The 60,948-nt window shown below is 37.1% G+C and overlaps 3 protein-coding genes across 3 annotated transcripts; all 3 read left to right on the forward strand.

Annotated features, from left to right (window-relative positions):
- The first annotated feature begins 30,235 nt into the window (after positions 1-30,235).
- nexmifb (neurite extension and migration factor b) lies at positions 30,236-37,699 on the forward strand. Its single transcript, XM_042737843.1, has one exon. It carries the CDS (start codon positions 30,545-30,547, stop codon positions 34,235-34,237), a length of 3,693 nt encoding a protein of 1,230 aa, XP_042593777.1. The 5' UTR covers positions 30,236-30,544; the 3' UTR covers positions 34,238-37,699.
- Positions 37,700-44,592: 6,893 nt separating this feature from the next.
- On the forward strand, positions 44,593-56,548 carry LOC109060045 (E3 ubiquitin-protein ligase RLIM-like). Its single transcript, XM_042737844.1, has 4 exons — positions 44,593-44,734; positions 47,025-47,218; positions 52,940-53,044; positions 53,153-56,548. The coding sequence occupies exons 2-4, from the start codon at positions 47,050-47,052 to the stop codon at positions 54,781-54,783; spliced, it is 1,905 nt and encodes a 634-aa protein (XP_042593778.1). The 5' UTR covers positions 44,593-44,734; positions 47,025-47,049; the 3' UTR covers positions 54,784-56,548.
- A 1,934-nt stretch (positions 56,549-58,482) lies between these two features.
- LOC122139575 (glyoxalase domain-containing protein 5-like) lies at positions 58,483-60,619 on the forward strand. The gene is made up of 3 exons (XM_042737845.1): positions 58,483-58,812; positions 60,181-60,333; positions 60,416-60,619. The coding sequence occupies exons 1-3, from the start codon at positions 58,759-58,761 to the stop codon at positions 60,602-60,604; spliced, it is 396 nt and encodes a 131-aa protein (XP_042593779.1). The 5' UTR covers positions 58,483-58,758; the 3' UTR covers positions 60,605-60,619.
- Positions 60,620-60,948: the final 329 nt, after the last annotated feature.

A 60,948-nucleotide genomic window follows, 5' to 3' on the forward strand; every position in this document is an offset into this window, starting at 1 on the left:
GGTTGCTAGGGTCCATGTAGATCACCTTTAAATATGTTACTAATGTTTTTTTATGCTTCTGATCACCTGAGCAATTATTTGTAACAAACCGTGCATCTAATTGTTTGCTGTTCATACAGTCAAACCAAAATTTATTCAAACACCTTCAACAATTCTCACATTATCACAGTTTACTCGCTATAGTTTAGAAAAAGTTAAACTGTGTCAGAACAAATTCATCTTGATAATGTCAGATAACTTTGATAGAAAGATATGTAATGAATTCGGTTGAATAGCTGTCAGCTGTTAAATATAAGAACACAATTAGATAATACCAATTTAGCTCAACCAGTTACCAAGCAATGCTTCATTTTGTTCAGTCTTTGGTGTAAAAAAGATCTAATTAGCAATTAAAGAAAAAAACCTTAAGCAAAACACACTCAGCTCAAAGTGTCTGAATCATTTCTGATCCCAAATTTTGATCAGTTTTACCAGCAGTCCACTGTATGAAGAATTTTATGAAGAGTTTGGGTATAATATGTCACAGTTCACTTTATTTTGCTATCCTCACTTACATTAATGAACTATAGTGTCCTGCATCCACTAGTAAAATAAAATATCAAAAATGAAATCTGGTGTCTGACTGTATCTAGGAATATGAATCAAAAGGAATTAGTGATTCTTGTTTGATTCTGTTTCATTAATGATTCCATTAACAGTTAAAATAATAACTTCTTTTATGAGTCTTGACGGACTTATGTGAAATGATGACAAATCAAACCTAAATCCAGTACATTTCTTTCATAAGGTATTTACTTTTCACAGATCTGTCAGTGATTGGTCTTAAATGGATCATTCAAACAAAACAAAAAAACGCATATTCTGTCATCATTTACTCATCCTCTTGTCAATCCAAACCTGTCTGACTTTCTGTCTTCTGCAGAACACAGAAGGATATGTTTGGCAGATGACAGTCTCAGTCACTTTCAGTGTATTGAAAAAGTCTGAGTCTGTCATTCTTCCTCTTCTATGGGAAAAAGAAAGGTTTGAATGACATGAGATTGAGCACATTTAATGTTTAATGTTTATTTAATTTCGGTCCTCACAGACAATCAATCATACAAAAATAAATAAAGTTGTACATAATAACCGAAAAGGTGTAGGCTGAAGCCTCTGCTTATTAAGCCTACCCTATTACCCTATTATTCATGATAACAGAATTTTGGGAGATTTATTCCTTTATTTATAAATTAAAGAGCAGGTCAGATGGGTTTTTGAAAAATCTTTTGCAGTTTATAACGTAGCTATCCTTAAATGAAAACAATCTGCTAAGTTGTTAATCAAAAAAGTGCATGATAAATAAAGATATTGTCTCTCAAAAGAGAGAGTCGGTTCTGAATCGCCGTAACGAGTCGTTATATTTTCGACTCTTTTGCCTGTTACCGGTGTACGTCACTGGGTAACACATTTGCATAATCCCCACCTGTCCGCGAAATACGAACAGAGTCTGATCTGCCCACAAACACTTTTGCTATTAGTGCGTTTACATCATGTTGAGAAGACGCGGTGTTCAAGGATACCACAGAAATACAATTCGAGCCTTTTGTTGTGTGCTTGTCATTTTATCAAGAACTGCTTCTCTAATCTGGGGTTTATCTTCGTTGGCTTCTAATCTTCTTAATTTGGACTAACAAGCTCTCTGAACCACGACCTGTAAGTAGTACGATTGATACATTAGGTGTACATTTTCAATTGAGTGCTCAAAATATATTTTTTTTGTGCCAATATGTGATGTATACCTAGTGCAGCTTTAGGTTTCCAGGTAAAGCACGATATTACTGTCTTACTGAAGTAGTTCTAAAAATTCGCAGTGAACCTAAGAATATGTCGATTATTTGTAGACTGACGTTGTTCTAATTACTTTGTTTAATAATAAAGAATGTAGTGTAGCACACAGACTTTATAATAATTGTGAAACTGCTGTTTATTGTGCTGCACTGGCAGTTACAGGGTTAATGCGAGAGAGATGAGTGATTTCGGCTGGTGCTCCTGTAATACAACTGTTCTGCGTTCTGATTAAAAGTTAAGAACAAGCGTCTTTTGTCTGTCGTTCTTCAAACATTACAGTAGACATATTTTAGTTTACAAACTGTATTGTTTAATCAGTTAGTCACGTTAGCACTCGGCTAACGTATCCACCTAGTGTTCACAGTTTAGCAGCTAAACTTTAGCTGTGGGCACGATTCGCTTGCATAAGTGTTTTTGTATTTTATGTCATTATAAGAACGGATTGATTATATTATTGTTTTATGTAAAGATGCTTTGTCAATGGTAGCGCTGGCTAACTGGCTCAAGGACTCATCTCTGTGCCAATCACAACAGGTTTGGCCAGCTGACCAATCAGAGCAGAGTAGGCTTGAGGAAGGGAGGGGCTTGCTCCGAACTTGCTTGAAAAGAATCATCTCCTAATCATTGGCAAATGACTCTAATATTAAATGTATATTCTGAGAAAATTACAATGTTTTCTGACCTTAGATGCATTTAAACCTGATGTAGGGGACTCCAATACAATATTGGGACACTTTAAAATACCATCTGACCGGCTCTTTAAAGAAAAATACTAAACAAAAATGTGGTACGTAACACATTTATTTATTTATTGTTTAATAAAATACAAGTGATTGCAAAAAAAAAAACACTCAAGTGTATCTTAATCTGCACATTTTCATCTAAGAAAACGGTAACACTTTACAATAATGTTCCATTGATTAACTTTATTTAATGCATTAACTTACAATTAATAATACATGTGTTACAGTATTTAATAATCTTTGGTAACGTTAGTTAATAAAAATACGGCTGTTCATGGTTAGTTCATGAGGGTGCATTACCTAACATTAATAGATACAACTTTCCATTTTAATAATGTATTAGTAAATGTTGGAATCACCATTAACCAAGATTAATAAATGCTTTAGAATTCGTTTTCGTTATTAGTTTATATTAACTAATGCAACCTTATTGTAAAGTATTAAAGTAATCACAGTTATTTATAAGAACATAATACAGTAGCAATTCTTGATTAACATGGAGATGATTCGTTTAGTGAGAGCTCTGAATGTGCTTTCGATCCACTAAAAGAACCGGATCATAAGAGTCATTCATTTATTAACAGGACTAATATGTGTATTTTTTCCTGTCGGTAAATGAATAAGAATCTGAATAAGAATAATTTATCGGTTCCTAACTCTACTTCTAACCATACACCACTTAAAAAGAAAGCTGGACATGATGGAAGTAATGATTGTGTGAAGCATTCCTCTGAGTCTGTAAACCGGTGAGAGCTGTTGATGTTCATCTCAATGGCAGCCGGTCAGCTGGAAACACGCTAACAGGGTTTAAGTGTAGCATGTGCCTCGGGACAAAAATAGAGATGCTCAGGAATGGTTCACAGTTGAGGCACAATTTAAAAAAACAAACAACCAATAACATTTGAGAAAGTATGGAATTGGTAACCTTGATTTATATCTCTGTAAATGAATGTACAAGGCCTGTGGAGTCAGACATGTCCAGTTATTGCAGCTGTACAAACACTGTTATACTGCTTGATGTTGCAGTCTTTTATTATCATAATCAGAAACATGCTGGTTTATAGCACACTAATGCACATCATTATTATTCCAGTTATTTACCTTCAGTGACTAATGAATCATAAATCTCTCACATGCAAAGGAAATAGCTTCCTATTTGAAAAATATGGTGGATAACTATGAGCTTCTTTCTCTATTAACTCTAAATCAGTGTCTGTCTGACTTACATATTACTAATTATTAACTATGCTCTCATAGATGTATTTTTAATGGTGTTGGATGGTTTTGATTCATTTCTGACACATGTAACATATACAGTTATAAATATATATAAACAGATGATATATATATATATATATATAATATAGCCTTACTAAAAAACTGTATATCTACAGTATATATCTACAATATAGCATATCTCAAATGCCCGTTTTATATAAAAAAAAAAATAGATCTGCCCAGCTTGTTATTAAAAAGATGGATATAAAAGAATGTCCAGCTATATCTACTTGCATTCAGTAAAACATAATATATACTATATAGCAAATCACAACTGCTTAATTGCTTTTGTCATTGCAAAATGTAATCTGTATTATTGCCCAGCTCTAATCTTCATAATTTTCTGTAAAGCTGCCTAAAACAATGGTTATTGTGAAAAGCGTTATACAAACAAATTTGACTTGGTTAATTAGAGAACATTGTTGTCAATAGTTTCCTGCAATGAAAAGTAAAATAAAGGAGAAAAATAGATTATCAAGCCTATGTACTGTAAATCCTAGAAAAGATGACATAGAAATTGTAGAATCTGAGACAGGACTTGTTCCAGGGCCCCGGCATCACAATGTTCCAGTTGGTTTTGGTACTAAAAACAGACCCAAACAGCACAGTCTTCCAGCTTCTCAGTGTAGTTTCAAAAGCACTTCTTCACAGAAGCTGTGAAGACCTTCTTGTTGTTTTGCAGTGTCCTTTCTCACTGAACCTTTCCCAGCAGCCATCTCTTTCTCACTGTAAAGGCAGCAGTGATCTCGCAGTGTTTGGCCAAACCCCCCTCCCTCCGTAAGCACACAGTAATTGGTATTCAGAGTGGCATCTGGGAGCCACATAGACATTTTAGACCCAGCACAAATTCAGTGAGTCAATACACTGGTTCATTAGAGCACTGAGTCACTGCAAGCTGCCTCATTTGTTTGTGTTTGTCCAATACTTGCTCTTAAGAAGCACCCGCTGCCCATTGACATGAGAGACCTGAGTATAAGTATAGCTCTGTTTCATAGTCACGACGTTCTTGCGGTCAGTCGAATAATATCTCACCGCATTCCACTCAGATGGAGGCGACAAACATATTTTGTGATTGTCACATTTATTGTCACGTTTATTGCGTTACTGTTAGCTGTTGCGTTTCTTTGATATTAAACTGCATTTCATTGGCTCTGTACTTATACACTGCACAATGACAATAAAGTTGAATCTAAACTAATCTAAAGGGAGCCTATTATCATTTTTGCAAGATGTAATATTGGTCTTGGGTGTCCCCAGAATGTGTCTGTGAAGTTTCAGCACAAAATACCCCACAGATCATTTATTATAACATCTGGAAAACGTCATTTTTGGGGCGTGTCTAAAAAAGAGCTGTTTTGGTGTGTATCACTTTAAACGCAAATGAGCTGCATATCGCATACGCCCATCTCCAGAAGAGGGCATAGCGTATACACCCCTGCTACTCGACCGCGCAGGGAGGACGTGTTTGCTAGTGTCACTGAACAAACAGCGTGGCGCCAACTAATCTCACCAGTGCGGCACTAATCAATTACAATGCTTCGATAACACAAATATGATTAAAACATTAGCTGAGCGCTCTAAAGACATGACATTCACAAAGCAGTCTGGAGTGAAATTATTTGCGCAGACATACATGCATTTAGGTAGATTTTGAGGCGCATTACCTACAGAAATAAAAGTAATCCATTGCCTCCTCAGTGGCATGGTATGAAAAAACACGGTGGAACCAAATAATTAAAAAACAAATGTTTGAAAAAACTTTCAAAATCACCTTAGATAATGGGCAAAATATATACCAACAGGTTTTTACAAAATCCAAGATATGTTTAAAATAGACGCTTTTGCATTTCATTTCGAAACTAAATCTTCCGCCATCACCTTGTATTTCTCACCTCACTCTCCTCACGAGATAAATGAAATCTGACTCCTGCTGCTGATCTGTGATCATGCGACTGTCGTTCAGCTCGCTGCATTGAGCAGCTGCATTCAGGTTTAAATGTAGTGACTGTTTTCTAATTGAATTAAATTATTTTATTTTTTTATTACTATAAAAAAGTCTAAATGACAGTGCCGCGGTGGGCAAGTGACATAACCAGTATTGCAGCTTAAAACCAGTAACACGACTATCAAGCAAGCTAACAGCTGCTTCAGCGTGGAGAAAAGCGCGGACAGCCTACAACCAAACACAACTCGCTGAGAATGAAACTACTGTAATGCAGGACTGTGAGTCAGCGGCTGTGGGCGGGGCCTAAGCAAAGTGATGTCATATTGCTTTGAGAATCAAAACCGAGGCTGATTTGGTTTAATGGGGATTAAAAATTAAGGAGCGGGTGGATTTTTATCATTGTAGGGTAAATGTATTCACACTGTGCCAACACACTTTTATGTCCAAACACCATGTAAAAGTGGATTTTGCATAATGGTGGCCTTTAAAGGGAATGTGCTTCATGTTGAGGGATGCAAGATTGACTTGAAATGCATCCTGAAATTGGCGCAAATATAGGGATCCTGTTGCTAGATTGGATGGTGGTTTCGAGGAAGTGGGACTGAGCGGCTTGTTTGTTCCAGGAGCTCTCAGTCGTATGCATGGACCAGTGTGACCCTCATTATGGTTGCTTGGGAGAGCGTGTAAATAGGGTAGTTTTCACCACAGCTCCAAAGGCCAGCTGAGTAGAGGCGCCTAACCTTTCCAACTCATAGAAGACGTCAACCATACAAATAACTCATTAACCTTATCCACTTAACGGGATGCCTGCACCCCTCACCCACTGTACTGGACTCTTTTAATTGGCCATAGCTCAGCCCAAAATGGCACGTCCCTTTACGAGCTGGCAGCCGCTGGCTGTGGTGGGAGTGGGAATTGGCCCCCGTTGGGTCGTGCTCTTGTTGTTTTGGGGGTTGTGTGCGATCACAGAGGAGCTTTGATTGGGTGAGCTCAATAAGATGCAGCTTTTCATCACCTTGTTGAGAAGTGGGATTGTCTTAGAGGCTGCTGGAATAAATGCCTCTAATGCCCCAAAGGATATGTGTGCCCCCTTGTCCCGCACAAAGACCTCTGGAAGCGTCTACGCCCACTGATCAATACACTTGATTACTACAGGGCAAATAACTAGAGCCTGCTGTTTTCCTTTTGAAGAACTGCCCAGAATCCTCCTCGCCCAAAGCACTTCCTTTGTCTATAATGTCGTGGACAGATAGCATAATTTCTCATCTTCTAATAATGATCTGCTTTGTGTGTAGATATTGATTAACATTGACTGGCTTAGCTTGCAAATACATTACTGCTGCTGTGCTTTGATCATATGGCTAGAAATATGCTCTACACAAGCCAATGCATTGCAAATCTTGTAGGTACTATGTATGTACGCAAATGTCTGTGCTGTTCGCCCGGATGTGTTATTATTCAGGTCACTGGCTTTAAGCATGTTGACTGTTACTTGTTCAGCAAGACTATCTTTAACCTGTTGCTTCACTGTGACAGTACAACTAGGGCTGGGCAATCATATATCAGTATTTTTTGGCTAAATTGTGATGTACTGTATATATCTCTTAAGTTTTCTGTGTTATTTTTCATCCTGCCCAATGTTGTCCAATGAAACAGTGTTCATATTAAAGGCTGCAAAAGCAAATATAGTCAGTGTAACCATGCAGGTTATGCTGTGTATTATGTGCAAATGGGGTAAAATCACAGTACATTACAGCATTGTAACATTACAATCTAAAAACGAAAATATTAAATTTGCTAAATTAAAAATGAAAATGAAGGCAAGCAGATTAAATGTATTAGGCAGTTTTGATAAACCCATTAGAGTCAATTTACAGTTACTGCTATCAAAGCAATGCACTTACTTATAGGTTTAAATTCTACACATGTATATTTGAGTTTGAATTATTGAGATCCTATTTGATTCTGTGAAGTGAATGTAAACAATAACTATATTCATTTTAAGAGGTAATTAATAGTGGTATTAAATGATTTGTGTTTATAAAAAAATGTTAGATGATGGCAAAGGTAATCTAAATGTAAAAAAAAAAGTTTAAGCTGACAATATATATACTGTAGATAATAATAAATTGCAGAATTGAGGTGTGTTGTTTTCAGCTCACTGGGTCCAAATGATTGATAACATTTATAGCTATTAATACCTATATAACCACAATATATCCCTAAAGATCCCTGGTCGAGTATGAAATATTGAAAATATGCAAGCATTCTGTATTACAGTAGTTGATACTGCTCTGTCATCTTGGGTAATTTTGTCTTTCTTGCCTTAATTATTTACTTTTTTTACAGACACTAAAAAGCATCTGGGTAGGTTTGCAGGTGGGTTTCTTGAATCATCTTGGAGACGTTGTTCTGTTTCTTCATGTCACTCCAGACAGACTGGATGATGATCAGAGCAGATCTCTGTGTGCAGCACTGGCCGTTCTCAGACAAAAATCTCACTGCATTATTACAATTAATAGCAAAATTAATGTTTGAATGAACCATCTTTAGCTGCTGAGAATTCTAGTGTTCTAATCATTTTGGTTACCACTGTATTTTGGTTGATTCAGTCACGTCAAACAATATTTTTGACTTGAATAAAACCAGTTAATTTCAATGTTACATTTTTTTCAGTGTTGAAACATAGAAAGACCAGCTAGCTAAAATAAGGTTAGATTCACAAGAAAAAGATGCACTCAGTCATATTTTATTGTTCCTGCTTGAAAACCATGTGGGTTATTTGCTGTTTGAGTCAGATCTCAAAAATAATCACAGTAGGCGCGTAAAGGCATGTCAGCGACAGAGCGATTTCTCACTAACACTGTCATTGCTTTCACACCCTATGCACTGCAGGCAGGTGACTCGACATGACTACAGCGTTTCAGTCCTCGATGCATGCTTGCGTTTTAGATTGCGTTTTTAGTGTTGAGAGAAATCTGCTTGTGGAGGGATGTCCTTGTGTATCAGATCAAAGCAGTCTCTGTAGCTGTAGCACAGGACTGAACCCAGGTCAGAAGCAGAAGTGTGTTGTGATGGTTTTAATCGTCTGTGGTGCATGACTTAGCAGAATTCACAAAAGAAAAGAAGTCCTCCATAATAGTGAAGGGCCGCAGATAGCACTGCCTGCAAGACACAAATTAAAGCAGAGCTTGTACATGATGGAGGACATTAGTTATGCAATTATGTGTCCTGAATTTTTTATTCTGCTGTTATTTGCGTTATAATGGGAGAGTAATTTAGGCTCTTGACCCAGTGTATGTGCATAGCGCAAACATTTTGACACTTTGTAAACACAATTACAAGATTGGCCCCAAGTGCTTACATGCAAAAAAAAAAAAAAAAAAAAGTAAAAAATATAAAATTAATGACACATAGTCAAACATTTTAATCCTCAACACACACAAAGTCTGCTCAAATTCGTCTTTCTTTTTGAGGAAGAGTGTTGTTTAATCAAAGTTAGACAAGAATCCTTGATTAGAAGAACAACGAGAGAACTAATCTAGAAAACCACCTGCTATCTCAGCTTTAAATGATTCATGTCGTTGTTTTAATGAACTTCATTTGTATATGACTTCAGTTGTTGTGGATTTCCATTTATGATGTTGCTGGTTGGTGATCTCTTAAAAAATAATAATAATTTAAAAAATGTGGAATTATATTTGTACATTTGAACTTATTTTGATTTTTAAAGCATTGATTTTTTATGCATGAATATTCTTGTTGTCAAAAAATTCATGAAAATTATGCATAGAAAATCTTTGTAAATATCATAAATATTTCCTACTGTAAAACCACAAATGTGCTTATATTATAAAATGAGGTCAGATGTACAAATATCATTCTTGGACATCTGGATGCAGCATATGTTTTAATAGATACACCATTACCCAGAAATCACGAAAATAAAAGCAGTGTGCATTTGTGTAATGCACAGAAGTCAGTGTAGTCAAGAGAAATGTGTGAATAACTCTGTAGTTTATGGATTAATAAATGCTTAATTGCATGCATGAGACAGTGGTGTGTGTGTCTGGAGAGTGAGTGTGTGATGGGATGAGATTGATCCTCTCAGTGAAGAACACAGCAGGAGATCTGACATCTCACACACACACACACACACACACACACACACACACACACACACACACGCTCTCTGCTTTTCACTGTTTCATGAATGATAGTAAACTCGAGATAGAGCTCAGATAGATTAGGGCTGCATGATAATAGTTAAATGATTGGTTGCAATTAATAAAGTGTTTCTTTGGTACATTTGGTATGTAATAAAGTTGCTTTGGTACATTGCATTCTTATCATTTGCAAGTAAGTATGCTCTTGACAATTTGACAATTCTTGACAAGTATGTTCTCAAACAATTTGTACACAACACACAACAAATTACCTTGAAAAGCTTGCTCAAAATCCTTAGTTCATCTCTCAAAAGTAAGTATTTATGTCATTGAAATAGCAGTGGCATCAAATTGACTAGTCCTTATTGTTATTGTTCACAAACAAGATCAAATGCTTAGAAATGTTGTCAAATGCAACAGTGTACTCTATCAGGATTTCCTGATGTGAACTATCTATTTGATAGCAGAATTGTGCATTCATCTTAATGGCATTTATCAGTTTCAACAGTACAAATTCACACACTACTCTATGTGGGATTGATATAATATTGTCAGTGTAAGGTTATGATTGAGAGCTCTACTCTTCCACCTCGCTTCGTGTCTTCCTGGCGGTTGACGCTGTTTGTTTCCTTGTTGTTCTCCTGTTGTCAGAATTTGTGACACTGTTTTGTATGTGCTTGCCAAATGAAGCTTCATGGGATGTTGTTTTTCAGAACTGGTGATCTAATACTTTACGTTTCCCAAGATTTACCTGCGCAATTCATCAATTCAGAACATATTTACTACAAAAAATTCTAAAAGAAAAGTATAGAAAATATGCTTGATGCATTATGACAGCTAGTTCAACGATGTTGTATTAAATGACTTATTGGTTAAATGAATGTCTATGTTTAGGGTGGTAAGACCATTCATCAGAGAGCCGGTGTAATGTATTTTGATCAGCCTGACGTAAGCAGTTGATAATGTACCAAAGCACAGGCAATTTGTTCAAAAGAATGAGAAATTGCTTTTGTGATGTGCACAAGTGACTAGATGTGGAGGTTGAACAAGAAGTTTAGAGAATTTTTAGTTGTGATCTGAGAGAAAAACTGTAATCACTGTTATTGTTGTTTATTTATTTATTTTTTTTACTAGTCATCAGACAGCAAACAAACAGCCTCATGACAGAAAACAGCCTGGCTCATCAGCAGTTTTTCTGTAATGTAGAGACAGCGTGCATGTGCACATGGTTGCCAGATTGGGAAGATTAAATAAACCATTTGATTTAAGAGCAAAGGTCTGATTGGGGGACTTAAACTCTTGAAATCTGGCAGTCGCATCCATGAAAGATTGTGGAGGCTTTTTATAAATGCAAGATAATGCAAATGTCACATTAAAATGAAACATTTTCTGGATAAATAACCAGCCAGCAAATATTGCAGATGATTATGCTTAATAAATTGAGAGAAGCAGAAATTGTGATCATTATTACAATCCAATTTATAATGCAGGCCTAAAATATGCATACATCTCTATTTAGATATGAACTTTACTTTACTCTTATAGGAAAAGTTCACCCAAACATGACAGTTCTGTCATTTCTTCACCCTCATATTGTTCTAGACCTTTCTTTCTTTCTTTCTCCTTCTTTCTTTCTTTCTTTCTTTTCTTGTACACCAAATGATTTGTTTGTGAATGTTCACACTGCTCTTTTCCATGCAATGAAGACATAAAATAACTAGCGGCTGAAGTAACTTATTTGAAGCAGTTGAAAACAGTTTTTGCTGCTTAATATTTAAACATCTTAGTGATTTAGAATCTTTGACCAGTAGTGTACATCTATATAAAAAAAAAAAAAAAATTCCTTCACCTTGCATTCTTTCATTAAACTAGTTGCAGTGCATTCTGGGATTGCATATTCTGTGAAGGCTACTTGTGGCCAAATATTGTTATCTTTAAAGCAACACTTTGTAACTTTTTCTGTGTTCAAAATTTGCAAAAATAATGAGCGAGTACATTATAAATTATTCTACTAAACCGCCTTTTTGTCTTATCCCAAATCACTACGGTACATTTATAATAAGTGATTATTTTTGGACTATTGTAGCCTGTTTAGCATCTTCCACGGGATGTGTGCAGTTCTGTTTATTAACCACTAGAGCACCAAAATTTACATTTAAAGGGAGAATAATTTTGCTGTCTACCTTTCGGATGAGTCTTGATGTGAGCAGTGCTGCAACAATTCCTTAAAATCCTACGCTCTGAGACGATCTAAATAAGCTGTGTTCTCCTGAATGTAGCAGTGAAAGCATTCTCCAAAATTAGAATTATATGGCTGTGTTTATCAGCTGTCTGTCACAGTCAGAGCCGCTGGATGAACAGGTGAGAGTCTGAGGAGAAACATGGGCACTGCTCTGCAAACTAGTTCAGCTAAACACAAACAAAGCACAGACATTACTAACAACTCTGCTGATTGAATTTATACCACAGTAATGCATAAATATATATATGCAAACTGCATGGAAAAATTACTAAATTCAATTACTTTTTTCCCCTCTGGCTTTTCACATTGACTTTTAGATTGTAAACAATAGATTTATACCAATAAGTCAATAGATTTGATTAGATTTCTGTAGACTGGCAACAATGGCTGCCAAACAAAAAAACGTAAAATTAAAGTAAAATATGCTAATTTAAATAAAGTGCAAAAACTTTCTACAGAAATGTTCATTAAACATTCACAGAAAAACACTGTTATTTTACAGGTATTTCTTGAATTACCCTCTACAATGTCAACTTCTTGCAATTAATAGTTAGCTATAGCAGTAACAAACATGCACGAGCAAAGAAGTTAACAATTTTTCATTGTTTTCATGTCTTTGGAAAACTGTTTGACTTTCTTTCTTCTGCACAACACAGAAGAAGATATGTTGGCACTACATTACATTTAATGCATTAGCTTATTTTAACTAACAAGAGCAATACATTTGTTTTTTTATTAATATTTGTTTACTTTTGTTAAGAAAAATGCACTTGCTCATTGTTAATTAATGTTAGCTCAGGTCAATTAAAAATGTTAACATATACAGCTTTTTGATTTGAATAGTGTATTAGTAAATGCTGAAATTAAAATTAACTGAGAAGAAGTATTGTATATTGTTAGCATTTTTCTTTTCTTCACTTTACAGATAAAACCTTATTGAACAGTGTTACAATAATTAGTTTGAATGTTTCTACTGTTTTTATTCATAATATATTAAAGGTCTGAGGACGCTCAGTGTTTGTCCCAGTGACTTTTTAGTTCATAGCATGTCGTTTTGGACCCCATTGACTTTCACTGTACGGACAAAAATGCTGAGACTTTTTCTTCAATGTCTTGTGTTCCGCAGAAGTAAGAAAGTCATACAGGTTTGAAATGACATCATGGTGAGAAAATGAAGCTCATTTTTGGGTGGACTGTCCCTTTAATATTAACCAACTGCATTTGCATGAATATCTAATTTTCACTGATTGCATTTGCCTGTTTATAAACGCAGTGTGTTTGCATAAGCACTGAACTGATAATCTGGATGTTGGCTTTAAAGTTGATTTCTGCGTGTAGACGGCACACAGCGAGTGTGGCTAATGACTCTGTGTGTGGAGCACAGAAGGAGAAGAGAAGGCTTTGGATCAAACCCCTCTTCATTCACACATCTCTGCATTTCACACGCACACATTCACATGCTTTTGCGCTTTATCTCTTTATTCTTCACACACATGTACAGACTCGGTGGATTAAATTACGGTAGATTCACAGTACACTGAATATACTGTCGTTAAACCACCTGTTTTGCATTTGGACTGATAAGAAACAATTGTTCGCCAGCTTGCTTTCAAATTCAGAGGCTTGATATTTAACAATACAACATTTAAGATGAAGTTTAGAAGGTGCCATATTAAAGCCTGTGAAATGAGGCGTGTTTCAGCACAGTACAGTATCAAGTGATCTGTCATGCTGCAGTGGTTGAGATGCACAAAAGCCTGTATCTGTACATCATACATGCTCTCACAAGTTCACTTCAGTTTATCATAAAAATCGTTTGGACTGGTTTAATAAACCTTGTTGTCACGATTATGTTCAGTTTAGTCCCGTTCCTGTCATGTCCGTTATGAGCTCTCATTAGTCACCATAGTTTCTGATTAGTTAATCCTTGTCCAGCTGATCATGTTTAGTTCCCTCATTTACCATGTGTGTGTTTATACTCTTTATTTGAGTCTCTTCATTGTCTGTGATTAGCTTATGTTATGTGTTGTACCAAATCAGTATTCTCAGTAAAGTCTGTTTGGAAGAATGCATCTTCGTTTGCTGTCCTCATTCCTGGACAACTCGTGACACCAGTTTGATTGTGTTTAAGAAGAAACCAGGACATTTAAAGACGTGTTTTGGAGAGTAACCTGGCTGTTGTGCATCAGCGCTTCGGTCTCTGTGACTCAGGAGATGGACTCAGACACGTGTCTGTCAGTTGCTGGTGTTTGAGTCACTGTGGCGTCAGACTCAGAAAAAACACATCCATGCTCCTCTAGTGTAGTGACCTGTTTACGACACACTGCTGAGGAACGACCTCTTCTTCTTTTTGAGTTCCTGAAAGAGATGCAGCCTTCTGTGTTCAAGACTAGGTTTAAATTAGTTTTTTACCAGCCAAAGAAGTGGAAGTACCTTAAATGATGCATTAAGTAAAATAAATGACTAAGGGTGACCAAATATGACAAAAACAATAAAAACAGCTTTCATTGACAGAGCTGTTTTTATAAAAGCAGAAATTTTATAATGGCCACTTGGTGTTCTGTTCAGAAAATTCAGATGGGCTTGACTATCTAAAACCTCCCACAGTTTTGCTGTCATCTCTGATCAAGCGCACCATGGACAGAAGGATGAGTGGTTTTGTGTTCACGTTGATAACGATAATAATTAAACGATATTATGCTGAGTGTGTTTTTGTGTTGGTACCTGTCATGAATAAATCAATATGATGGTAAAACTGCCAGTAGGTTGTGCAAGTCCCTGTCTTAATGAGTGATTCATTAAATCATCCATTCAATCGATTCATTCAAAAAGGCTGATTCGTTTACAACTGAAGCAAGTGTCTGTCTTGATGGATCGTTAAATCACTGACTCAAATAATTTGTTCAAAAACAGGAACAAAACACTGCAGTGTTGCTCTCCTCTGAGACACACAAATATTCTGCTCCGGCTTTGTTTGGAACTATTTTTGTTAGCATCACAGAGAAAAAAGACAATACTGTGTCTAAAATGTAGCTCACTCGATATTAACGTCTTGTTTGTTGTATAATCAATAATTATATTTGCAATTAAGATTCAAGATAAATGGCACTGATGCTTGTGTGATATTAAATGTACAGGGATATTTTTGCTTTCATAACTTTTATTATAGAAACATCCTAACTGCATTCTAATAGTCTTCATGATGCATCCAATGCTTTTGGACTCTTAATATTTTTGTTAGTTTTTTGCAAATTACAGTAAGTGACATAATCGATGATGTCAGCTCCCACTTTGTTAAAACAATTCTAAAATGATTGTACATGATCAAAATCGCACAGCCCTACATGAAGAGAGATTTCAGAGGCTTCTGGAAGAGATGCTGAAGCTGGGTAAACTCTACAGGGTTGCAGATACAATTATTATATTACAATCATGCTATTTTATGTGTAGTATTTATTCAGAATGATCAATTCTCAGAGAGATTTATGCATTTATGCATTTATGAAAAATCTGGTCAACTGTCTTCTGTGTAAATGCACTGGCAATTATTACTTGGCTAATAATAATAATTATTATTATCTCTGAATCACACATTTTAAGAGTGATTTTGATGCATCGCTACCATTCAGTTTCAAAAAAGAGGAGACGGCACAATCCCCCATAAACACTGGGAACCCCGCACTCACAAAATGCCCCGCGGCAGATTTCGCATGTGTGCAACAGTAAAGCCTGTTTGTGACTCAGGCTGCTCTCTGATGCCATCCAAGTATCCGAAGGCAAGGCCCGCATTAACGCGCTCCATCAGCAGTGTTTCCCAGGCCTGCCAGCTTCTTTGTGGCAAATCTCGCTCCGACAAGTAGGCGACTGGCAGGAAACCAGAGGCGAGTGACAACGGGCCGTAGTGGAGATGCATTCGGAGGAGCCAAGTCTATTCTTCTGCATGAAGAACCAGCCGGCGCCAAGTAGAGCTCACCTCCCCATCCATAACACACGCATACTCACGCTATGTGAGAAATCATTGTCTTCAATGATTTTACGTGTGCCAGCTCGGCCTGATTATCTGCCCCCTGGTTGGTTGCTTTCTGGGAATGAAAGGATGTTGCAATAGTTGCACGCTTCTGTAACCAGCTCCTCCGTCGTGTAAATACAGCTCTTCCATTTCTATCAATCCTGTGTCACATTCTTGAGGAAACAACCATTTTCTGACTATGAAAAGCCAACGATCTTCCCCCTCCCCCTGGCTGTGTGTCACAGATGGTGGGAAAACCTTTGTAATGCTAATATAATATCAAACTGTGCAGGGACAGCTTAGCAGTGCATTTCGTGCACCGAGCGCCCTTTTCCATTGAGTGATTAAACTGGAGTCGGATGAAGAAATGGCCACCCTTGGACCCGAATGAAAAGCCAGTGTTGTGAGTGGGCTGTTTCACACAACATAACATGCAAAGGCCTGATTTCCCTCATTGCTAAGTGCAGTTAATTAATGTCAGCGCAGGATATGCGGCACAATGCGTGATTCGTCAGCCTGACATTTTAAAAACATGTTTCTTAAAGGAATGCTCCGGGTTCAAAACAAATTAAACTCTCCCGGCAACATCTGAGACACGCTATCAATTACCACGGAAAATAATTTCGTCTCGCGGTTTGTAAAAACAAGTAAAAATTGTGTTTACAGAAATGCACTTACACTAGGAGACTATGGGGAAACCATTTCAGAGGGTTGAAAAGCAACTCATATTTATGTTACAGCACTTTATATATACATATTTATATACATACAGAAATGTAGAGTGGCTCAAATCATCCTTTTAGCAGTGGATAAACGAATGGTTATGCATTATCAAAGTAATTCCTGTGGGTTACGACATCAGGTCCCTTTGTGTGCATGTATCGTACAGCTTAAACTTTAACACATCGTATAAGAGTGAATATTACTACGAGGCCCGGGAGCTGACATGGTGGGTTCACTTAGTTTTGTCGTGGCCACATCATATTAACTCGTGAGAACGTGATATTATGTCGTGGCCTCGAGATGGAATGTTGAGGGAACGACATATTTTTCTCGTGGCCACGAGTTTAATGCGTAAACAAACCTGCGTGACCATAGCAACCCAGGATTATCGCAGATGAATTAATTAAATCCCTGACAGTAAACTGATGCCTCGTTCTATTTATGACGTATTGACACAAAGTTCAGACGATTTTCAACGGTCGCTTTGTCGTGTCCAGTGTAGACACAAGAAATTAATTTGCTGAATGCAGAAAAAATGCATTTTGCTGTTCTCAAACCTGCAAATTGTGAATTAACAGATTTATAATCTATAAAACAATTTGCAACTGAAACCTATTTGATTGTTGACACAAACTATTCTTTTTCGTGTCTTTTAAAAAAATAAATGGTAACATAAACCTCGAGTACTCAGGTAATTCGGTGTGGCTTTGACAAAACCAACAAGCAGAAATTAGTAGTCAGGCAGCACCTACTTAACGCACAATTTTTGTTTGTGATCGAAAACATTTCTTTGTTTCTTTGCATTTCTCCATAGTCTCATGTTAAGCTGATTTTGAAAGTGCGGATGTTTGGGTGGCCTGTTGGAGACAGACTGGCAGAGCCGCCCACGCACCAGCCATGCCTTTCCGGTTTCTCCTTGTCACTTGCAAAGAGTTCAAAAGATAATGAGGAAAGCCAGGAGCAGAGCGTTAGAAGTGCGGCGAGGAAAAAACAAAAGGTTGCGAGGACCGTGTCAGCAGCAGCAGGTAAACACTGAGGCGACAGACGTCCTCTGAGCTCCTTTAAGATCACTCATGTAGCCGCCGCTCCGTCAGCTGGTACCACGTCACTCCAGTTCGTTACTTTCCCTGCTATTTGAATCATAAGGGGGGGCTTTCATATCCATGTGGGATGAAGCTTATTGCCTGTCAATGTAATAGTGCATGCTGGATTACGGGGTTATTTCCCTGGAGTGCAGATATGAGAGCGCGTGTCACTCATCCGCTCTCTCGCTCTCGCACCGTTTCTGGCTCCAGTGTTGCCAGGGAGCCTCCTTGCACCAAAATTTCCACGGCTGCGTTCTGGACCCCGTGCCACGCGGTGGAGAGCGGGATGAAATATGCCATTTGGAGAATTGTTGTTATTCCAGTCACACTTCAGATGCGGCGAGCTCTAATTGGCAGGCTGCAGACAGCACACGTGGGGTTTTCACCAGGGCTTATTAAAATGCCTATTTCTTTAATTAGCAACTCTAATATGTGTGTTAATCAGTACAGAGCTCTGATTGAAAGAGGCACAGATTGCAAATGTCAGGATTAAGCATTAATTACTGTTTTTTTATATGTATAAGATAACACATTTTATTTACCTTTCATGACAATCAATGGTTTCTTCACCTCTCCTTAAAGTGTTTCTTCTGAAGTTATTATAAATATAGAAGCATAGTAAGTAGCTAAGCAGTGCTTGAACATTTCACCTTTATCAGGTTTTTTACATTACATATGTCATTACATCAAGTTATTAATACTTACAAATCAAGTGACTGTAGATGCATATAGAGACATATAAATGCGTACATGGCCTCAATCTTTTTTTAGCCTTCATAAACATTTTGTTCAGATTCATCAGTTAGAATTATTTTGACTGAAGCAAAAGGTGTCCATGTAAATGTAGCTAGTGAAAATAGTAATACTCTCTCAAGCTCCGCAGCCAGTCTATAATTTTTGTTTATTAAAACAAATATGCATTCATACATTTTTATTCAAATATAGTTGCCTAGTTTTGATTGAATTTGCATAAGTTTTATGATAAAATATGCTTAGCGTGTCTTAAAAAGTGTTTATGTTTTTGAATGAAGAGAAGCTGGTTTGATTTGGAATGGAATTAATATACAGTTCATTCTAACAAACGTACAGCCTTTTGTAACTGTGTGTCAAAACTCACAAAAATTAGAAGTCAGTGGCAGTTCTGTTCACTGCTAACAGTTAAACTGCACTCCAGCACTTTCTGTTGTTACCAAGAGTGATGCTTGCCTTTTGTAAAACTGATGGTATGGGATTGCAATGCAGATGCTAAGGTGTCCTGAGTGTTTGTTAGTATGATGCTAAGCAAGGTTTATTAGGGGCCGTGGACAACGAACACATTTTTTTCCATTTAGATTTGCTACATTTCCATGTTTTCTGTGCAAACAATCACCTTTCCACTTTTTTTTCCAAGCAAAAACGTGTTCTCTGTGAAGGGAAGATGTAAAAAGGAGCCCACCTTAAATCTCTGTGATATTCTTGTCTCCAGATGCATCTCATGTACAAGCTTTGTATAAGTCTGTTTTTTTATCCACCATATTAGAAGGTGAGGTTCAGTCACTAAGGAAATTAACAGCACGCTTCTCCTCATGATTTGACACATAATTCACATCTGAAGAGTTACGCTCTGTGTAATAATCAGGACCGGAGTTTTTCAAGTAAGTCTCTGAATCTATGAGCAATTGTAGTAGTAAGGACTGCACTGAATTACTTACCTTAGTTACCTAAATTTAAAACTAAAATCGCAAAGGCTGTGATTTGATTAACCTCTTAACTGTCACCAACCTTTTTTTTAACAGAGATATGAAATCTGAACTTAAACGGTTGTCATCTATAAACGCTTTGGACTGCAATATCTATAATCTATAATAGATTCTCAGCTTTCTTTCAAAAAGTTTTGTTTATGAATTCCATGATTTTGCTCCCATTTTTTTTTTAAAGATTATATGCATCAAATAACAGGACAGTATATAAGAGCTGGTATAAGAGGTATAGCATTGAGAAGAAGTACCTCTGGACAGTTATCATTTGCTTTTAGAGACACATGACTGGAATAGACTTCTATCAGAGCTAAAGTAATTGAAATATCTTACAGGTACTTTCTCTACAAAGCTGAAGACGTTGTTAATATTGAATCAAATTGATGACCATTTGTAGAGATTTTGGATGTTTTTAATTCTTTGTGTGTTTAGATAATACTTTGTGTGCTGTTTTCCTCCTCCTTAACATCAACCTGCCATGGAAAAAATAACCAATTTGGCTAAATCTGACACATTTTACACGTTATGTATTTTTAATTTGTATTGTCCCTCATTAATTAAATAATCAACAAACAACATCAACAAAAACAGTTTGGTCGCTTTTAAAGAAAATAATCAGTAATGAAAATTAAAAAAAAAAACATGCTAAAGATGTTATGTTTACTCTAATGAAAATGTACTTTAATAAAAAATATATTTGGTCACACTTTATTTTAAGGTCAAATTCTCTATTAACAAACCATTAACTGTGACTTATTAATAGTTAGTAAGGTAGTTGTTAAGTTCAGGTATTAAGTAGGATTAGGGATGTAGAATATGGTCATGCAGAATGTATGCTTTATAAATACTAATAAACAACCAATATGCTAGTAATATGCATGCTAATAAACAGCTAGTTAATAGAGAGAATTGGTCCCTATACTGAAGTGACACCAAAATTATGTTATATAAAATAAATATTTTACAAAATGTTTTGGAATCTAAAGTCAAAGCTATATATCTAACATATGTTCCAAATTTGAAGTTGACAGCACAAAATTGAGGTTCCTGTGAGATTTTGTTTAGGCACCTTACCAAAAAGAGCCCTTTTTTGATGCATTTTTCCGTCACAAATGTATTTATTTTATTTTATTTTATTTTATTTTATTTATTTATTTATTTTATTATTTATTTATTTTTGAGATTTAGACCTTTTCTCAAATGTATTCTCAAGAAAACTTTTGATTATAAAACATTGTAGTAATTTTTGTAATATGACGTTCGACACCATATTTAATAGTCATACTGATATATAATCACAAAATTGTGCGGCCTTATAAACAAGCACAGCACAGCTGTTTATTTTAATATTGCAGTCTCAATTTTTATTTTTAAAAAATAACAATAATTTTTCCCCCAAACCAGGCCCTAGTAGTGCCAATACTTTACTTTGACACACCTAATAAAATGCTTCTTATTTTCAGCCGCTGTTACTCTGTTACTGATGTTTTAAAGGGCGGACAGAAATAATACAACAAGCCTGATGCCACTGAGCAGCAGTGTGTGTTGTGTGACATAACATTACTGATCTCTGCTGTTTAATTTCCCCACCGCTTATTTACATTCCCTCAAACAAACACGAGGGCCGTTTGTATGATAACTAAATTCCAGAGAGCTGACCTTTTATCACACGGATGTCGTTGTAAGCGCAGATATAGGGCTAACAGCAGGTTCGATCTATCTTGTACTTGCTGTACCAGCTGTGTTTTTGTCAATCAGTTCATTTGTTGCTACAGCGGTTCGACTCCAGGCCTGTATGACCAATGTGCCGTGCCTCCATTAAGTAAATAAAGCAGGATTTGGCTCATTAAATCTATGACTGCAGCCCTCAGGGATAGTGACAGCTTCAATGATATGACCTTTAGACACCTGTTCAACTTTTACCACCTCACTGGATCTCCTCAGCAGAGAGAGCGAGAGGAAGATGACCGAGCGGCTGAAATCACCCAATCTGCTCGACACGAGTGCGTCGGCCCCCGAGGTGTCGCTTCAGCCGGAGAAATCTCTGTGAAGCTAGAGGCTTTTTATAGGAGATGTGAAGAACAATCTGATCCGCACAAGATCTAAACAGACAAATACAGATCTAAGCGCTGGCACCATTTACCAAGCTCTCATGGTTTCTGTGCAAACTCTTTTGGTCAGTTCTCATTTTTAGCGAATGCGTTTGGTGGCCAATTTAAACCTGTTGTTAGTACGTGTGTCAGTTCCTTAAATTCTCTTTAACTGCTTGTCAGAATCTTTCTACACAATGTTTTCTCAATAATGCCATATAGAAACTTTGAAATAATTATAATTATGCAGTTATGCAGTCTTTATGTAGGAGCGATTGCAATTAGGTGCTCTATTATTCCAGGAATGAGCTGATATGAGATGTCAGCAGTGTACTGCAGTCTGACATGCTAAATATAATCTAAAACTTAAAAAGATTTTTTTTTTTTGTGTGTTTTTTTTTATAATAACCATGCATGCTGTTTTTCATGACAATTGCAAGGCAAGCTGAATTACTGTATTGTGTCCAAAAATTGTCTTTTTTTTTTTTTTTGTATTTGATATTATTTTTCTTTTTTTTCATCTGGATCTTCAGTATTACTACAATAGCAACACTACCGTATTTTTTTATTTGTAACAGTATTTTATTCAGTTTAAATGTAAAACGTAAAAGCAGTGTATAAAATATTACCATAATGTATAAACACTGTTATTTATGTAGGTTGTATTTATTTATTTATTTAACATTACAGTAATGAGATTTATTGCATTATTGTATTGAAAATGTTCAGGAGAATTATACTTATTTGTCAAAAAAAAAAAAGTTTTAAAAATCTCAACGGTCCTAAAATTGTCTTAACTTCACATTTTTTTCATATAAGAACATTAACCTTATGCAAGAACACAACAACTAAACCATTGCCATTCCCACGTACACAATATGGAAAATAATTGGAAATTCAGGGGGAAATGCACCATTTAGTTCTCAAACACATAAGCCATTAATTTTATTGACTGTCTGAAGAACAGTGGACTAATTCAGTTGTGCTAAATCATGTGAAGTGTTTTAAGATGCACTGTAGAGGCAGTGAAAGCCGCGAGTGTCAGCAGAGGAATAATGAGAGGTATATGAGAACAGATGGTTAATTCAACCCTTCCTGTCCGCCTGCCTCCAGCTCTCAGATCCACAGCACTGACTCAGTAGTGCAACACAACAACAGCCTCATGTTTTATCTCTGTTCCACTAACCGCGTCTCACATTTTTTAAAGCAAAAAATCATATTGTGAGTTTCCCCTCACTTTCAGTTGTTTTACTTCAATGAAAGGTTAGAATTTTGTGAATTTTTTGAATGAAAGATCAAAAAACATAAACAAAATTAAACAAACATCCCAATATTAGTGGAGGGCACTCTATATCAGGAACAATATTAGTGGAGGGCACTGTGTATCATTATCATCAAATAAAACTACTCATATCGTGAAATAAGATTTTGGTCATATGTCTCATCCCAGCTCAGGACCTCAAATATGATTTTAGTGAAACAAGTAATTTGTTTTGTGACTTTTTTTCAATATTGGAGTTTGACGAGACAATTGAGAGCAAAACTAACTGTTTTATTTGGCAATTATCTCAACGTGAAAATTTACTTTCGTCAATTGCCTACTTACAGTGCATAGATTTATATTAAACTGTGGTTTGATTCAGTGTCATAATGCTTCATGGGGTGATTATGGGCTTAAGTAAATAGTCTTTTTCTCATCTCAGAGCATGTTTGTTTGGTTCAAGAGCTCTTGAAGTAGAAGTCTGAGTTGTTACCCATGTAATGTGTTCCTAATCTTCAATGTTCAGTATAGTAAGGATGCTGCCTACAGTATATAGGCCTAGTCCTATACAGCAGGCTTGTTGTTGACCAGATCTGCTCCATGATTTTTGACACTACTTATACACTTATAGGTCCTGATTCTTTCTGTTATAGCAGCGATTTACACCGTCATATACCTTAACATCATTCGTGCGAGCTGTTTCAGACTCAGAAGTCATTTCGCCCAGTTCCTTTAAGCCTGCAGTGAATAAATCGTGACGGCTTGAAGTAATTACCATAAACAAATATGTTGAGCGCTATATATACATACAAAGTTTCCAGGGGTTAACAGCTGTACTATGGGTGTTAAATTGAGCCTAAAATAGTAGATTGTTGCATGCAGTTGCCGTGGCGATGGAAGCTCTGGTTTTTTACTTACATTTTGCCTTGCAGCTTTCGAGTTCAAACCTTAAATGTCTTGGTTACAATTAGCTTAAAAGAGAGAAATCATTAGTCCTTGATCTGTTCAGCAGAAATGGCTTCTTATTTACGTTGAATCCTTGTAAGTTTACCATTTTAAGGAAAAGTACACCCAAAGGAACATTATTTACTAATAGATCGACTTTGTGTCCAATGTCACTGTGTTTATCTGTGTAGGCAGGAGTGATATAATGAAGCACCGCTCGAGCAGGATAGACTCCCATTGATGGACCGCAAACAGGTCCGGATCATCTCGCAGAAACCAGTGAACTGGACCAGACTGGTAAGACCATCAACCATGATGTTTCATTGGCAGCTCTGTGAAATAGCTTATTTTCTTCTTTAGAATTTCATGTCACTTTGGTTTGGTTATATTCATATTGCAGCTTTAAGTAAAGAGACCAACCACTGTTTTTCTTCTTTTCTTATCTGAAATAGATTTTGTTGATACTTTTTTAGTGTTTTAAACCAAACTATTAAAGGAGTAGTTCACCCAAAAATGAAAATTTGCTTTTACTTTAGGCTCGGGCCATCTAAGATGTCATTTTTTTTTTTTTTTTTTTCAGTTAAACATTAAAGAAGATTTTTAGCTGAAACCATGGTCGATGTTGATGCATAAAATGCAAGTCAGCAGCTGCCCATCTTTGAGAATAAAAAAGGCATATCAAGGAACACAAAATAAATCCCCGTGGCTCCTGATGATGTATTGAGGTCTTATGAAACGATCGGTCTGTGCAGAAAACTGAACATTACTCACAACATCATTACCTGTAATCCAGAGCCTCAGGCAAATGGGCAAATCTGATTCTATTCTGTGAACTGATTCTTTCGAACTGTTTGTTTCAATGAACTGATTCAGTGCACTTGTTTTTTGTAATCATGCAATAATGTAACATTCGCAATCAAATTATTAAATAAAACTCAATAATAATGTGAAATGTAGATGGTTTACATGTCTAAAGCATATAAAGTCTTTAAAGGATTAGTTCACTAAAAAATACAAATTAGGCTGCGTTTTACTCACCCTCGAGGTATCCTAGGTGTATATGACTTTCTTCTTCTAATCGGAGTTATATTAAAAATTGTCCTGGCTATTCCAAGCATTAGAATGGAGGTAGGCGGGTGTTTTGGTTCAACAGTCCAAATCACGTCAAATAAAGCTCTCATTTTGTAGCAAATCCATGCAATTTTGTAAGAAAAATATCCATATTTCAAACATAATAAACACTTTTTGCGAGTAGGATGTATTTGTAGCACATGCGCCTCTGAGATATGCTAGTCTCGTGAGTTTGTTTACAGGAGCAAAGGAGCAAATCTTTCAAAGATTTGATGCCACTAACCTGACAAACTTGGCAAATGCAGTGATTATTTCATCATCAGACACTCTTGCAACATTAACGCGGTGTCTCATAAACACCTTTGTTTCCAGGCAGACAGATTAAAACACCCTACAGAGGATACTAGATGGAGAAGCTGCTTGTGTTGAGTTTGGTGTGCCGTATGCCTCAGACGGTCAGTGGAGGGAATGTGGGTGTCTTGTAGGCGTGACATCTGAGTCTTGGCTGGTTAGGGACGTTGCTGCTTGAGGATAACAGAAAGAGATGTGACGTAACAATCTGTAAAGTCGCAAATATCGCAGATGATTATTCTTAATAAATCAAAACATTACAACTAAAATATGATTTATCATGCAGCTCTAGCAGTATACGTTTCTGCTTTTGAAGTACAGTTACCCTGTAAACCTCCATGGTAAGAGCAGTATTGTTGTTTGATTAAAAAACAAACAAACAAAAAAACTTATATTCTGTGGTAATCAGCAGCATGTCGGCTGCATTCATCTGCAGTCTTGGATCAGTGGTTTGCTCACTCAGTGGCTGTGCTTGGGCTCTCAGAGCAGGTTTGACTCAGGCCTGTCATGGCACTGCAGGCTTTGGTTTATCATAAGCGCACTCCTCTCAGTTCCAGCTCAGGGAATTGGGGCCCGGAGCTCAAGCGGCCATACTGTCACAATCACACAGATAAGCGCTGAAAGAAGGCTGAAAAACTGCTTCATTGAGCTTGTGGTTTTAATAGAGGGCCAATGAACCATCCAGTGTTTCTTTTGCTCTCATTACCTACATCCGGTGCAGATAAATTGATCCTTTGCCTCCGTTCACAAATGCCAGAGACCATTAAGCACTGGACTTGCGTCTGTGAGCTGATGGATGTCCTGATGCTGTTTTCCACACTTCGGGTATTTAAGTGCCTGTGTGTGGCATTGAGGTGAGAGAGTGGAAAGGACATGGTAAGGTGCTGAAAATCTGTTTTTAGTCAGCTGCATGATGTAATAGGACTGCACGATTAATCTAAATAAAATCACAACTGGGATATGGCTTAGTGCAGTTATCAAATTGCAAAGGCTGTGATTTAATTAAATAAATAAGCACTGTGTGTTTCAGAGTGAAGTGTAGCACTGTGTTCATTTACACATGATCTACCGGTGTTTGCAGAGTCTCACAGTAAATGCTGCTCCGCACAAACTCATCTCCGCATCTGCTCCAAGTTTGGGTTGCTTTAACGTGCATTAGGTAACATAACATGTGCTGACCGTCTTCTCATACTTACAATGAGATTCTCAACAAAATATACGTTTTAAGGGCAAAGTAGAAGTTTTATTGTTTAACTTTTGAAAATGACTAAAACCAGCCATAAATATTAGAATTGTGATTTTTCTTTTGTAATGTAAAATAAAAAATATTGCCATTTTATATTATAAAATAAGAGATTTTTTAAATCTTTATTTTTAACAGTAAAATATTAAAATAGTAATACAGTAATATTTCTTAAAGTGTTTTTATTTAGTAATTAATAATGATAATATGAATAATGTATTATAGTATAAGTAATAGTAATATTCTAATAATATTATATTTATTAAAACATGTATATAATAACAACATTTTGGCCAAATTGTGCAGCCCTAGAAACAAGCACAACAAACCAGAATTTTCTTTTTTACATCAGCTGTTTTATTAGAAAATTTCAGAATTAGAATTTTATTTCCAAGTCATGCGACTCCATGTTAGCTACAGAGCATTATTTAGGCAAAATCACATGTGCTGTCTGTGTGCTGGTGATATGATCTGCTCTCTTCTATGAAGATGAAGAAACAATCATATTGTGCTTTAGTTAGTGCATTTACATTCAATTCTTCATAACCTTCTTGTGGTTTAAGCAACTATTAAGAAAGATTATAAGAAAAAGATAAAAAAGAAAGCAGACACCTTTTGTTTCAATGGCAGTCATGAGTTAACGTTAACATTTGATTATCGACATTTGTTCCATTTCAAGGGCCTCATTTATAATTGTTGTGTACGCATTAAACCTGCACTGAAAGAGGCGTACGCCACTTCCTACACAAAAGGGTGGGATTTATATAAAAAGAAACGTGACAGGAAAATCTACAGAGAGTTTTATAAATGAGACCCCTGGATTTAATTGAAGTCAATAACTCACTCACAGGAAGAGACTATTGTATAAAACTATCAATCACACACAAGCGAAATCAAGTTCTTTATTGTAATGTCTTTGTAGTGGAGGTGATCATGTATAGCATGTGTGAAGACTATGTTTTGGGAACAGTAGAGTAGATGGGAAGTGATTTTCAGATAATGAGGAGATGTCATTGTGTCAGGTGGGTTGTGGGGAGTCTGCTGGTCCTGGATCTGTTAGATGGCAGTAGTATCAGGAGATAATTGTTGGACGGTGGCAAGTAGGAATGCTCTGTGATGATGCTGAGTGTTTGTGGTAGATGTCTAGCAGTGATGGTCTGTACTGGAGTGCTTTCTGAGTCCGCATAGAGCAGTTGCCATAACATGTAATGAGTCTGCTCTCAGTATGTTCAAATAATAAGACCACCCTTCCATTCAGAAGTAATAAGAATCAATTAGTTTGTAGTCTTAACTCTGAAAACAAAGCAATAAACCGCTGGCCTCGAGGATATCATGTGCAAACAAAACTCTTGCATATCTTTTTCAAGTTTAGCAACTAGTTCGTCCTCAAAAGTGCTCATTTTGAGCAGACAGTAAATATGGTTTTGTCCCAGTGGGCTGATAAAAACCTGTGCTCTCTGACTCTGAACATTGTGTAACACAGAGAATGAGATCAGAGCTTGCAAAAAAGGCTCTTTCTGTTTTTGTGTGCGACAGACAGAGTGCACGTTAAAGGGATCGCTAACCCCAAATTAACATTGTGTCATCATCAAATCTGTCATTGTAGACCTTGACAGTCAGAGTCGTTGACATCTCACCGACAATGACCTTCCTTCTTCCTCAAAAGATGTCCAAGATGGCTGTGGCTTTCATGTTTGAAAAGCAAAACTGGCTCATAATCATATTCATGATCCAATTTCACCATCTGTGTTCCTCTTACAGTAATGTAGTTATTGAGGGATGTGTGGAGCTCAAGGCCACATGTGCGGATAATGCAGCACCCAAGAGCCAAAGCTTCGGTAAACAGGAATCCCATTTGGGCATATTTTTCCCTCTTCTCTAGTGTAAGTAAACCCCAGACTAAACACTATACAGCAAAGGCAGAGGATGCTGAGCAAGTCTGGCAGAGGTTTGGTGTACCAGGGCTCTGGCACCTGCCAAAAGACCATATGCTCTCCTGTACTTCCCTGTGGATTTATGTGATCCAGTCAGTTGTCAACTGATCCGATACACTATACTAGAAGAGGATAACAGCATTTCACACATCTGATTCACAGCAAATCCTCAGATATTCCTCATTTATACTTCATACGTGCTGGTTGATGGGTAAAATCCCTGAGATTTCATAACAAGAGAAAATGAACTTTTCCGTCCAATGTCAGAACCAGTTGGTTAGCTTAGTTAGCACCATGCAAGTCTACAGCACATAATCATGATCAGTGCTGTCTGTAAGCTGTGCACGTTCAGATGTCACACCTGCCATGTGATTGTATTATAGTGAATGAGAAATAATTCTACAAAATTAGTGTTTCTATAGAGTAGAATATGAAACATTTCTTGAAATAGTATAATTGAGAGGGGTGCATATAAGTGATGTGCAGGTGTATAAATGTATATAAAATGTTTTTATTTAATACTCACTTTTTATTTTAAAGTATAATGGTATTATCACAGTTTATTATTTTATTTAAAAAAAAAAAACTAACCAAATAACATGCAATAATATTAGTATTAATATTATTAATTATTTTATTTTATATAGTTATATTTAATAAGTCACATTATATGCCGTGTGAGCACCAAACCAAATCTCTAGGTGATGAAAAACTTTTGTGCACCCCTGATAACAGAAGTGCTTAAATTAGCTTTATATTATATTATATTATATTATATTATATTATATTATTATATTATATTATATTATATATATTTATATTATATTATATTTTATATTGATCTGTTCTGCATTACTTTTTTAATTAGTTTCTAATAGAATTTCAGGAGTTTAAACAGCACTGTTAAAAAATGTTTTCTCAGCTAACCTAAATGTGTTTCATACTTTGTGTCTTCTGTATTAAAAGCTTGTTGATTTAACCATTATTTAAAACAGAATTTGAAGGGTCAAATAAAATAGAAATATCACCTTAAAGTTACAAGTTGTCTTGTAAAAACTTAAGATGCTATAGACTAATTAGTTAAAACAAGCAAACCAGTCTCTCTATAAACTAGCCTTATATCTCTAATACAGTGCTATTTTTTTCTGTTATTTTTTTTATTAACTGTTGATTTTAAAATGGAAAAAAAAGCTCATTCTGTGTACTTTGTTAATAAATTTCATGATTCATCAGTAAATGTTTATCTGCAAATAAATATTATATAATCTTTCATTTAAATGTAATATCATTCTCCCAAAGCCTTATCTGCAAGCAAAATAATATCATCCAATTATATCAACACCCATGATCCAGTCAAATTCTGATGGTACTTATTTACTTAAGTACCACCATTTCATATTACAAAAAAAGGGAAAAAAGGGAAATGCATTGCAGTGTCTTTAAAATATTATATATATATATATATATATATATATATATATATATATATATATATATATATATATATATATATATATATATATAGGGTTGTAGTATTTAATAATATTATAAGCTGTTAATATTGTGCTTGTTTTTCTTTGCCTAGGTTCACATAATCTGAAGAATAATCTAAAGCTGTATGTGGCAACAAAGCTGAATGGTGTCGCAGATGCTGCCTTACACACATCCTCCAGAGCTGCTGCAGTGAGCACAAAGAGAGACGACTTGTTCTGCCTCAGTGCTAAATTGGCCTTAAAGAAGCACCACTTATCACAGCCACTGTCAACACAAACTCCTTTAGAGGACCACCCGACTGATGAGTCCTCAATCTACACAATATCCCTCACACCCTGTGCTGCCAAGGGCTTGAGCCCCCTGGGACTTACCAAGAAAATCGCAACCAGTGGCATTTCACCATGATCGAACCCGCAAGCATTCCTGGGCTCACACAGGACTGTTCGATTCAGCAGAGTCGCACCTGTCCCACCTGCTTCATTGAGACCAAGGACATGTCCAATGTAGAGGCCAACATCAACCTCAAAATGGCTGACATGAGCCGAGACTACAGCACTTGTCCTATCTCTGATATTAACATGCAATGCATGAGCACAAGTGAGACGGGAAGTTATGGAGACCAGCTCCTCTCGGATCAGCTTTTGAGCTTTCCTGTCCCCAAAACTCAGCTAGTGGAGAAGAAGGACACAGAGAAAACAGACTTAGATGATTCGGCCTCCAAAAGCCTGTATGAGGGCCTGCTGTTAGACAAGTGCAACGGAGAGGATGGTTTGCTTACTAATTCAAATCAAGACTGGGGCTACTTTGAGTCCTTCATTAGTGAGAGTAAGATGGAATTGCTGGATCTCTGCTCCAAGAACGAGCTCTCCGTAAATCTCTTCTCTGAGGAGGACGTGGACAATTACATGTTTGATGACGATGATGACTCCACTCTGAGCAGTGACGTGTGCTCGTTAAAGATCCGCTACGAGTCCTTCCAGGACAACATGAGGGAGAAAACCAATGTTCTGCAAGAAGAAACCCAGTTCAACTTTTTCCCAAGTGTCTTGGTGAACTGCACCAAAAAAGAAGCTGGTGTGGTGAAACGAGCCGTAGATGAGCTACCCCCTAAATCAGAGGAGCTTGGATTTCAAAGTGACAGCAAAGGGGATGGAAATGACTGCTCCGAAGAGCAGACACCTGATTACAGCCCCAAAATGAACTACTTCATTGATTCAAGCAACTCAGCTGATGACTCAGGGGAGTATAGTAATGACAGCTCCTCCACCGTTTCCTCTTTTGACACCTTCCAAGACAACAGGCCCAAAAACTTATTCTCACGAAAGAATGCAAGCTGCTCCAACCATCTGAACTACGGATTGCGGGCTATGAGAAAAGTAAGGTATAGTGATGACTACTTGTATTATGTGGAGTCCACCGAAGGAGAAAGAAATGTTGAAAAGCGAGAGAAACCACCAATTGGTCCAAAGCAAGAAGAGGATCTTGACTGGTGCCCTAAAAAGAGACGAAAATACTCTCGCAAGGATCCACCTGTAATAATCAAATACATTATCGTCAACAGGTTCAAAGGAGAGAAATGCATGGCTGTGAAGCTGGGCAGAATTGATTCCGACGACACGGCTGTAAGCTTAAATGAGGATACAATCAACAAATATGAGAAGCTCGCACCTCTGAAAGATTTCTGGCAGGAGAAACAGAGAGAAAGAGAAGAACAGCTTAAGCTTGCAGCAGGAGATAAACACAATTCTCACCACCATGCCTTCAGTTCCAGTCCCCCCAAAAGGAAACACAAGCTAGCACACAGGCTCAGAATTCAGAGGATTCAAACTGTGGAGCAATCACCCAACAGACAGGGCCTATTTGCCTCTGATCTCAGGCAGGAGGTTGCTTCTACAGATGAAACTGTCTCCATGGGAATGCCATTAACAATAGCCACCAGCTGTGCAAGAACATTAGACCCAAATGACATCATACACACTGCAGCCCGGAAGAGCAGATCACAAGAGAGGGAGGAAAGGAGAATAGGGAATAAAACATTCAGAATACAGAAATTCAGAAGTGAAGCCAGACTTAGGAGCAAGAAAATGAGAGACCTTGTGGAGAATAGCGAGAGCGTGACAGACCTGACAGACGTTTGCTCGCTGCAGAAAAATATGGACGCAGTAGGAGGTGCTGAAGATGAAAACGTCAGCCCAGCTGCACACAGTCCCCGTTTGTGTGAGAGTCAAATGGCTAATGCCACTGAAAAATTTGTTTTTGTGTCTAGCACCTGCTCCCCTAACAAAGAGGCATCATCTGAGAATGTTGCCCCAAGTGTTTCCGTTATTCCGGGTGGCTACCTGCAAACATTGTTAGATGCCTCTGATTCTTCAGGTAGCACCGGTATGCCGTTTTTCCCCCAGCAGACTCAACACTCGTTGGATCTCTCTTTGGAAAAGCAGCAGTTCACCTCTATTCAGCTAGCGCAAAGCTGTGTCCTTTCTCCCCCATCAGAATCAGAGCTCCAGCAGTCACCCCAGAATTGTCCGACTCTCACCCAAATGTGGCACCCTCAGCTTGGTCCCAACAAGCAGTTCACCACTGCAGATATTGCTGAGTCTGTGATCCAGCCCAGCAGCTTCACTGGAGAGATGGCTATGCCGTTGTCTGAGAGCCTGACCGTGTCAGGCTATAGCCAGCTGTGTCTGGAGGGCAACAGAATGCTTTATGAAAAGAATTACATGCCTGAGCAGCCGTTACCTCCTGACGGTGAGTTTCAGGCATGTCAGGGGCAGCCACAGTTTCAAAGAGCCACACTGCACACTGACAACGGCCGGCTCATCAGTTTTGACTCAGTTGGCTCGCTGTCAGCTACTTCTAGCAATTACAGCTCTCTGAGTCTTAAGTCCTGCGAGAAGGATGGCGAGGATGATGTGAACGAGAACTTTCTGGCCCACTGCAGTCCAAAACTGGTGATTCAGCAGAGTATCGATGCAATCACACCCCTGAGGGAGTCTACAGACTTGCTGGATATCTCCAACTTCACTCCGGATAAATTCAGACACACATCATTGTCAGAGCTCTCTCCCCCAGAGACGCCTAATTTATCCCCTCAAGTTATGGGCCGTGAAATGAAGATAGCTGGGAAGGCTGCTGACCTCCAGGATGGGGCTAAGATGACATGCACCAAGGATGTGGACTGGAACTGCAAAATGATTGAGCAGCAAAATATGGCTAGATATTCAGTAGATGGGCATGATTTTCAATTGCACATTTTTAACGGCGAAGACAACTTAAGCATGGGGACAAAAGAGAAAAATCTAGCTGACTTTGATGGTGAAATGATGAGTGCAATCAAGGGGACTAAGGCAAAGAGGAAAAATAGCAACAAACAAACTGCAGGACAGGGTACCAAAAAAAGCAAAGCACCAAGAGCTCCTAAAACAGAGAAGGGCAAAATTCCACGTCAGACTTCACGAGCATCTAAAAAGTTAAAGGCCTTACTTGATGAGAAAGGTGGTAAAGGCCAGACTGAGAGCATTGCTCATTTGCTGAAGGACAGCGGATCTGAGGAATGGACAGGAATAGGTAGTTCAGAGAGCAAAAGTCAAGTCCACGATGACCAGCGGGAGTTTGAAGAGCCATCCAACATCTTGTCAAATATTGTCTCAGGAATGGCTGAAGTACAGAGATTCATGATGGCCTCTGTTGAGCCAATATGGGGCCCTGCAACAAATATCTGCCTGCCCTCAGAGGCTAACAGCCTTAAATCAAAGACTCTCAAAATCCTAGCAGGAACTTCATCTGACCCCAAGAAGAAAGGCAGTTTGGCTACTGGGGGCACAAAGGGCAGAAAAGGTGGGTCGAAAGGTGGCAAACACCAGGCAAAGTTTAATGCCTCCTTGCCTTTTTTCCCTCAGTTGACTTTGGGCTGCAACATGTTTGACAAGCCTAACCTTGGCACTCCTGCTATAAATGGGCCAGCGCACAAAAAGATGTACCGTCACAAATCCAGTGCAAAATTCCCTCGGATTGAAAATCTAAAGGGCACGCGACCTGAACGAGAGCCAAATAAGGACATATCGTTAGTGGCATCTTTTGAGAAACTGAGGTAATATTTTATATCTAGCTGCTGATGCACGTTCCTCACTTTCCCACTTCCTCCTCATTTCTTGACATACCTACACTGACTCAAGACCAGAGATGCATGGAATTACGTTATCCTTTATTACCCCCTCCTTGTTTTTGCCCCGAAGAGGATATTGATATCTTGCATGAGAAACTTCTTGTACTCGCAAACTACCTATTGATTGATTGTGCAAGGCTTGATTGAGATTTTAAATGACCATGGCTGCATTTTTCTTCTGCATTCTTGTTTTTGCTGTTTTTTTCCTCGCAGTTGCTGATTAGTTTTTGTCTGTAGAATAGGGGAAAAAAAAACTTTAAGTGCAAATTCCATTTTTGGACCTTTTTTGTTCATTTCTCAGTGATTCTTGCTGCCCTTATGTAATTATATTTCTCTCTTCAAACATGTAGCTATTATAAAATGTCTTTGTATGAAACAAGCTCCCCATTTGGTTATGTATGCTGAAACAGATGCCCTGTTCTCTTTTTACCCTTTTACTGCCTGACTTTTTTTAAGTGTGAAATGCTCAGCCCCTTGTCTAGGATAACAACATCCTTGGCAGATCCCTAAACATTAACAGCACACAATGGAAAGACATATCAGATTAATGTTGTTCTAATTTCTTAATGTTGGAATGTACTTATGATTTTCTCTTATCTACTATGCTTTTTACAGGAGTTGTACTGGAAATTGTCTTAGAGGGACATTTCTATGCCATGGAAATCCCCAAACGCTTCATTTTTGCTTTGTTTTTTATACTTTCATTTAAATTATGATAATAATAATAATAATGGTATTAAATGATAATGCATATTAACTGGAATAATGTATTACTACTAACAGATTATTATTATTATTATTATTATTATTATTATTCAGTATCACTGTACAGAAACGAGCTGTTTAAAGCAAAACATGAAATCTATCCGTGTGCCAAATGTAATCTTACTGTACACATTTATAATCTGTATGAATACTGGGTGTTTCATTTACTATCCTGATGAATGCTGGCTGTTCTCTTTCAAGACTTGGCAAGATCAGACATTTGTTTTTGGTTAGTAGTTTTGTTTTCCTTGGGGACCCTATCGTTTGAAGAGCACCTGCAGCTGACAGTGGTACAACCACTCAACCAAAACAACTCAACTCTGAACTTTTTTTTTTTACTCTTGTCACCTTAATTATCAAATTCAATGTACCTCAGCATTACGTCCGCTTAGAATCAAAAAGAGAAGCAAAGATGGACTCTTCTAAACACAAGAGGAGGAAAAATCAGAAAGGTGGACACGGATAATGTTATTTGAGGATGGTAGCTGTCTGGTATCACTCGACAAGCAATTATTTCACAATCTACTGTAACAGGAACTGTGAACAAAATGTTTCATATGTGCGTATTTGTTGAATGGAGTATTTTTCATGTTTAAGAAACTTAAGAATGTCTCTTTTGCTTTAGCCCACTTTTACACATTTCCCTTCCTGTTTGCCATAAATAGTTAAGTAGTATCCTGTGTGAACAATTACATCTGACAACAACATTTTTTTTTTATTATATTTTAAGTGTTTTGGTGAACATGCTATGTTTTGTTTCATTCATTTTAATCAACCCAGGCTCATTGGAAATATGTGCTTGTGGTGATGTTTCTGCAATGCCAATATTATGTACCTTATTCCATTTTTCGCGGCAGTTTGAAAGTGAAATGTCCAGTGAGTGGAGCTAAAATGCTTGCTCAATATGTGACCAAGACCACGTTTTTATTACATTGGTACAGTCACATATTGTACCATTTTTATAACGTTGCTTCAGGTATATATTGCGGCAGGTACATATCAAAATTCAAATGTTCAAGTAGTGTAGCTTAAAGGTTAACGCTCTATCATGTTCCCAAACCAAACCTACCCATGCTAACTGTGGTATTTTAACTTATTTCTATGGTAGTTTGAGCTGTTAGTTTCACAGGATTAACACCGGAGCGCTTCACCAAACAAGTGCAATGCTGTATCGGGTGCGCCACCGAGCAAACTTCTGTTAGAAAATCATACATATGAAGCTGTATTTGTGATGCTAACGTTCAAAAGTATCATTTTTTAAAATCTCACAGCATGTTAAAATCGTTCTGAGGTCATGACATAATATTGTGTGATAAATTGTACAATCGCATTGTACAGTTGTCTGAGTTTTACTGCCTCTAGTGTTCATTTCAACTGGAAACTGCAGCGATTCGTACACATAGGTAGGTTTTTTTTTTTTTTTTTTTTTTTTTTTTTGCAGAAATGTAGATAGAGGCATGTATTTTCAATGTGCCTGGGTAGGTTTTATTAGTGGCACATTAGTGCCCCCTAGGTTTTATCACAAATTTAATCTTAGCTGGGAAACCTTTGAAACCAAATTTGTCCTTTGATCCATTGGCATTTACCACACATAAATGAATAAATTACACCTTTGATTTAAAAGAGTCACTCTAGGAGGATATCTCAGGTAAAGTAATGCCTTACCTATAGCTTTTACCTTTGAAAGATTTCACTCCGTCCCCTTCTGCCTCCAGCTGGCCATGTTTAACAGCAGGATGATGCTGATGAGGAAACTGCACATGGGCCGCTCGCCCGTCTAGCCTGCCTTCTCTCATTTCTGCCTGTTGTCAACTGAATGTACTTCAAGTTTTTACAACATGCCACTGTTAAGCTGCCTCCTCCTACTGGTGCTAAGAGGGTAACTGTATTCGCCCAGAAATTATGACAAGGATTATAAGAATCAAAACCCTACTCCTCTCTTTATGAATGTACAATAGATGGTTCTGTTTGATGTTTTCACAACACAATTATTTGTCATTAATTGGAATTGCTTTTGCCTTTTTGTTGGAGAAATTATTGAGCTTTATAAATATTGTCTAGAGTTGATACCAGAGGGATTCTTAATTAACTCTCGACATCACAGAAATATTGTATATTTTTCTCTGTGCCAATTTGTAAGATATTTTGTATGTGTATATTTTTCTTAGAAAGTGCTGTGAAGTATTAGTGTGTGTGTGTGTGTGTGTGTGCGTGTGTGTGTGAGTAACCTTTTTTGTGCCTCTGTAGGCAGTGAAAAGGATGTATAATGATGAGCTTTTGGTTTTAAAAACCAAAATATTAAGAAACAAAAAATTAAAACAAAAAAAGACTACATTTTGTTGCAAGTTTTGTAAGAGGAAACTTATCTTGTTGTGAGAGTGTTGTGTTATCGTGGAAAACACTTATAGGCTAAAAGGTACAGACAAAAATTGTGAACTATTTGCTGTTTTATAGATTTTCATGTAAATTATTCTTGTACTATTTTATGTTGTATCTGTTGCAAAGGTTTTAAATATTTGTGAACAAGCCTGTATGGTGAAATGTACTATTGGTAACTTGCTGAGTTTTGTAATAATGTTTATGGAGTACATATACAGTACAAATTAAAAGAAGATTTTGAATGCTGCCTTTTGAATGTGGTTACACTTTTTCCATCGCTTTACTCTGTTAATGCCTAGAATAAATGTGAACAAAGATGACAGTAGCTGATGCCATTGCTTTTCCTAGTGCATTTAACCCTTGTGCAGCATTATATATTTTACGCCGTTGAGTGCATTAATGACTAAAAATGGTCACATATTAAACATTGCCTAAAATATTATATAATATTATTATTTTCCACTTTTACTAAGTTAAATCTTTTAACCAGGATTAGTCCTCATAATAACTACCAAATATTTATTTATTTCGGGATTTTAACCCTTTAAATTCCAGTTTTGTTGACGATACCATCAAGAGGAAAAAACACAAAAATGTAATTATATTCCATATACTAAATGCGAAGTGAAAACCTTGGCTTTGGATTATCACAGTCTTGAATATGTCAAAGATTAGCCTACACCACTGACACACACACACACACGGAGAAAGAGAGAGAGAGAGATAGACAGAACGGGTAAAATATGACCTTCAGGATATTGTGATTTGTCACTCGCCTAAACACCATGTATTATATTTAAGCCCTACACACACACACTCTTGTCAACGCAGACACACATTGCTCTCAGACATCCACACATACTCAGAAACATCATTTTAGATCATTGAGCCATTAAAATGCTTCATAACACAGTCAATAGTGCCCCTAGTGGAAACCAGGAAAATAACGTGCATTTCCACCCATAGGGAATACCTATGTAGTGACGTCATCTGGTGGAATACACTATATAATGCAAATATAATGCTTTTGCTTCAAAATGAAAGGAGGTTTCAACATAAATTAATGTATTAATGATGGCCCCGGCTTTAAACGACGTTTTAATGAGTTTCAATGGGCCATTTTTGGTCATTATGGTGCTGAGTGTTACTATTTGATCTACACAGTGTGTGTTACATATTTTGCAAAATGGGATCAAATTTTTTACATTTATCCAAAAAGTCACAATTTTGCCAAATTACATACCATTTGCATTAAAACAACCAAAATGGTCCAAGAAATTAAACTGCAAATGACGAAAAATGTCCCTAATGCAGCACAAGGGTTAAGTTAGTATATTTATAAACTTCTTATATCCACACTTACATTTAATGTGGCATATTCATGTGTGCCCTCTCTCTCTCTCTCTCTCTCTCTAAAAGTATGGCAATGCATGCCTGAATGGTAAATATGACATGAATTAGGGTTTAATTAAATGTTTACCCATCATTATCATGGTATGTTCTGGTTGAGAGTATAAATGACTTCCAGTGACTGAAACTGTTGTTGTGTTCAGTTTTTAATCCCATTATGTTCTTGGTTGTTTTATATTTGTCTTAAATCAGAATATTGTGATACTTTTGTAATATTTGTTAGGTAACGTTTGTTCAACACTCAGAAATAAATGTACAAAAGCTGTCAAAGGGGCAGTACCTTTTCAAAAGGAACACCCTTGATCCCAAAGAGCGGATAAAGGTACATATTAATAAAAGGTACCACCCCAGTGACAGCTTTTGTAACTTTATTTCTGAGAGTGTATGAAATGTATGTGCTTTCTCTAATAGCCTATGACTGGTGCATTCGTTGGATTTTATTATTTTTTTTTTTTTTAGTTAAGGTAGAATGCTTTTTAATTTTTTTTTATTTAGATTATAACGGATACAGTTTAGCATTGCACATGGTGTGTTAAAGTAAAGCTATTTCAGAACTGTAGTGAACTGTTATCATTATTATCATTATTATTATTTTTCACTTCCCCACATGTTGAATAGATGTCAATCAAATCTTGAAAGAGCTTCAAACTAGGACTCAGAATTTATCGGGTAACCGTTAACAATAATGTTCTGCATTACATTAATTCACATATTTATCATAGATTTTCTCTTCAATAGTCAGGTGAATGAATGTCACCAGAAACACTCTTCTGTCAGTCTGTCAACAGACTAGATGAGCTTTGTTTATTGTTTTCTCATTTGAAACTTTTACTCATTTTTGTTTGAGTTTCATTAATTTTCCACATTTATTGCATTTGCTGTATTGTGAACAAATGTTTAAAATAATATGAGTTATTTATTTAAATACCTGTTCATTTACATTAATTACCTTTTCAGCAAGTTGATGAAGAGATGAAAATCTTAAATCTGTTTTTTTTCAACCATGGAGAAGTTTTAACATGCATTGACAAAGATACTGCCTCTAACTTTCCTGCACAATGTTTTTGAACCATTAGTTTGATTGGACACACAGCCAATGACACTAACAACAAAATATATGGTAAGTGCCCCCCTTCCCCCCATTCTTTCTTTGTAGCTGATAAATCTATTTGCTTTGTTATTCTAACATGCACTATTATGAGATTATTTGTATTTTCCGATTCTTATTGTTTTGCCTGCTTCTGTGACCCAGAACAAATCTGCAACCAATGTTTAAATGTGTCACAACACACCAGGTGAGAAGACTGGATGATCTATTAGATAATATTAGAAAAACATACAGTTCCTTTATGTGTTAAAGTAAAGAAATGAGCATGATTAAAGAACAACTAACACCTCCAAATATTATTTCTTCTTACTGAATAAGGAAACTGACATTCAGGTACTCAAACTTGACTATTTTGGCCTGAATTTCAAATGCATTTACAGTCATAAAATTGTCTGATGAAATAACTACACTAAACGTTTGTCCTAAGATCCAAAGAACAAGCAGAAACAAAAAAGTAAGCTTTCATGAGACATCAGAACCACAATTGGAAATTTATACATGAATGTTTTGGACTCTTACAAAGATATTATTAATTAAAATGTATGCTATAATGGTTAATATTAAACTATGACCCAAAAATGACAATTCTGTCCTTAATTACATCAAAACCTGTATGACTTTCTTTGTCCCATGGAAGACAAAATAAGATGTTTTGAAAGTCCACATTAAAAAAATTGCCTGGAATTTACGCAATTAAAGAATATTAGGCTATTTTGCAATAAATAACTGTAGTCAGACGTTTACTGTGAAATCAACGCATGCTGGGTCATTTTGTTTTAAATGACTGTGAATGAACAGCAGAATGATGCTTGCATCACGGTGATTTACTGCTCTTGTTTTACTGTGAACTCACTTTATAAAATTGTCTTTAACTGTGCCACTATCAGAAATGTACCCGTTTACTACTGTAATTGTTTTGAAGTCACCATAATAGTGATTGGTGATCCCATTTTTTTGGGATCTCAGATCTTGTATATTCATATTCAAATTTCTGATCTAGTCATGTCAGAAGTGTGACAAATGAAACATTTTTCTAGATGGTGACAAAACAACACTTACAACGTAAACCCATTATTTTATATATAAAGAGAACAAAAAACATCTCAAGTCTAATGGCATGACAAGTCGACAAATAATAAAAAATACATAAAAATAACTACTTAGTTTGATGCCACCTCTTCCAAACACCTATTACTGTACATGAGAAACATGTAGATATTGGATAGAGATATTGGAATATATATGTCGGGTCTCAGGCCTAATCACCTGCCTTTTTTGGTGTGTGTGTGTATTTGTGTGTGTGTGTTTGGATGGTTTGACAGCTCACCGCGTCTGCCTGTTTGAGTTTTCCCCGCCTTCCTTGTTTCCCCGTTGTTAACCTTAATTGCTCGCAACCTGTTCTCTATGTTCTTCTAATTTTTTCCCTTTATTATTCCCTGTGTTTCTCTGTCTATTGTCAGACTGTTGTTACTCGTTCCAATAGCTCCGATCTTCTAGCTGATCTTGGTACTCACCTTGTCGTGTCTTGTCCTCAGGCTCCAGTGTGTTTAGCTGTTTTCTCTGCCCCTCTGTTCTTACAAACGCAGAGCTCCTAGAAGCTTCCAGCTGTCAACCCTCCGGTCTCGGCGGTCATACCTACTGAACTGTGGAACGTTACTCATCTGCTTCGACTTCTCATCCTCTCACTACGAGCGAAACTGTGGAACGTTACTCATCTGCTTCGACTTCTCATCCTCTCACTACGAGCGAAACTGTGGAACTTTACTCATCTGCTCTGCCTCCTCTGCTTAAATAAAGCTCTGTGTAAACCCGCATCTGAATCCAGCCTGTTTCTCCTGACAATATATGATATATTCCATATATGATACACACACACACACACATATATATGTTTGTGATTATTGCTCTATTTTACAGAATAACCTGCATGACAACCAAACATATATAAACAGGCTTTGTCCGGGGCCCTGTGATGAGAGCGGCCTTTGTGGTTTAGACTATTCACTGAGCCAGGAGATGGGCCCTGTGAAATGAAACATTGGCCCTGCTTCATTGGTAGATCTTTCAACATTTCTTAGATGTAAGAGGTGTCTAAATACCATGATCTAACCACTGGAGCACCACAAGGTTCAGTACTTGGCCCCTTCTTCTTCTAAATATCTTCATTAGGCCCACTGATACAGGCACATGGCCCATCCAATCAGACAATCTCACAATCCCAATGTTCTTTCTGCTTGCTTTTCAGACATTCAACCAAGGACTGCCACCAACTTGACCTATTGTTGTCAAAACATGTGGGGCCTCATTTATAAAATGTTGTGCAGAAACCATCCTAAATTTGAGGGGCAGGTACTCAAAGTATATAAAGGGATTTTAATAGGGCTGTGCTCCTTGCTGATACATGTATGGAAACAGATGCCTCTGTATTAATACAGCAGCAAATGCCTTGACGCAGTTTCGAAAAAGAAACACAGAACAGAAAAGACCATTTTTTAAATTCTTTTTTATTTATTTTTTTGCACCTCTTAATTACTCTGGAATTAGAAACTTGATATTATTATTATTATTGTTTTTTGGTATGGTGGTTTTGCTGTTGTAAACCTTACTGTTGCTGTCTTAATTAAAATAGAAGTCTTTTCTAATATTGTTGTGAATTTATTAATTTTTTGAATGATAATTATAATAAAAACAGGATTGATAAGTATAAGGATGAGAAAATCGGTATAAACCTGTTTTTCCAGTGTTGTGATAATTATTTTTAAGGCAGTCTATGTTTTGTTTTTTTTACAATAAATACTGTATTAATAATAATTCAAAGTATGAATAGATTTTAGTCAGATAACAAAAAAGACAAGACCCCTCGACACCCTTTAAACTTTAACCAAATAAACAGCAAGAACGAAAGAGAACAGGCACCTTTTGTTTATACCGGTGTGTGTAGAACTACGTTAGCTGCATTTTTAATATTTAATAAACATTTTATTTTGCTTAAATGTAAATTCGTCCCCCACACTTTATTCGGGCAGGTGTGTTCATGTAAAGGTTTCTAGATTTAAATCTAGATTTAAATTCAAAGAGACAGTATTGATAGTCATGACCTGATGTTTTATTTGATCTAATGTTAACACTCTCTGGCAGTGTTTCATTCATACTCAAAGCCAGAGGGCGCTCTTGTGCAGAAAGTCCAAAACAGACTCAGAGAAGTAATATCTTATGAGTGCAGGAAATCCCTAATATAGACAAAAGCATCAGGCTATGTCTGTAGCTGAGCTGAAAAAATAAATAAAAGCAGAAACATTTTTACTGATGACACGTGAGGACCATAAACACACGATTGTGAAAATATATGGTTTATGTGTGTTTTCAAGTCATCTCCAGGTAATAAATAACTAAACTATATGAATACTGCAGTACTGATTCACATATCATTTAGTATATAAACTATACATTTTGTGCTATATTCTGTGATAAATAAATAAATAAATAAATAAATAAATAAATAAATAAATAAATAAAGGTGTTGTTAGTAGTCTTTATAAACCAATCATAAATGTGTCAATAGGAAAATATTGAACATAAATATTATAGCCCCTGGCTGTTCCTTCCACAGGCTACACACAGCAATATAAACAACAGCTGTACATGCTCTCTTCATGTCGTTCTTGTATAATAATAATAGTTTAATAATATAGATAAACAAGCACACAGCTCCGCTGAGAACTCCACTTACTGGCACCGTGGACGTTATTGAAGGCATCTGGTAGCACGTTGAAATTACTAAAGGCAAAGGTGTCTGAACCTCTGAATGTGAGGGATGATCCCGGATGAGATCGTCAGGTGAAAGGCCATCATGTGGATAATTTTATTTATGGCTAAATTATTAATTTTACTAATAGTTAGATTGGGCAGGCCTTTACGGAAGGGCGTTTAATTACACACACACACATATATATATATATATATATATATATATATATAAATATATATATAATATATATATATATATATATATATATATATATATATATATATATATATAAAATAAAAAATACTGCCTTGACAAAAGGGCACTGGGCATCAAGGGGAAAAGGGGCAGGTTCTCAAGCAACCCCCCCCCCTGTACATGCCTGTTTAACAGCATATTATTGACAGATTTGAATTTTTTTATATGCTAGATAGTTTGTTTTTCTTGATCTACTTCTGAGATGTATTAAGCCACTGCTAATCTTGAAAATAACAATTGATTGTGTTTGTATTTCTCTTTGTTGGTAAATGAAAAATTGTGTTTCACATATGGACTTTTGAACAAGGATACTTCCAAAAGTCATGATGACTTTCAATGATGACATCTGACAATCAGGTACTGGATTTTTATAACAAACACTTGATTAATAATAATAATAATAATAATAATAATAATAATAATAATAATAATGAATTTATTTTTGTGTAATATTTCAGGTAAGATGGGCTAAGAATGCACTTTTTAGATGAATCTCTTTTACTAAGCTCTAAATATGCCACAATTTAACTATACCAATATTCTCTGTGAAGCCTGTCACATATATGCTACCTGTTAATTAAATACGACTGATAAGACTTTTAAGTTGTATTACAGTTCCGCACACCGGAAGTAGATTCGACGCTGAAGAGACGCTTGAGAAAATGAACTCCTGAATAGCTGTCAAGATTAACATTTACAAACATCTACGAGGCAGATACGGAACAGTGACTAGATAAGGCTTCTTCGACACATTTATTAAGGTATTCTTCCGCGTTTTTCTCATTTCGCGAGTCAGTTGTTACGATCGTCGAAATGACGGACAGCTCGCTGACTGCTGGCTGTTTTTATCTCATAGCCGTGCTAACGTAACGCTAGCTTCGCCTTAGCTTAGCATGAACAACATAGCTGTTCTCTTAGGCTGTGCGAGCGAGATTAAACCCAGTTTGTGCTCATGCTACAGCTAGCATTAGCTTTATGATTTTCCTCAGTTCGTGGTTGCGAGAGGTTTGTCGTCACACATTGCGAAATACACCGTTGATGTAATATTGGTCATATCGCTTTGATGTTTAGCAGCACGTTTATGATCTGACTTACACTGGTGATTCATTTACTGTGTTAATTGTATGTGGCATCAAGGACACACGTAAAGGTTGCTTTCCTTGAAATTCTTGAGCTTTAGCCTTTAGCCTGTTTAGCTCGCTGATGCCATTTTGTTTTCAGTCTCTGGTTGCAGTCAGCTAATTATATTTGAACAGATTTGAGAGATCACAGTCCAACTCTTAATATTACCTTACTCTTTAATGACTTAACACGATTATTCCAATCCACGAGCGCTTTTTAGTTTTAGCTTCAGGTAACAGTAAAAAAACACACCTAACGTTACACTGCGCTCCAAATTATTATGCAGGTGACATATCAATAGGATTTCGGTACAATAAAGAGTCAGATTTTTGTTTGTGATGTTTTTCACATCTTTTTAGATAACTGGTATCAATCTCAGACAGGTTTGGTCAGTAGTTTGAGGTCTTCTGAGGTAAATGGAAACCCTTCTTAAAGAGGTTGTTCCACATTATTAAGCAAGTCACAGTTCTCATGAATTATGGTGAGGAAGAAAGATCTTTCTGAAGATGAAAAGTATGAAACAATGCAATGTCTTGCAAAAGGCATCAAAACAAACAATATTTCGCGAAAAGCTAACAGAAATGATTGAACTGTCAAAAGATTTGTGAGTGATTTAGAGCACAGAAGATCTTGGACAGATAAAGATGAACTGTATTGTAATGGCAGCTGTAAGAAAGCCACTGCTGAGCGGCAGACAGGTGTTTGAAGCTCCTGGAGTATCAAGATCCTCTCAATGTAGACTGACAGTTGTGTGTGAAGCTGCGTTTCAGTCACTAACCAAACCTCACAAAGAGAAACCTGCACAGTGGCTGTAGAAACACATCAAGACTTGTCTTTAAATAGTTTTATTCACTTGATGGTCCAGATGAATGGATTTCTGATAGTTGATGAATGGCCATCTTATTCCAATGAGACTGAGACATCAGCGAGGAGGCGCTGGGTGATGATTTGGGTTGGAATATTGGGAAGTGAGATGTACTGTAAGGTCATTTTTGGGTGTCAAAATGACTTCTGAAAGATGTGGGGTTCATAACTAACCATTTTCTGCTGTGGTGTAAAATGAAGAATGGTGCGCAAGGATTTTAATGTAGGATACACACTATCCCATGCTGCATGAATACCATTGTGCGAAACAGTTTGAAAATGTGTTTCTACAGCCACTGTGCAGGTTTCTCTTTGTGAGGTTTGACTGAAACGCAGCTTCACACACAACTGTCAGTCTGCACGGAGAAGATCTGGAGACTCAAGGAGCTTCAAACACCTGTCTGCTGCTCAGCAGTGGCTTTCTTACAGCTGACATTACAATACAGTTCATCTGTTTGACAGAAACCTTCCTTAATAAATCTTTATCTGACCAAGATCTTCTGTGCTCTAAGTCACTCACAAATCTTTTGACAGTTCAATCATTTCTGTTAGCTTTTCGTGAAATATTGTTTGTTTTGATGCCTTTTGCAAGACATTGCATTGTTTCATACTTTTCAGAAAGATCTTTCTTCCTCACCATATTTCATGAGAACTGTGACTTGCTTAATAATGTGGAGCAACCTCTTTAAGAAGGGTTTCCATTTACCTCAGAAGACCTGATAAACTATTGACCAAACCTGTCTGAGATTGATACCAGTTATCTAAAAAGATGTGAAAAACATCACAAACAAAAATCTGACTCTTTATTGTACCGAAATCCTATTGATATCTCACTCGCATAATAATTTGGAGCGCAGTGTATACATACACAGGAACTGTGTGGCCATATCATGCCAATATTATTATTTGATAGTGATGGTATCATATAGCTAGTAATGGACGATTGCTATGTTTATTATTATAGATACATGTCATGTACAGTTGAACACAGTGGTTTGTGGTCAGTGTATCTGTGTGTGTTTGGTCTGATTGACACTAACGTGTTGTTTCTGCTTTTGTGTGTAGTTGGATCTGACAGCTGGGCGCAGTGATGGAGGGTCAGGATAATGCAGATCAGGGCAGCAGCGATCAATCTGAAATACAACGCAGAAGACAGCTGGACCGTCTGGACCGAGAAGAGGCCTTCTACCAGTTCGTCAACAATCTCAGCGAAGAAGACTATCGGCTCATGAGAGACAACAATCTGCTTGGGAACCCTGGTAAATCCTTAGCTTTTAAATATTTTTATCAAGATTATAAACCTGAATGTGCTTTACATTTTGGTCATTGCATGTGGTGTAACAGAGCAGTGTTTTATTTATGTTTTAGTGGTATTGGGATGTAAATAGAATGAAGATTTGAGTAGTATAAAGGATAATGATACACAAGTGAAGCTGAAGTTATAGTTGCTGCTGGGTTTTAAGTCAACATAAAATCACATGATGACTGCGCTGTATATGAGGTGCTTATTAGAGCAAGTATACAAGCTACATGTGATGCCAGCAAAATGATCACGTACAGGTGCATCTCAATAAAATAGAATGTCGTGGAAAAGTACATTTATTTCAGTAATTCAACTCAAATTGTGAAACTCGTGTATTAAATAAATTCATTGCACAACTTTTTTCCCCACAGACCTGTTGCTTTCTGCGTTTCCACCACGGTCTAAAGTACCGGGAAGATTAGGCAAATAGTCTGGTGATGTAGGTCTGCGTGCGTTTCTCAATACAAAGTACGCAAATTTTGGACTTGCATCCTCGCTAGTTCAGACTTTGCGCATTCGACTCGGGAATGTGATGTCTGCGACGACGCAAATCGGGTAATTCTGCAAACAGCCGCGTACTTGATAACATCAGTCAGCTCGCCTTGGCTACTGCAATTTTCCTCACTGTATATTTACAATAAGACGAAATATGATATAAAACACCACTGCCTCGTTTCATTTTTCATTTAAAAATAATAATAGCAGCAAAAATGTACTTAGTTTAAGGAAATGTGTATAAATACAGCCATTACAATGAAACAAAATATTTTATCAATTGCTTCTTTTTATTTTCATTATAACATATAGATAAATTGAATACAGACCAAAGATTACCTGTTAGATTTACCCAAAATGAATAATATTTTATGTTTAACCATTAAAGAGACATCAGAGCCAGCAGCACATATCAGAAGGACTAGCCGAGTTGAGGCTGCTCTCAGCGGATACATGAGCACCGAGCTCCCGATGATCACGTGGAGCTGACCGTCTCCGAAATCGGTGAAACAGATTTTTAAATAGGCGCTGTCTTTATAAATAAACCGCAGATTTGAGTTTTAAACAACTACATTCTCGCCTGAATTTAAAACTACTTTTAAATTCTACTTTTAAAATTACATTTCATGACACAATAACAGTAATATTTTGAAAATGATCCAAATAAATGGTGTTTGAAATCACAATGCTGCATGAACTCAACCAATCAGCATGTTTAGCGCCCAAGTCCCGCCCCCGAAAGTTCCGGAACTTTGAAAAAGTACTACCTTGCGAGGAGGGACTTTCTGAGGGGCATTTTTTTTTACCCGGAACTTTTAGTTCCTGGTTCCTGCGGTGGAAACACACCGAGTACCAGCCTAAAGTCCCTAGTTCCTGGGTAAAGTTCCAGCGGTGGAAACGCAGCTTAAAGTAGTTTAAGTCTTTGGTTCTTTTAGTTGAGATGATTTTGGCTCACATGTAACAAAAACCCACCAATTTACTATTTTAACAAATTAGAATACTTCATGAGACCAATAAAAAAAAAAAAAAAAAACGTTTTAGTCAACCGTTGGCCTTCTGGAAAGTATGTTCATTTACAGTACGTGTACTCAATGGAGTGGCATGGAGGTGATCAGTTTGTGGCACTGCTGAGGTTGTATGGAAGCCCAGGTTTCTTTGACAGTGGCCTTTAGCTCATCTGCATTTTTTTGGTCTCTTGTTTCTCATTTTCCTCTTGACAATACCTCATAGATTCTCTCTGGGGTTCAGGTCTGGTGAGTTTGCTGGCTAGTCAAGCACACCAACACCATGGTCACCTTTTGGCAGTGTTGGCAGGTGCCAAATCCTGCTGGAAAATGAAATCAGCATCTTCAAAAAGCTGGTCAGCAGAAGGAAGCATGAAGTGCTCCAAATTTCCTGGTAAACGGGTGCAGTGACTTTGGTTTTCAAAAAACACAATGGACCAACAGCAGCAGATGAAATTGCACCCCGAATCATCACAGACTGTGGAAACTTAACACTGGACTTCAAGCAACTTGGGCTATGAGCTTCTCCACCCTTCTCCAGACTGTAGGACCTTGGTTTCCAAATGAAATACAAAACTTGCTCTCATCTGAAAAGAGGACTTTGGACCACTGGGCAACAGTCCAGTTCTTCTTCTCCTTAGCCCAGGTAAGACGCCTCTGACGTTGTCTGTGGTTCAGGAGTGGCTTAACAAGAGGAATTCGACAACTGTAGCTAAATTTCTTGACACGTCTGTGTGTGGTGGCTCTTGATGCTTTGACCCCAGCCTCAGTCCATTCCTTGTGAAGTTCACTCAAATACTTGAATTGATTTTGCTTGACAATACTCATAAGGCTACGGTTCTCTCAGTTGGTTGTGCATCTTTTTCTTCCACACTTTTTCCTTCCACTCAACTTTCTGTTAACATGCTTGGATACAGCACTCTGTGAACAGCCAGCTTCTTTGGCAATGAATGTTTGTGGCTTACCCTCCTTGTGAAGGGTGTCAGTGATTGTCTTCTGTACACCTGTCAGATCAGCAGTCTTCCTCATGATTGTGTAGCCTAGTGAACCAAACTGAGAGACCATTTTGAAGGCTCAGGAAACCTTTGCAGGTGTTTTGAGTTGATTAGCTCATTGGCATGTCACCATATTCTAATTTGTTGAGAATTTGTGAATTGGTGGGTTTTTGTTAAATGTGAGCCAAAATCATCACAATTAAAAGAACCAAAGACTTAAACTACTTCAGTCTGTGTGCAATGAATTTATTTTAATACACCTGTACTTATTCTCGATGTTTTGGATTTCAGGCATTAGGTGTTCTATCATTCTGTAGCTCTAAATATCTATTTTGGGTAACTGAAGGATGAATCAAATCCACAGACTAAAACAATTTTATTTACAAATCAAGGTTTGATAAATGAAAGTTATCTTTTTTTTTTTCACTCTCTGTCTGTTGTGGAATATAAGAGAAATTTCACAGAATTGCTGTGCTGCTCTTTTCTATACAATGAAAGATGCTGTGACTCCTAAAATGAAAGAAAGAAAAAAGTACCACAGAAGTAGTCCACACTACTCAGTCCACAGTGTGTGCTGTTACAAGTCTTCAAAAGCCATACAATAGCTAGGTGCGAGGAACAGACCCAAGTTCTTCACATTTACTGTGCAAAAGTCGCTATACACAAATCTACCCTTCCAATGTAACATTCAAAATGCATCTTATCACCAGCATCAAACCTGGTGTGGTGAACCAGAGATGTTACACATGTGATCCATGACCAATCACATCTAGTGATGCACCTAAATGAATTGTTTACTGAAACGACAAAACCAAAACAGAACGTTATTTAAAGTCCGCAGTAAATCAAAATTTACAATATTGAATTTGTTAGTGCACATTGTTAGTCTTATGGTGAACAATATATAATAATAAATATAAACATTCAAACGGTGGCTGTCATAAAACAGTTTTTGGTGACGGATTTATTTAAAGACACAAGCACATATACACTATATTGCATAGCCTAATTATATTTAGCAAAATGCTCCTCTCTAGATGTTTTTAGAAGCTATGGACATTGAATGGCTTTATTAAGGTATGTGTAAATTTACATGACTGATTAGCTGATGAGTGATTCCATGACACATGATACATTTCAGTAAGTTGTACTGTATTTTTCAGCACCTTCTGATGTTTGTTCGTTTATTTTGTGCTATAACTAGTAGTAAACTAGAAGAGATGATCATTCCACTACAGCAATCTTTCACCCCATTAAACAGCATAAAAAAATTATTATTTGAATTTCATCATAAAATTGACTTAATTGAATTTGAACGCCGAGACTATTTTTATCAAAATCTTTTCCACATTGTGTGCATGAAATGGATTTCTTAAACATCACTGTTTTGGCAGCAAATGATTGTTTATTTTATTTATTGTTTAATTTTGAGAACGCAAGTGAGCTCAAGCTACAATAAAAATTGAGAGATACATGCGTGTGCGTTTTAAGGTCCAGAACAAGTTCATCGCTTTGATTTCATTCAGAAATTGAGAAACCATGGGTCTTTCGTTTCCAATTTGGGTTCTTTGGTAAGCAAACATTTTCCAATTTAGGTTTGCATTTTATTTATTTGAATGGTTTGCTTTTTGTTTCTGTGCTCAGAAACTATTAAACAAACATAACACAAACTTATGAAGACACCCAATCCTTTTATGTCCCAGGACAGTGGAAAGGAATGTTATTTTGGAGCTTCCTTTAGCCATGCGCCCTGCCAGGAGATGGCATTGAATGGACATTTCTTGTCCTGGTAAGTCCGGAGGTTTTCAGTACTGTCCTGTTCTGTTGCTGTTTAATGAGGAGTCTTTTTGGAAAGCTACTGAATAAAGACTAGACTTCATAAAGTTTGAAAACTCACATCTGATGGTGAAATTCTGCATATCCAACTTCGTCAAAAGAAATGAGACCATTGGAAAGCACCTTGGATATGTTGTATCAAAAAATGCATGTGTCGTCATTTGAAAAGTCTTGATATTGTAAACTTTTAAACACTTTGCCCCTTTTTACACTTGGCATTAACGTAAAATCTCAATTGACCACATTTTAAATGGCAGATGTAAATGCACCCAAATGCATTATGAACAGACTGTGATCAGATCACTGAAGCCACATAATATTGCTGCAAATAACCATGTCACTTTTTATGGACTGTCATAGTTATGTGGGATCTTGGCTTTTTCTTTTTATTCTGTACTCATTTAGACAGCTCATATTTATTGAAATGTGTTCTTGCAATACTCATAGTTAAGCGGTATGACATGTAATGTAAAATTTAGCATTTTTCTATTTGAAAGCTTTATTGCGGGTTTGATTGTTCAATAAACTTAATGACTTGTTTTTTGTAACACTGCTATTGCTTTTATTTTATTTTTACTTACTATATTAAAGGTTATATGTCATACATATCTATTTCCAACCTGTTTCATTGTGTATCAACATGGACCTTCAGCAGTTTACTGCAGTTGGATATGCAGTGTTTTGCTTTATTTGTTCTGTGTAAAACAGTTAAATGTTTAACCATATCTCATTAATCAGGATGTTTTGTTGTGCAAGCCATGCAATTATTAATAAAAGAATTTGAGTCTTGTTGCTTTCATTCACATTTCACCCTATCAGCCACCATTGGTTGATAAGCTCAGTTTTCTTTACTGTGTTGACATTTCCTCTTGAAACAGGGATTTTGACTACAACTTATAGACTTCGTCACACCACTGAACTGTGATTTTCAGGTTGATGTTGCTAGTCAGAAGCAGGTGGTATTAAAGGGAAATGATTCTAGAGAGCATTTTATTGGGTGAGCATTTGGAATTTCCCCTCAGTGCATCAGTTTTTGGACCTTAATCTCTGAAGAACAAGACCATAAATTTTAAGAGTGCTTAGCTTCTGAAAGTTAATTTTGTTGATTATCGTTTAGAAGTGAACTGAATTTTAGATGACCTCAAACTAAAAGCCGTAGAATTCTAATTTCAGGAGTCTTTAAAAGAAGGTTGAACTGGAGAACCATTGAAAATTTGCATGCATTTAATTGTCCAGATTTGACCGCAATGATCAGTGCATTGGATTGGTCAGGTTGACTTTACGTTCCTGCAAAATCCCCACTCTTTCTCTGGCATCTCATTTCTAACCCATTTGTTTCTTGGTCAGGTGAAATTACGGCAGATGAACTGTTAAGCCGCCTTCGGCAGGTCAAGGATGGCCCTGAGTTGCCCAGCAATGGCTCCACTGAGGAGAGAAGGGAAGGCCCTGCTGGTAAGTCAACTGTTTTCCTGTTTATACAGAATCAATACCATCCAGATGACTTTCCCTGTAATTCTGCCATTTTAATAATTTCTTAAATAATATTCTTGTCATTCTTAGCAACAGAGATGGAGGGCACTGAGGAAAACCCCAGTGGGGAGACCCTTCTTGACTGGCTCAACACTGTACGACAGACGGGGAATACAACAAGGAGCGGATACCGGGGTAACCAGTCATGGCGGGCTGTAAGCCAAACCAATCCCAACAGCGGTGATTTCCGTTTCAGCTTGGAGATCAATGTCAATCGCAACATAGCTGAGCAGCAAACGCAGACGGAAAGGCTGGAAGGGGGCCAGGAAAGACCAGATGGCCCTGTGTCTGAGCCGGAGAATCTTATGGAAACTGCAGAGGTGGTTGAGGAACCAGTGGTGGATGAGCTGGCAGTTATAGTGGAGCCAGAGCTTCCAGTTCCTATCACCCTGACTCAAAACACGGAAGTAATTGCACCAAATCCACCAACTCCAGCTCCTCCAACTTTGCCCCCAGTAGAGCAACCACGTAGGGGTCAAATTAGGGCCCGCAGTAGAAGCCCAGAGCAGCGCCGGACAAGGGCTCGCACTGCAAGAGGTCATTCGCCACTCAACCTCGAAAGATTGGATGGACTTCCGCCTACTCAGCACGGCCTGCCTTCTCACAATCCTGAGATCCTTCCAGAGCCCCAGGTCGAGGGGAGCTCAAGGACTCGGCAGTTGTTCCTGTCTAGACAGAGCACAGTGGAAATTGAAAGTCAAGAATCAGAAGCAGCTCCCGAGTTACCCGGAGCACCGCAGGAGAGGGAGGCAACTACTGGAGAAGCAGGAGCCTCAGGTCGTCGTCCTCCAACCATAATGCTGGATTTACAGGTACGCAGGGTACGTCCCGGAGAGTACCGCCAGAGAGACAGCATCGCTAACCGTACCAGGTCTCGTTCGCAGCCCTCCAACAACACTTTACTGTATGAGACTGAGCGCGGCGGTTTCCGCCGGACCTTCTCCCGTTCGGAGCGGGCAGGAGTGAGGACGTACGTCAGCACTATCCGCATTCCCATTCGCAGGATCTCGGACACTGGACTCGGGGAAGCCACTTCATTGGCTCTACAGTCTATGATTCGTCAGATCATGACTGGCTTCGGTGAACTTAGCTACTTTATGGACTCGGACTATCCAGACTCGAACCGTGAAGACAACCCAGCTGCAGAGCTGGCTGAAGGACTGGGTAACCCTGATGCTTCCACCGAAGCCGCTGCAGGTGAAGCGGACTCCTACCTTCCTGTTAATGGAGGCTCTAACCAGGGTGGTTTAGAGGCACGGACAGAGGAGAGGGAAGTGGATGGTGGAGCGTCCGGTGCTAACAGTCCTCGGGAGAACCGAGGCAGACAGCGGGCGCCCATTAGCCTGGATGAAACCGGATCTCTGCCCTTTCTGCGACTCGCGCACTTCTTCTTGCTCAACGAGGAAGATGACGACCAGCCCAGAGGTCTCACCAAAGAGCAGATTGACAACCTGTCCATGCGAACCTTCGGCGAGAGCGATGCGCTCAAAACCTGCAGTGTCTGCATCACGGAGTACGCCGAAGGCAACAAATTACGGAAGCTGCCCTGCTCTCATGAATACCACGTGCACTGTATCGACCGCTGGCTTTCAGAGAACTCAACCTGCCCTATTTGCCGGAGGGCGGTTCTGGTTTCCACCAACCGCGAGAGTGTCGTCTAGCCAAAGTTGGTTTTATGACACTTTGACATCCCTTCCTCCCTTCCCTTTACATTTATTACCTAGTCATGTGAGAACTCGTATTGAGATTTTATTTCCCCATACATCCTATATGAAACCATCAATAAGTTTTATCAGATTTGCTGGTTTACCCCAATTTACACATCAGTGTATTTTGACCCATCTTTCAATGGAATAAAAATTGGTGCAAGATGGAGCCCTGATCATTTACTTGAACTGAACATCAACATTCAGCAAAATTATAGGTTGAGGGGCAATTTAGAGCGGTACATAAACCTTTCATACTAAAAGTGAAATTTTAGTTGTACTTTTATGTGTTCCATATCATATTATAACAAAGTTTGCGTTTTAATAAAAATGAATAATTTGAGCGTCAAGAATAGCATTAAGGATCAAGAAAAGTGTAATCTGCTCATGCGCAAATACATTTCAGTTGGGAAACACATTGAATCTGCTGCATCTAACATGATTTTGGTTTCATACAGTGTTGGTATGAAAGCATAGTGTGTGATGTACCAGTTGCACCATTACCATAAATGACTAAATACAGATAAATAGTAGTAAATTTCACAGTAGTTCTGAGTGAATCCATCATCCTGTTTAGAATAGACTTTGATTTGGCTTCTGAAGGTTTTTGAAAAACATTTGGCCGGACACGTTTTACAGTTACAAACACAAAAGGCTGTAAATATGCTACATGGACACATCAGGTTGTATTTCTGCCCGTCTTCCCAAATGAGGATAATGCATCAGTCGGCGGACTCAAATCTACTTCATATATCTTAAGAAAAAACTTGGCTACGTATAGGCAATGTCGTGCAATGCTAATAAGAAAAATGTAAAGGATGTTTTGACATATTGACTTGTATGTTGTAGTCTGTAAATATTAACGTTTAAAATGAAGACTTAAATGGAAGTTTTTCTAACAGTTCTGTACATCGAGAATAGCATTGTTTATCTTACTCTGAGGAGGAAATTATTTTTCTCATTATGTAATGGTTGGTTCATATGGGAGCTAAGGACCTTTAGTCCCATGCTAGAAAAACAAATGCAGTGTTATTTAGAAACAATAGATGAAATATCTGTCTTTATTGTTTCTGTGTCGACTTGGGATGCATAATGTTCTCCACCATGAGTTACGTCAACATTTCATGTATCATAAGCAAGCCAACCATTGTTAAAAATGCATATTCTTATGTACAGAGGTCATGTATTATAAGAGCGAGTTACTAGATAGAATTTCTTAATTTTGTCAGCATTATATTTATAGCTTATATTTTGAGTCATCTTTTGACTAGCTTCCAGTTTGCGGTGTTTAAATTGAATAAAATGGTTTCCTCACTTGACCGTTTCTCTGTGGCCTCGCCATCACGTTTAGTGCTGCTGTGGAATAAAGGAGCTTACAGTGAATCACACAGCCTACTGCTATCAGCCGGTCTAATTCAGCAATACATACTACATAATATGCTGTGAAAGGTTTTTTTTTTTTTTACACATTCTGGTTCAAGGTTTGTATTCACCAATAATATTGGTTTTCCACACGTTCAGCATTATTTTGAATTCTGTTTGGATTCTTTAGGTGACGATTGCTTGTATCACACCAGTGCTTACTGCGCACAGATGTTGCACACTTTCTGCCTTTTGCTTGGATGAGAGACAACTACTAAATATTGATCAGTCTGTTCTGGCTTCAAGCCATAATGTTATTTGTATATTACAATAATAAAAAAAAAAACATGTACAGCAACATGACTGCAATAGTGTGTTTTGAAAAACAAACAAGTTTGCATATTTGCGTATTTTATTATTTTTGATAATGTGATTTGACTCATTATTTGTAGCTTTTGTTGTCGTTTTAATAATGTTTACCGTTTTTGCAAACACTAATATAAGTACAGTAAACATATGGTAAAGATATGGTAAACCTAAGATGGTTTGTTCACTGAACTAAATCATCTGTTCAAAGTGACAGTGTCGAAGTATCACGATTTCAAAATGCAACTTTCACATGACTCTTATTCCATCACAATGATCTGTCATTTGAAAAGATGGTTCAAAATAAGTAAATGTTGTGTTAATGCATAGTTTTATGGAAACTGATGAACAGTATTATATATTTAGATCGTGAAACTTTGAGGATGAGATCCATTGACACATGATACCATGGAACATGAACTAACTGGACTACATTATCCTTGTCCCACTTTTCCAGACCAAATCTTCAAATCTGATACCACTTTATGTCTTCAGGCCCTCAGGTCCAAGCTGTAACCAAGTCCACAAGTGTTGATAAAAAAAATATAAAGTAACTGAAAAATATACAGCCAAACCTAAATGTAAAAGACACTTTTAACATTTCACACATTATCACGGTTTATTCGCTATAGTTTAGAAAATGGTAATATGACAAGAACTCAGAGTTAAACTGTGTCAGAACAAATTCATCTTGATAATGTCAGATAACTTTGATAGAAAGATATGTAATGAATTCAGTTGAATAGCTGTCAGCTGTTAAATATAAGAACACAATTAGATAATACCAATTTAGCTCAACCAGTTACCAAGCAATGCTTCATTTTGTTCAGTCTTTGGTGTAAAAAAGATCTCATTAGCAATTAAAGAAAAAAACCTTAAGCAAAACACGCTCAGCTCAAAGTGTCTGAATCATTTCTGATCCCAAATTTTGATCAGTTTTACTGGCAGTCCACTGTATGAAGAATTTCTGGGTATAATATGTCACAGTTCACTTTATTTAGCTATCCTCACTTCCATAAACAAACTATAGTGTCTATGCAACCACTAGTAAAATAAAATATCAAAAATTATATCTATCTATCTATCTATCTATCTATCTATCAATCTAACCATAAATCTGTCTCTCTTCCCTTCTGTCTATACACCTATACAGAATGCTTTGACGTTCAGAAACAAGTATGCAATCTGTCTGTCTGTCTGTCTGTCTGTCTGTCTATCTATCTATCTGTCTGTCTGTCTATCTATCTATCTATCTATCTATCTATCTGTATCTGTCTATCTGTCTGTCTATCTATCTATCTATCTATCTATCTGTCTGTCTGTCTGTCTGTCTATCTATCTATCTATCTATCTATCTATCTGACTGTCTGTCTATCTATATATATGTATGTATGTCTGTCTGTCTTTCTTTCTTTCTATCTCTCTATCTGTCTGTCTGTCTATCTATCTATCGATCTATCTGTCTGTCTGTCTGTCTGTCTGTCTGTCTGTCTATCTATCTATCTGTCTGTCTGTCTATCTATCTATCTATCTATCTATCTGTATCTGTCTATCTATCTATCTATCTATCTATCTATCTATCTATCGTCTGTCTGTCTGTCTGTCTATCTATCTATCTATCTATCTATCTATCTATCTATCTATCTATCTATCTATCTGTCTGTCTATCTGTCTGCAAATCATTCCATAAAACAATCTATCTATCTATACACTGCAGGTTTACTGTATATTTTTTCTTTCTATTTTGTAGTTTTTCTTCCCTTTGATGTAAGAATGAAATCCATCCCTTACCTGTAGCCCCTCGAGCGGCAGTGATTGGTTCATCCTAACCAGCGCTGAGAAAAGTAACAGGTTTCACGGGAAAACCGTCACTATACTGCTCAGCAGCTGGATGATCATTTACAGTAACCTAACGACACCAGTAAACTTTGACAGACTGTGAATTAAAAATACACTGAATTAAAACAAGATAATTATAATTTAGACAATCATATTTGACTAACTACAGCCATCCTCTGGAGCGCTAAGCGCCGCCCATGCTTTCTAATAGTTTGTTCTGTTTCTGTGATGTGTGGCTGTTGATGTCGGGTGTAAAACTGTGATTACGGCAGGTGACTAGCGCTTATCATTCTCCAGTTAGACTTGTTTCTGTGATTTTGTGAGCTCAGACAGGTTAGCACAGGTGATATCGTCGGTGATAACATGGCTCTACGCGTGTGCAGCACTTTTCTCCGTTCTTACTCGACCCACGGCAAGGTAACAACGTCTCTCTCTCTCTCTCTCTCTTTAGTTTGATAGTGCATGTAATAATACAATTAAATGTAATAATAATATAGAAAAGTATTGTATGAAGTTACTACTTGCAGGGTAATAGTGTTTCATTACTGTAAAAATGTGAGAGATATTTCCTGGAAGCGAATTTATGAATCGTACTATGACAAAGGCTTGGCTCATGAATATTAATTTAGGGGACTTGACGTTCGGTCACTGATTGGCTCAAAGGCAGACGTCTGTTAGACTCTACCTGGTCCTTTACTGATTCAGTTCGGGTCACATTTATTTGTACTGCGCTTTTCACAATGTGAATCATCTCCAAGCAGCTTTACATAAAATGGCATGATTTAGATATTACAGTCAGGAATCCAGAAGTGACTGACGTATGTCTCATGTCTCACGTTGTATGAAAGTTACTAAGAGACGTTATTGTTAATATTTATGATACAAAAATTGATGTAATTTAATTTCCTGGAAAATCTGATTGGGAGAGGTACACACAGCTTTCCATATATCTTAACGGATTAGGACAATTCTTTAAGACGGATAGTTAGATACACACCACCAGTCAAAAGTTTGGAATAATTAAGATATTTTTATGTTTTTGATGTTTACTCTTTTGTTTACCAAGAATGCATTTTTAAAAAAAAAAAATACAGCAAAATTCTAATATTGTGAAATATTATTACAATTTAAAATGTTTTTTTTTTTTTTTTTTAATGTTATATCTGTTAAAATATAATTTATTCCTGTGATCAAAGCTGTATTTTCAGCATCATTACTCCAGTCTTCGATGTCACTTGATCCTTCAGAAATAATATTTCTTATTATTATCAGTGTTGAAAACAGCTTTTGCTGCATATTATTTTTGTGGAAAACTTGATAGATGAGTAGAAAGTTCAATGAACAGCATTTGTTTGAAATAGAAATATATTTATATAAATATAAATGGCATTATAAATATTTTTACTTTTGATCAATTCAATGCGTCCTTGCTGAATAATAAAAAAAATCTTACTTTTGAATGGTATTGTAAGAATCAGAAGTTTTGAGGACAAAGCACAAAAGTATTTTGAAATTGGACAAAAAGACAGATATGCAAGACTACAATTGCATAAACCATTCTGAGCATTATAATAATAATAAAAAAAAAAATAAGAAAAACATAAACCTAATTATTTAAAGCTGTTGATTATAAGCATATAAACAATGTGGTTCAAGTAAAATAAAACAGGATTACATAATTCGATTACATAATTTGTGGGTACTTTAATTTTTTGTTTGTACATTCATCACAAATCTATCTTTGCTTGCATAAGTTAGATATTTGAGCTCTTTGTTCACCCTCAGTCAGTTCTCGGTGGACTCTCATCCGTCCGGTTCAAAAGTTCCTGTCCCATGAACATCAGTCATCTGGACCACCTGGTGCTCACGGTTCGGGACCTGAACAGAACCACACATTTCTACTCCAAGGTTTTGGGGATGGAGGTCATCACTTTCAAGGTAGAATATCACTCGACACAAAAGCACACTGCAAACAATACCACACGGTGGCAGCAGAGTCTAAGTAATCTTGTCACTTCAGGGCGACCGTAAAGCTCTGAGTTTCAGAGAGCAAAAACTCAACCTGCATCAGACTGGGAAGGAGTTTGAGCCCAAAGCCAAAACCCCGACACCGGGATCTGCTGACCTGTGCCTCATTACCAAAACCCCTCTGACCACCGTCGCTGCCCACCTTGAGGTGACTTACACTGTTTCCTTCACAGAGTTTTGACATAATTGTTATGAACCTGTCTGTTTATGAGAGGGAATTTGTTTTGAATTGGCCACAGAATGTTGAATTGGAATGAAACTGCAATGAAAAACAAAACCACGCGACAGATCAATTTATAAGTCCAATAAAAATGTGCAAATTGAACAAATAAAATAACAGCTATTCATTTTTGACTTTTTATGCTTGATTATTAATTCTGTCATACAGTGCCACAGAATGTCTTCCACGTAATTTTCCGATTTTAAGGTTTTTATTTTTTTGTCTTCCTGCATGCTTCATAATTAAAGCAATATCACACAAGCAGGAGTGCTGTTGTTTCTAATGCTAATTACAGGCATGTTGGA

The sequence above is a fragment of the Cyprinus carpio genome, chromosome B14 (assembly GCF_018340385.1).
Source record: "Cyprinus carpio isolate SPL01 chromosome B14, ASM1834038v1, whole genome shotgun sequence".
In the NCBI taxonomy this organism is placed as follows: domain Eukaryota; kingdom Metazoa; phylum Chordata; class Actinopteri; order Cypriniformes; family Cyprinidae; genus Cyprinus; species Cyprinus carpio.

Coding starts and splice junctions, on each gene's coding strand:
- LOC109060045 (XM_042737844.1), top strand. CDS start 47,050: ATGGAGGGTCAGGATAATGCAGATCAGGGCAGCAGCGATCAATCTGAA. Junction 47,219..52,939: donor CAATCTGCTTGGGAACCCTG/GTAAATCCTTAG, acceptor TTTCTTGGTCAG/GTGAAATTACGGCAGATGAA. Junction 53,045..53,152: donor GAGAAGGGAAGGCCCTGCTG/GTAAGTCAACTG, acceptor TGTCATTCTTAG/CAACAGAGATGGAGGGCACT.
- LOC122139575 (XM_042737845.1), top strand. CDS start 58,759: ATGGCTCTACGCGTGTGCAGCACTTTTCTCCGTTCTTACTCGACCCAC. Junction 58,813..60,180: donor CTTACTCGACCCACGGCAAG/GTAACAACGTCT, acceptor GTTCACCCTCAG/TCAGTTCTCGGTGGACTCTC. Junction 60,334..60,415: donor TGGAGGTCATCACTTTCAAG/GTAGAATATCAC, acceptor TTGTCACTTCAG/GGCGACCGTAAAGCTCTGAG.
- nexmifb (XM_042737843.1), top strand. CDS start 30,545: ATGATCGAACCCGCAAGCATTCCTGGGCTCACACAGGACTGTTCGATT.